Source organism: Medicago sativa, chromosome 1 (genome assembly GCF_051527215.1).
Source record: "Medicago sativa cultivar Bolivia chromosome 1, Bolivia_mono, whole genome shotgun sequence".
NCBI lineage: Eukaryota > Viridiplantae > Streptophyta > Magnoliopsida > Fabales > Fabaceae > Medicago > Medicago sativa.
The window spans coordinates 34,743,334-34,815,422 of record NC_140749.1 but is presented as its reverse complement, the minus strand read 5'-3'; the positions used below and the strand labels follow the sequence as shown (position 1 = coordinate 34,815,422).

General features: G+C 32.7%; 3 protein-coding genes and 2 long non-coding RNA genes across 5 annotated transcripts in view; 2 read left to right on the top strand and 3 right to left on the bottom strand.

Moving 5' to 3' along the window:
* The window catches only part of LOC146954567 (calcium-dependent protein kinase 17-like), a 15,243-nt gene extending 5,856 nt beyond the window's left edge, over window positions 1-9,387 (bottom strand). The window contains exons 1-2 of the mRNA XM_085741418.1: window positions 9,325-9,387; window positions 8,960-9,169 (exon numbers count right to left, since the gene is read on the bottom strand). Of these exons, the coding sequence (XP_085597544.1) occupies window positions 8,960-9,169; window positions 9,325-9,387 (273 nt within the window). The remainder of the gene's footprint in view (window positions 1-8,959; window positions 9,170-9,324) is intronic.
* A 12,364-nt stretch (window positions 9,388-21,751) lies between these two features.
* Window positions 21,752-27,290, bottom strand: LOC146954566 (calcium-dependent protein kinase 17-like). The gene is made up of 4 exons (XM_085745069.1): window positions 27,219-27,290; window positions 25,680-25,907; window positions 23,550-23,774; window positions 21,752-22,065 (listed from the first exon to the last, which is right to left on the bottom strand). The coding sequence occupies exons 1-4, from the start codon at window positions 27,288-27,290 to the stop codon at window positions 21,943-21,945; spliced, it is 648 nt and encodes a 215-aa protein (XP_085601195.1). The 3' UTR covers window positions 21,752-21,942.
* A 5,336-nt stretch (window positions 27,291-32,626) lies between these two features.
* LOC146954565 (uncharacterized) lies at window positions 32,627-36,400 on the bottom strand. Its single transcript, XR_015013990.1, has 4 exons — window positions 36,047-36,400; window positions 35,081-35,207; window positions 33,437-33,664; window positions 32,627-32,809 (listed from the first exon to the last, which is right to left on the bottom strand). It is a non-coding gene; the product is annotated as an uncharacterized LOC146954565 (long non-coding RNA).
* Window positions 36,401-43,748: 7,348 nt separating this feature from the next.
* On the top strand, window positions 43,749-47,893 carry LOC146954564 (uncharacterized). The gene is made up of 2 exons (XR_015014073.1): window positions 43,749-43,895; window positions 47,362-47,893. It is a non-coding gene; the product is annotated as an uncharacterized LOC146954564 (long non-coding RNA).
* A 13,352-nt stretch (window positions 47,894-61,245) lies between these two features.
* Window positions 61,246-61,959, top strand: LOC146954563 (uncharacterized). The gene has a single exon (XM_085745067.1). It carries the CDS (start codon window positions 61,246-61,248, stop codon window positions 61,957-61,959), a length of 714 nt encoding a protein of 237 aa, XP_085601193.1.
* The last annotated feature ends 10,130 nt before the right edge of the window (window positions 61,960-72,089 follow it).

The following is a 72,089-nucleotide window of genomic DNA, read 5'->3' as shown; positions in this document are numbered from 1 at the left end:
GTTAGTTTAAAATATTTATCCATCTATATAATTATTTCTCAAACAATTTTTCTTAAGACAGAAGATTCATTTAGTTTATCTTGATACTTCTTTAACATACAATATACAACTTGTATATTTTAAACTAATCAATTTAAACAGACAACATTCATTAACATACAATATACAGCTTGATACTTCATTAACAACTCAAATAATTTGGGACGAGGAAGACGAGGCATTGGTGTTTGGTCTAATAGCTGGCCGGTCGTTGATGGGGACAGACTAGGAGTGTTCGTATATAGAGAAGTAAAATCAAAACCAGAATTTAAACCTTAATATTCTACAGGTTATAATATCAAAACCTAAAACTGCAAAAATCCACGGTTGCAGTTCCTAGAATTAGGGGTGTTCAAATTCAAACCAATCCAAATTAAAACCGCAAACCGATCCAAAAAACCGAAAACCGCACAAAACTCAATAAAATTGAATGTGTTTGGATAATATTTTATGAAAACAGCTCGGATTGGATCAGATTTTAGATTGATTTTTCAAAACCGAACCAAACCAAACTGAACCGCATAGATACATTTTAATATATATTTCCATTTTTATAAGTATAGTATTAGGGGTGTAAGCGGTTCGGACTAAACCAACGAAACCGATAGTCCAAACCGAAAAAATATCCGACCTTGTTTGGTTCGGTTTAAAACCGATCCGAACCAATTGAAACTGATCTAGTTTGGTTTGGTTCATGGCTTTTCATTTTGAGATCCGTGAAACCGGTGAACCAATCCAATGATAACCACACTCCTTATTTTACTAATATTATCCTACCTCAAACAAACTTATGGTTAGGCTCAAAATTAAAGTCCAACATAAAATACTTTTTAATACATTCACTTACTCCCATCTTGGATTTAGTTTGGATGTTATTATTTAATTTCATGGAGACCATAATTTCATGATGTTTAAATTTCAGGATGTTTTAATTTCAGTTTGCATTAATTTGTTATTTTGACTATGTTTTAATTTTGGGATGTTCTTTTTGGAATTTTTGTGTTTGTTGATGAATGACGCATGTATGGATCATGGATGATTGAAATATTTGAGTTTGATGAAGTTGTTTTTAAAGAATGATTGATGAATGAATCTTGGATCATATGTATGAAACATTGAGTAAGGTTATTTATAAAAAGTTGTTTGAAAAATAGAGAATGAAAAAACAAAATATGAAATACATTTGTACAAAGTTGTATGAAATATTTTCTAATAATATGAATTTTTTTTAATTGTATTTTTTAACAAACCGATCAACCGTACCAATCCAAACCGAACCAAATAGATTAGTTTGGTTCGGTTTCTTTTTTGAAAAACGGTGGAAAACGAACCAAACCAAACCGATGAAGGTTTCATCGGTTCAGACATTTTTTTGACTGAAAACCAATCCAAACCGAACCGTTACACCCCTTTATAGTATATTATATTCTTTTTTTTTTTTGAAGGAATAGTATATTATATTCTATTAAGCTATTATTATTTTTCTTTATAATTTTTTTAATACTACATATGATTTGAATTTAATCAATTTTGTTTCTATTTCATATGCTGCAAAGATAATCAATCATCTTTATTTCGTACTATTAATATTTTTGATAAATCATATGTTATATTTTCTTTCAAACCAATTATTTTATCATATTTTTATAAAATTGTTACTAATAAAAAAGTTACAATTTATAATTTGCATATCCAAAAACCGATCTAAATTAAACCACATTAAACTGGATCGGTTCGGATCAGTTTTATAGTTGAGTTGTCCCATGTATTTTTTGTGGTATATCATTAGTCTTGCGTCACCTTTATTTGTAATCCTTCAATTCAACCACCTTGGTTCACTATCACAGCTTATTTTCCATTCCTCTGCACACCCATTCCACTAACTTCTCAGTATCAATAGTTCTTAAGATATGAGACCAAGATATGCCAAACTTTTGTGTCACACTTCATGCTAATAATCATTTAACTAAGTAATGGTTCTTAAGATTTTGTTAAGTTGGATGACTTTATAATATCCAAGTTAAATAAATATTTAGTATAACCAATCTTTGATCAAAGAAATGTTGGTACTTGGTAAGGGTTAACCATTTTTTCAATAGTGATAATGATGTTTAGCTAACTGAGTCACACATTTCAATAGTTAACCATATTTTTTAATACTATGGCTTGTTTCTTTTAAAATGAGAGGTGATTAAAGTCACACATTAAAGAAAATATTTAACTAGAATCATATTTTAATGCTAACAAGGTATGTTTTTTTGGGATAACAAACTTGTCTTTATAAGAGTCATAAACTTATATCTTTATAATATGTTGAATTCTTCAAACAGAAAAAAATAACATAAGGTCATGAACTAAGTTTGTGTATTTCAGTTGCAATAGTTTACTGTTATATGAAAAACACAAGTTGAATTCTTGTATGCAATTGGAGCCATATTTTGTTTTAAGAACATAAAAGAGTCGCACAATTCAGTGAAAACGCAAATAGGTTCGCAAGTACCAGTTCATGAAAATTCGTCATGAAAATCACTTAAGCAAGAACTTACAAACCAATCACTGAACTAAAATTAAAACGACAATTCGCATAAACAAGAATTCAACAAACATCATATATTTCAATTGATCGGCTCACCTTATATTATTAACATGTTTAATTCAAATGTTAAAAATGAAAAATATAATAATAATCAACTAGATATAACATCAAATGGATAGTAAAAAGATTCATCTATCTTGTCAATGATAGCCACAGCAAACCAGTAGCTGAAACTGTACTGCATAGTGCATTCATGGTATAATTTCAACGTGCAAAATCTTAGGCATATCTGCGCTGTGTTCTTAGGAACTTATCACAATTATCAAAGTTATGATTGTGAAATACCTCCTCCCAAAATTCCAAAACCTTTCATGAGAGCGACTAGCAATGAAGGCACCTCGAATCTTATTATAATACTCTGACATTATGGTAGCCGAAAGCGGGTAGTTTCCACCAATACCGAACCAATTGCCATGAAAGATTTTGCATTGTGCCAAAAAGAAATGACATAACCAATTGAGCAGATTATGATCTTTGTTTAAAATGAATGCAAATTTAAGCATAACACATCAAAATCAGGATGGTATCTAATGAAATCAAACCCATCATATAGATCATATTAATTACATTATGCATGATCCATTACCTAGAAAATTCACAATAACTTGAAACTTTATGAAATGATCGATCATCACTTCAATGATCCGACGGAGTGGGACTATCACAACACTGCAACACCTTCATTGTTTTTTAGTTCAATTCAAGCCTTCCTTGAATACAAGTTAGCATTAATAAATCATGGTTCTGCCACTAAACACTAACTTTTTTTACTTAATGATACACTGACTTTAATTGAAGTTGATTCCATCACATATAATCAGCCATACAAATACAGACCAAATGTTCAAACCACAAAAACAGAACCAAAAAAAAATATTATATGGGAAAAATAATGTTCTGATCAGCAACAAGGACAACATTCAGCTCTAGCCTCATGTCAAAATGTTCCTGCGAGTACGGTTTAAGACAATGGCAGGCGGTAGTACTTGGATGATGCAAGTACAGGCGTTAGTAATTTTGTATCCATATTAACATTCATTACACTACTCAGAGTGCAATGATTCAAGTATTTTTTTCAATCTCAAACTGCTAATAAGGGATAGCTTTTGCGAAAAAATAACTAATCAACTGTTCAACTGCTAAAATTATTCATAATGCCTGACAAAATGGTTTGAAACAATTCACAATGCCTTGGACACTCTAAAGCTACAAATGTTCAAAACTCATGAAGAAATTTGCTGATGAGAGAAGGCGGATGGAATCAAAATGGTCAGGATTAGATGCGTGGCTGACTAGCTTCAATTGCCCTCGGGTGCTAAGATAATAATTCTATTCCCTATTCTTCACCTTGTAAAGGTCATCATTCTATTAATTCTTTCCTATTTTGATATAATTTAATTGTAAATCATAAAAACTTAACGTTAATATCATATGGCTGCAATAGTTATGATTTGGTATCCTGATTTGTTATCCAATGGCTGTTTGGAGCAATTAAAGAGGAAGGAAAAGGTATGTATGTATTCCATTACTGTAGTCCCACATCAAAAGTTTGTAAACAACATAGACAAACATGTACTTATAAAAGAGTATTGTGCATACCATTGTTTACCACACAATCAGGGACCCATGCTTTATAGTTGTGTTGTCTCATGAATTTTTGTAATATATACTAGTCATTGCACGGATGACAATGTTGGGGATTTTAAGTGAATGTCTTAATTGCATCATCACGTAGAATCTCCGTCTTTGTCTGATGGAGTAATGATGGTGTATATTAAAACCAAAATCATGATAAATAAAAACTTTTATGTTAATTTTTCATGAAAAATGTTAACCATACTCTCTTTCTCACAATTAATTAATTTTCATTTTTGTCAGAAGTGAAGTGTTGTTAAGTGTTAGAAAGAGAACGTTCTATTATTCCTCCATCTTCGGAGACACACGAATGGATAGGACCTAAACAATTGTAACTTTTTTTTTTTTGTTAGCAAAGAGTTGTATTGAAGATAATTTTGTTAGTTTTACATCCATCTATATAAGTTTTTTTTTTTTCAACAAATTTTCTGTAGAAAGAAAATGCATTTGCGTTTTAAATTTAAAGGGTCTTGATAACAAGTGTCCTTAGTAGGGGTGGGCATGATTCGATTAACCATATTAACCGAACCGAAGCGTTGAAATGGTACGGAATAACTGAACCGAATCATTTAAGGTTTGGAACTAACCGAACTGAACCAAAGTTATTGTTTGGTTAACCGTTTGTTTGCCTATTAACCGAACCGAACCGAACCGAAACCAAAATTTTGAATCGAAATGTATTTTTTTTATCTTGCTATAAAAATAGCCTACATATAATCAGTTGTTGTTTATCTTGCTTTAAAAATAGCTTACATATAAGCACTTGTATGATCACATGAATATTATGTATAGTAAAAAATGTGAGGATGGCAACTTGGGACTATATATAGCCAAGAGAAAAACAAATACAAGTCAACCAGCAAGTTTTTACTGCCTATATTTTATAGCTTAAGGGAAACATTTGATTATTCAAGTAAACTAATAACACTTCCTGTTAATCAATTTCCAAACACTATTGTGCAAGCTAAAGCTCCACGCACAATCAAAGCAATGGACATTAGTTTTATCCCTCTTCTGGTGTATAGTGCAATTCATTAAAACTGGTTAGAAAAGTGGCGAATCATGACAGAGGAGGTGCATGATGCTTTAGATTCTCCAATAGTGAATCCTCATTCTATTATTCGAACACTATCGAGTTCATACACTGTCAAGAAAGCTAAACATCAAGAACCAACTACCAAAGCAATAATTATAAAATCTATCATCTAACTACTACACCTCAACTTTAATATTCCTACATAGTAGTGTTAAAATGTTAAATTAAACCTACACTAAAAAAAACACTTAAAATATTAAATTGATGCTTTAGGGTTCATCAATTTGGGAATATGTTCATCGATTTAGGGTTTGCAAGGTTTTTTCATTTGGTTTCATTTGGTTCTCTGAAAAATAAGAGGTGTTGTGTAATTGTGTTATATGGCTATGGTTCGGTTCGGTTCGGTTTGGATAACTGTGGTTATCAATGGTTCTGTTCGGTTAATTAACTGTTATCAAAATAATGGTTCAGTTCAAAAATTTGTGAAATGGTTCAGTTAATTTTGATATGGTTCGGTTCGGTTCGGTTTTTGGTTATTTTTGCCCACCCCTAGTCCTTAGGGTACTTGTTAAGGATTCAAAAATACAAAATAACTGATAAGTTTTATGTAGAAAAAATTACTTTTTAAAGTTTGAATACATTGAATATATCATTCTCAAGACAAAGTTTCTTTTTTAAACTTCTAAACAAATGCCTTCAGGACACTTGTTAGCATATCCCAAATTTAAATATGGGTGTTTTTGTAAACAAATAGTTAATGTTTTTGAAATTCTATAGAGGGTTATTTATTTAGGGACAAAGTATTGATTGTAAAAAATCTTATAGTAAATCGCGGATGAACTAATTTTTTTACAACCCAATTAAAGGTAACGCTTTTATTTAATATAATTCTTTGTTTTGTTAAAAAAAATGACATGATTTAAATGAAGACGGTTGCACAAAAAGTGTTACACTACCTCCGTTTTATAAATATAAAACCCTCTTGAGTAAATCACAAAAATTAAATTAGTTGGTTGTGGTATTAAATTGTTAATAAACAACATCATACAAATTATAGTCACGACATGTGATTTATTATTCACATACATATAATATCAATGATTGATTTATGTGTTAATAATACTGATCACTTTACTCTCTTACTTTATGAGATGATTTAAGCACTTTAGAAGAACCAGATAACTGGTCCATAGTATTAACTTTTTTTTTTTGAGAGAGGTCCATGGTATGTATTTCAATTAATTTGGACCAATCACATTTTAAGATTTATTTTGTTCACTTCCAGCATTGCTACTTTCACCAAAAAATTAGTTGAATACCAAAACCAAAAATTGTGCATTGAAAACTGGCTATGTTTTCAAACACTATGCAGAGGAAGAATAAGAGAATGGAAAACCTCAAAGGTTAATGGCAAGAAAACATAACTTAAACCACCATTACATTAAAACAAACCAATTACATGATGCATGTGAGATTAGAAATTTGTGTAAAATTTGTACACGTGGGACCCATTTAAGTATCTTAAAATGGGTTCTCCAATGTGGTTGCTCTAATGCTTCATTTGTCTTGCGTCCTTGAATTTTGGGTAGGTTAATTTCTCCTTGCAGTTTTATTCTTCTGTCCTTTTTTTGCCAATCAATTTGATGACAAGTATTTTCCTAATACACGTTTTTGTTGCGGGAATAAGAAAATAACAAATACTATTATGATAAGATAACAATATGACGAAGATTAACGAGATAAGAATATGATAAGAATAAGAAAATTACAATTATTTAACTTTTAAACAAAAAATAGAAAGAAAGAAAGAAAAAGAATTATACGCCTGCTCATCGCGCGGGTTTGAGACTAGTTCCAATGTAGATTTGGGAAGATGTGGCTATGGACATCATCACAAGCATGCCACTTTCACATGGTTTTATTGTCAATTTTGTAGTTATTGACCTTTTGTTGAAATATGCACATTTCACGGATTTGAAGTCTTATTATACTAGCTCTCTGGTTGCGGTTGTTAAATCCTTCATGCATTCTACGTTGAAATTTCATGGTATTCCTCAAAGCATCGTTGTCGATAGTGACAATGACAAGGTGTTTGCAAGTCGTTTTTTGCAACAACTTTTTTAGTTAAGCGGCACAACTTTGGCCATGGGCACCTCTTATCATCCTCAAACGGATGGTTAGTCAAAAGCGTGTGGAAAATATTTAGAATTATACATATATTGCTTCACATGGTTGGACACCAAGTCCTTGTCTCGGCTGTTGTCTTGGGCCTAATATTGGTATAATTTGTCGTTCTAGAGTAGTATTTCTATGACACTGTTCAACGATGCCTACGGAAGGGACCCCACTGGTCTTACCCGTTATGTACCAATGCCTTGAACGCCCCCAAACTTGCAACTTGGATAAACCCTTAATCAATTGTTTATAGCATAAGCGCTTGTCATATAAGTGCTTGTGTATTACTATTTTTAAAACAAAAGATAAAATAAAGTCAAATTGTTCTCATATAAGTTATATGCTATTTTCATAAGTTATCCTAGAGAGCTTACAAAAATAAGTTGAGAACAGTTTATAAACATGTCATAAATTGTTTCCATAAGTTCCCCCAAACAGTTTATGTTAGTAGATAAGCTCAAATAAGTCAATCCGTACACACTACTAGTTCTAAGCCCACTTGATGCCTCACTTGGTAATTATTTTAACTCAAACCATATATTTGAATGAATATCAGAACCACTGTCAACCACGACGAATTTCTATTAATGAAGAAATCAGATGTAAGGAGAAAAAATTTGTATCAAGAAATGTAAATACAATTCTATTGAACTATATAGGCCTAACTAGGGATGGGAATAGGCTAGACCGAGCTAGGCTTTGCAAGGCCTGCCATATTTTTTTTAAAGCCTAAGTCTGGCCTGCGGCCTGTCATATGCCTACTTTTTAGGCCTGAGCCTGGCCTTTTGAAAGCCTGATACGGCCTACAAGCCTGTTTAAAAGCCTATATCTTATGAACATATTTAAATAAGCAATGTGATCCAAGTTTAAATGGACTAGCGAACTAATAGTTCAATTATATTAAACTCTCTCTTGATAATCAACACGAGGTTTTAGGGAATTCGACTATATATTGTATCATATTTCTATTCTAGTTTATAATAATACATTTATACATGCAAAAAATTAATGTATGCTGATAAAGCTTAAATTATTAAAAAAGTTTACAAATTTATATTTTAATTCAAAGCACAAAATATAATATAACAATAAATAATATTATTCATATTACTTAAATAGGCCAGCCTAATATGCTTAAGAGGCTTTTTGAGAGACCTGTGGTCTGGCCTTTTAAGCTAAATAGGCTTAAAAAAAAGCCTACGCCTTCTCCATTTAATAAAAAAGGTTGGCCTGGCCTGGCCTATTCCTATCCCCTGGCCTAACACTTGAATTTGAAAGTGTGGCCGGCGTCCGACAAATGTCTTTGTCTGACACAGACACAACACCGATACATGTGGTTAGGTTCAATCACTTCCACTTTCTCAAATAATTATGGTGTCTATGTGTCAGTGTTAGTGTCGTAATGTGTCAGTGTTAGTGTCGTAAACTACAAATATTGAAGAGAAGGATGACAAAGTCAACAAGTTAAGACCACTTACATTATCTTCATCGATTTCTTTGATTATCTCTTCCAAACGAACATCTTTAATGCCAAACTCATCGCAAGCTTGTTGAAGTTCTTCTTGAGTAATATAGCCACTTCCATCTTTATCAAAGTAAGAAAAGGCTGCAAATAGATGATCTTCTCTTTCAATCTTGTTAAGATGCAATGTTGCCGCAATGAACTCACCACTGTTATCTACATCAGCCTACAATTTCAAGGTATAATGATATGTTAGAGATTTGAGTTAGCCTGTTAAATAGAACACATTAACTTATCATTTGTTCCTTTCTACTTTATAACGAGTCCTTTATAAGATACTTACCGCTTGCATTCAATCATAAATTTCAGATTAGCACCAACTTTTTTCAAACCAACTTTAAGTTCTTCAAAAGTGATTTGGCCACTGTTATCTGTATCTATCATCTTGAACATTTCTTTTAATCTTGGCCAACGTTAATGTCCTCTGTCTGCAATAGTTATGATTTGTTATCCAATGACTATTTGGAGCGATTAAAGAGGAAGGAAGAGGCATGTATACTCCATTACAGTAGTTCAGAAGTCCCACATCGAAGGTTTGTAAACAACATAGACAACCATGTACCTATAAAAGAAGGGTGTGTGCCATACTTCAAAACACATTCGGTGACCTGTGTTTTATACTTGAGGTGTCCCATGAGTTCTATTAGTATATAATTTGTCAATGTTGGGCGATGTTGTTGGAGATTCTATATGGATACATTTTTTAATGTCTTGATTTCTTGTCATTTAGAATCCCCTGCAACATCGTTGTCAACAATGATAAAATATATTAAAATCAATTTAAATCATTACAAAAAACTATAATAATTCATTTTTATAAATTTATCCAATAAAAGAGTGAATGAATTTAAAAAAAAAAAAAGTGTTCCAATATCATAGGCTCTTATTATGTGTATTTTTTGTTTTGTTAGCAAAGTCTCCTTGGATTGAAGAAAAATTTTCGTTAGTTTAAAATATTTATCCATCTATATAATTATTTCTCAAACAATTTTTCTTAAGACAGAAGATTCATTTAGTTTATCAATAAATTAATGTATATGAAATTTTGTAAAGGATCGAAAATATTCAAGAGACAGAACAAAACAAGAAGATGGAACACATGACAAAAAAATTTAAACTTTGTTATTCAATAACTCAAGGATAAGTTTTTGTCTCACATGCATTATATATCTATTTTTTGGGTACTCGGTATCCAACCAAATGAACAGTTAATCCGGAGAACCGATCCCACCATCCATCAATGGATGGTTCAATTGAAGTAATAGCAAAGTCATGTATGAACTAGTACATAAATTGTTGACATTTGGAGAGGATTCAAATCTAAGACTTAGAGACACATCATCATGAAAAAATTAAAGTAAATGATTCCAATATGTGTTCTGATACTTGGAGATCTTTATTTCTCTTGACTTTAATTTCCCAAATTGTGAATCATTTACCAAATTAAGCTCTCATGTCATCAAGCAGTTTGACTAAAAAGAGTGAATCTTGATACTTCATTAACATACAATATACAACTTGTGGTGTATATTTTAAACTAATCAATTTAAACATGACAACATTCATTAACATACAATATACAGCTTGATACTTCATTAACAACTGAAATAATTTGGAACGAGGAAGACGAGGCATTGGTGTTTGGTCTAATAGCTGGCCGGTCGTTGATGGGGACAGACTAGGAATGTTCGTATATAGAGAAGTAAAATCTCAAAACCAGAATTAAAACCTTAATATTCTACAGGTTATAATATCAAAACCTAAAACTGCATAAATCCACGGTTGCAGTTCCTAGAAGGGGTGTTCAAATTCAAACCGATCCAAATTAAAACTGCAAACCGATCCAAAAAACCGAAAACCGCACAAAATTGAATAAAATTGAATGTGTTTGCATAATATTTTATGAAAACAGCTCGGAATGGATTGGATTTTGGATTGATTTTTCAAAACCGAACCAAACCAAACTGAACCGCATAGATACATTTTAATATATGTTTCCATTTTTATAAGTATAGTATATTATATTATATTAAGCTATTATTATTTTTCTTTATAATTTTTTTAATGCCACATATGATTTTAATTTAATCAATTTTGTTTCTATTTCATATGCTTCAAAGATAATCAATCATTTTTATTTCGTACTATTAATATTTTTGATAAATCGTATGTTATATTTTCTTTCAAACCAATTATTTTATCATATTTTTATAAGATTATTACTAATAAAAAAGTTACAATTTATAATTTGGATATCCAAAAACCGATCTAAATTAAACCACATTAAATTGGATCGGTTCGGATCAGTTTTATAGTTGAGTTGTCCCATGTATTTTTTGTAGTATATCATTAGTCTTGCGTCACCTTTATTTGTAATCCTTCAATTCAACCACCTTGGTTCACTATCACAGCTTATTTTCCATTCCTCTATACACCCATTCCACTAACTTCTCAGTATCAATAGTTCTTAAGATTTGAGACCAAAGATATGCCAAACTTTTGTGTCACACTTCATGCTAATAATCATTTAACTATGTAATGGTTCTTAAGATTTTGTTAAGTTGGATGACTTGATAGTATCCAAGTTAAATAAATATTTAGTATAACCAATCTTTGATCAAAGAAATGTTGGTATTTGGTAAGGGTTAACCATATTTTTCAATAGTGATAATGATGTTTAGCTAACTGAGTCACACATTTCAATAGTTAACCATATATTTTAATACTCTAGCTTGTCTCTTTTAAAATGAGAGTGATTAAAGTCATACATTAAAGAAAATATTTAACTAGAATCATATTTTAATGCCAACAAGGTATGTTTTTTTGGATAACAAACTTGTCTTTATAAGAGTCATAAACTTATATCTTTATAATATGATGAATTCTTCAAACAAAAACAATAGCATAAGATCATGAACTAAGTTTGTGTATTTCAGTTGCAATAGTTTACTGTTATATGAAAAACACAAGTTGAATTCTTGTATGCAATTGGAGCCATATTTTGTTTTAAGAACATAAAAGAGTCGCACAATTCAGTGAAAACGCAAATAGGTTCGCAAGTACCAGTTCATGAAAATTCGTCATGAAAATCACTTAAGCAAGAACTGACAAACCAATCACTGAACTAAAATTAAAACGACAATTCGCATAAACAAGAATTCAACAAACATCATATATTTCAATTGATCGGCTCACCTTATATTATTAACATGTTTAATTCAAATGTTAAAAATGAAAAATATAATAATAATCAACTAGATATAACATCAAATGGATAGTAAAAAGATTCATCTATCTTGTCAATGATAGCCACAGTAAACTAGCAGCTTGAAACTGTACTGCATAGAGCCGAACCAATTGCGCATTCATGGAATTCTCCTTAAGTGCATTCATGGTTTGTGCAGGATGTACCCAACCAATTGCGCTCTAAATATTGTCCAACATCACAATTATCAAAGTTATGATTGTGAAATACCTCCTCCCAAAATTCCAAAACCTTTCATGAGAGCGACTAGCAATGAAGGCACCTTGAATCTTATTATAATACTCTGACATTATGGTAGCCGAAAGCGGGTAGTTTCCACCAATACCGAACCAATTGCCATGAAAGATTTTGCATTGTGCCAAAAAGAAATGACATAACCAATTAAGCAGATTATGATCTTTGTTTACAATGAATGCAAATTTAAGCATAACACATCAAAATCAGGATGTTAACTAATGAAATCAAACCCATCATATAGATCATATTAATTACATTATGCATGATCCATTACCTAGAAAATTCACAATAACTTGAAACTTTATGAAATGATTGATCATCACTTCAATGATCCGACGGATGGGACTATCATGTCAACCAACGCTGCAACACCTTCATTATTTTTTAGTTCAATTCAAGCCTTCCTTGAATACAAGTTAGCATTAATAAATCATGGTTCTGCCACTAAACACTAACTTTTTTTACTTAATGATACACTGACTTTAATTGAAGTTGATTCCATCACATATAATCAGAACAAAAAAATTTTATTTAGGAAAAATAATGTTCTGATCAGCAACAAGGACAACATTCAGTTCTAGCCACATATCAAAATGTTCCCGCGAGTACGGTTTAAGAGAATGACAGGCGGTAGTAATTTTGTATCCATATTAACATTCATTATACTACTCAGAGTGCAATGATTCAAGTATTTTTTTCAATCTCAAACTGCTAATAAGTGATAGCTTTTGCGAAAAAATAACTAATCAACTGTTCAAAACTGCTAAAATTATTCACAATGCCTGACAAAATGGTTTGAAACAATTCACAATGCCTTGGACACTCTAAAGCTACAAATGTTAAAAACTCATGAAGAAATTTGCTGATCAGAGAAGGCGGATGGAATCAAAATGGTCAGGATTAGATGCGTGGCTGACTAGCTTCAATTGCCCTCGGGTGCTAAGATAATAATTTAATTGTAAATCATAAAAACTTAACGTTAATATCATATGGCTGCAATAGTTATGATTTGGTATCCTGATTTGTTATCCAATGGCTGTTTGGAGCAATTAAAGAGGAAGGAAAAGGTATGTATGTATGTATTCCATTACTGTAGTTCACAAGTCCCACATCAAAAGTTTGTAAACAACATAGACAAACATGTACCTATAAAACAGTATTGTGCATAACATTGTTTACCACACAATCAGGGACCCATGCTTTATATTTGTGTTGTCCCATGAATTTTTGTAATATATACTAGTCATTGCACGGATGACAATGTTGGGGATTTTAAGTGAATGTCTTAATTGCATCATCACGTAGAATCTCCTTCTTTGTCTGATCGAGTAATGATGGTGTATATTAAAACCAAAATCATTATAAATAAAAACTTTTAAGTTAATTTTTCATGAAAAATGTTAAACATACTCTCTTTCTCACAATTACTTAATTTTCATTTTTGTGAGAAGTGAAGTGTTGTTAAGTGTTAGAAAGAGAACGTTCTATTATTCCTCCATCTTCGGAGACACATGAATGGATAGGACCTAAACAATTGTAACTTTTTTTTTTGTTAGCAAAGAGTTGGATTGAAGATAATTTGTTAGTTTTACATCCATCTATATAAGGTTTTTTTTTTTCAACAAATTTTCTGTAGAAAGAAAATGCATTTGCGTTTAAAATTTAAAGGGTCTTGATAACAAGTGTCCTTAGTACGGGTGGGCATGGATCGGTTAACCATATTAACCGAACCGAAGCGTTGAAATGGTTCGGAATAACCGAACCGAACCGTTTAAGGTTTGGAACTAACCGAACTGAACCAAAGTTATGGTTCGGTTAACTGTTTGCTTGCCTATTAACCGAACCAAAACCAAAATTTTGAATCGAAATGTATTTTTTTTATCTTGCTATAAAAATAGCCTACATATAATCAGTTGTATGTTTATCTTGCTTTAAAAATAGCTTACATATAAGCACTTGTATGATCACATGAATAATATGTATAGTAAAAAATGTGAGGATGGCAACTTGGGATTATATAGCTTCGGCCAAGTTTTTACTGCCTATATTTTATAGCTTAAGGGAAACATTTGATTATTCAAGTAATCTAATAACACTTCATGTTAATCAATTTCCAAACACTATTGTGGAAGCTAAAGCTCCACGCACAATCAAAGCAATGGACATTAGTTTTATCCCTCTTCTGGTGTCTAGTGCAATTCATTAAAACTGGTTAGAAAAGTGGCGAATCATGACAGTGGAGGTGCATGATGCTTTAGATTCTCCAATAGTGAATCCTCATTCTATTATTCGAACACTATCGAGTTCATACACTGTCAAGGAAGCTAAACATCAAGAACCAACTATCAAAGCAATAATTATAAAATCTATCGTTTAACTACTACACCTCAACTTTAATATTCCTACATAGTAGTGTTAAAATGTTAAATTAAACCTACACTAAAAAAACACTTAAAATGTTAAATTGATGCTTTAGGGTTCATCAATTTGGGAATATGTTCATCGAATTAGGGTTTGCAAGGTTTTTTCATTTGGTTCATTTGGTTCTCTGAAAAATAAGAGGTGTTGAGTAATTGTGTTATGTGGTTATGGTTCGGATCGGTTCGATTTGGATAACTGTGGTTATTAATGGTTCGGTTCGGTTAATTAAGTGTTATCAAAATAATGGTTCAGTTAAAAAATTTGTGAAATGATTCAGTTAATTTTGATATGGTTCAGTTCGGTTAACTGGTTCGGTTCGGTTTTTGGTTATTTTTGCCCACCCCTGGTCCTTAGGGTACTTTTTAAGGATTCAAAAATACAAAATAACTGATAAGTTTTATGTAGAAAAAATTACTTTTTAAAGTTTGAATACATTGAATATATCATTATCAAGACAAAGTTTCTTCTTTAAACTTCTAAACAAATGCCTTGAGGACACTTGTTAGCATATCCCAAATTTAAATATGGGTGTTTTTGTAAACAAATAGTTAATGTTTTTGAAATTCTATAGAGGGTTATTTATTTAGGGACAAAGTATTGATTGTAAAGAATCTTATAGTAAATCGCGGATGAACTAATATCTTTACAACCCAATTAGAGGTAACTCTTTTATTTAATATAATTCTTTGTTTTGTTAAAAAAATGACATGATTTAAATGAAGACGGTTGCACAAAAAGTGTTACACTACCTCCGTTTTTAAATATAAAATCCCCTTGAGTAAATCACAAAAATTAAACTAGTTGGTTGTGGTATTAAATTGTTAATAAACAACATCATACAAATTATAGTCACGACCTGTGATTTATTATTCACATACATATAATATCAATGATTGATTTATATGTTAATAATACTGATCACTTTACTCTCTTACTTTATGAGATGATTTAAACACTTTAGAAGAACCAGATAACTGGTCCATAGTATGAACTTTTTTTTTTGAGAGAGGTCCATAGTATGTATTTCAATTAATTTGGACCAATCACATTTTAAGATTTATTTTGTTCACTTCCAGCATTGCTACTTTCACCAAATAATTAGTTGAATACCAAAACCAGAAATTGTGCATTGAAAACTAGCTATGTTTTCAAACACTATGCAGAGGAAGAATAAGAGAATGGAAAACCTCAAAGGCTAATGGCAAGAAAACATAACTTAAACCACTATAAGATTAAAACAAACCAGTTACATGATGCATCTGAGATTAGAAATTTGTGTAAAATTTGTACACATGGGACCCATTTAAGTATCTTAAAACGGGTTCTCCATTGTGTAAAATTTTGTCTTCTGTCCTTTTTTTGCCAACCAATTTGATGACAAGTATTTTCCTAATACACGTTTTTGTTGCCAGCCTAAGGATTTGACAACATTATTTCTTAAAAAATGGTTTGAAAAAATTGGAATCAAGTGCTCAAGTATTCATAAATTTTTTTTTTGGTTACACTATTCATAAACTTCTTTATTAATAAGTTACAGACATAAAATGCACATATTCTAGAGTAATTACAATTAGTTACCTTTTAAACAAAAAAAAAAAGAATTATACGCCCGCGCATCGCGCGGGTCCGAGACTAGTTCCAATGTAGATTTGGAAAGATGTGGCTATGGACGTCATCACAAGCATGCCACTTTCACATGGCTTTATTGTCAATTTTTTAGTTATTGACAATTTCTTGAAATATGCACATTTCACGGATTTGAAGTCTTATTATACTAGCTCTCAGGTTGCGGTTGCTGAACCCTTCATGCATTCTGCGATGAAATTTCATGGTATTCCTCAAAGCATCATTGTCGATCGTGACAAGGTGTTTGCGAGTAGTTTTTGTAACAACTTTTTTAGTTAAGCGCCACAACTTTGACCATGGGCACCTCTTATCATCCTCAAACGGATGGTTAGTCAAAAGCTCGTGAAAAATATTTAGAATTATACTTATGTTGCTTGACATGGTCGGACACCAAGTCCTTGTCTCGGCTGTTATCTTGAGCCTAATATTGGTATAATACAATGTTCTAGAGTAATATTTCTATGGCACTGTTCAAGGATGCCTGCGGAAGGGACCCCACTGGTCTTAGCCGTGATGTACCAATGCCTTGAATCCCCCAAACCTGCAAGTGCAACTGTTGTTGATTGAGAGAGACCCAATTCTGCAGCAACTCAAGTTGAACCTGTCCAAAGCTCACTTCTTCATGAATAAATTTACTGATAAGAATTTTACATTGGAGAATGAATCATAGATTGGGTCTCAAGTTATTTGGGCCTTATCCTGTTGTGGTCAGGATTGGATGTGTGGCTTACTAGCTTCAATTGCGTTCGAGTGCTATGATAAAACCTTGTAAGGGTGATCATTCTATTCCCTATCTATCATTACCCCGGCTGCAGCAGAATGAACATGGACCACTGTCCGTGCCTTTACGGATTTTGCAGCATCACACAGTCCCTAGAACCGGTCGATTGATCAAGCCAGTCCTTTTGCAGTGTGATGGACTCATGAAGGCAGAGGCTACATGGGACAACTGGTTGACATTACAGGCTGATTATCCATCTCTTAACTGGGAAGGTAATGTCACGTATGCAAACGTTAACATACACAAAAAGCCAAAATATGTTATGTTGCAAGGACAGATGGCAGCAGATCCGAATGATCCGGAAAGGAGAGCAAGTAGAAGGCCAAGAGTGTAGATGCATATGAGATAGCTTGTTAATGATTGGTTTATCTCGCTCTCCAGCCGTCTAATAATGGCTTCGCCTCTGATTGTGATGCTAACCTCTTCAACATTACAGACATTCCACTAACTTCTCATATGCTGACCTCTGCAAATCCGGCACTGCTGATGCTAACCTCTGCAACATTACAGACAGGAACAATTTATAGGACTGATATTAATAATTATTAATACTAAGTTGGATTCTTCAAACAAAAAATAAATAACATAAGAGGAACTAAGTTTGTGTATTTCAGTTGCAACAAGGAATTGAAGCAAATGTGATAGTTTACTGCTATATGAAAAACATAAGTTGAATTCTTGTATGCAATTGCAGCCATAGTTTGTTTTCAGAAGTCCCACATCGAAAGTGGGTAGACAACATAAACATACATGTACCTATAAAATAGGAGTGTATACCATTGTTTAACTCACATTCTTGGACACGTGAATTTTAGTGGTATATAGTCATTGTTCCCTGACATGGTTGGTGATTCTAAATCGATCCATTGTTTAATACCTTGATTTATTGTCATTTAGAATGACCTTCAATGTTATGGGAATAATGATGACATATATTAAAACCAACTTAAAAAAATAGAAATATTTGCATGATGTATTTTTTTTTATGCAATATTTGCATGATGTATATATTTATGAAAAATGTGAAATGTTAAGCATACTCTTTTTAATTGAGTACCATAGTAGTCAATCTTGGATAGTGGTACATAGCGGCTGACCTCAAAAGTGGGATAACGTATAGCAGTATGATAAATAGCAGTCACCGATATTTGATTATTTTATGAACAAATTACATGAATAATGGTATAAAGAATAAAAAAACTTATATATTTCTAAAAAAATAAAAACTATATTTAATATAAAATTAAATATAACATCCAAATCTCATGAGAAATTCATAAAATAAAACACCAAAAAACAAAAAGATATAGGAACAAATAAAGAAAGTCATAAAAACAAGAGAGACCATAAAACAAAATAAAACAGAGGAATTGAAAAAAAAACGGAGAAACCATACAACATAGTCAATTTGGTTTTAAGAATCCCCAAAATGTCCTAAGATCAATTTAGAAATTTGGAAACCAAACAAAATGTTTTAAAAATATGGTCAATTTGAAAATTTTCAACTAAGATCAAATAGCGGCTGAAGCGGCTACTATCCGCTCCACTCTGTCGCGCCGCTATAGCAGTTGTAGCAGCCACTATCTTATTCGGCACCCCTACGACGATTAGCATAGCGGTTCGTCGCCACTATTGATTACTATGTTAAGTGCTTTTTTTTTTGAAATGACAAATATTATTCACGATGGAAAATGCAAGATGCATCAAAACCGCGGATAGATCAATAGAGTTACAAAGACCTGAGTACTAATGGGTTATGTCTTCAAATTATTTATTTATGTTTTTTTTAATGAAAGTATCTCTATTAAGGATATAGATGTCAAATTGTCTGTCCGGTCTGGTGGGCCAGCTTATATAAATGGCTTAAATGCACTTTTCCTCCGATATTTTAAAACGTTACGATTTTGGTCGCCTGTTAAAAAAATGGATATTTAAACCTCCTAACTTTAGCCCCTCTTGCAAACATGGCCTCATCCCTCCTCCATCTTCGTCACCTCCCCCACCAAATGTCTAAGAATCCACCACAACCCTTTCCATCACTGCCACCTCCATATGTTTATCAATCTCCTCCTCCACCATCACCCTCACCACCTTCACCATATGTTTCTAAGTGTCTTCCACCTCCATCCCATTCACCTCCTCCTCCATATGACTACAAGTCAACACCACCACCATCCCCATCTCCACCACCTCCATATGTTTATAAGTCCCCCACACCACCACGTTCTTCTCCACCACCATATGTTCATAAGTTGCCAACACATTCCACTTTCTCAGTATCAAGTATTCCATTCACTGTAACTGGTGAGTTCTTCAAATCCGGCTCTGATGATGCTACTCCTGCATGACAACAATACAATGTTTCTTTTAAAATGAGAAACACATTACAGTAATAATTTAACTTGAATCTTATCTTATTACTTACTTTTAATATTTTATAAAATTGAATTGGAAGGACTGATATTAATTATTATTATTATTATTATTATTATTATTATTATTATTATTATTATTATTATTATTATTATTATTATTATTATTATTATTATTATTATCATTATTATTATTATCATCATCATCATCAAAGGTATTTTTGTTTTTAGATAACAAACTAACAAGGTCTTTACAAGAGTCGTAAACTTATATATTTATCGTAAGTTGAATTCTTCAAAACATAGAAACATAAGTTGAACTAAGTTTGTATATTTCAGTTGCACGAAGGAGAAGAATAGTGCCAGCTACACTCTTTGTTCAAAGTGAAAGATTAATTAGCATATGGATATTTCTTAAGCCAGGTCTAATACTTAGATAACTATTTAATGAAAATGGCCATCGTAAAAATGGGGGAAAAGTTCAAAATCTATTTTCTGTTTTATAAAAAAACTAGATTAAAATTAAAAACTCCGATATGAAACTTATGATTTCTCAATAAAAACTATTTCTTTTATCATTTAATAAAAACTTGAACGCTAATATCATATGACTGGCTGCAATAGTTATGATTTGTTATCCAATGACTGTTTGGAGTGATTAAAGAGGAAGGAAGAGGCATGTATGTATTCCATTATTATTATTGTGATAGTTCAGAAGTTGTCCCAAATTCTATAAAAGAGGGGTGTGTACCAAATTCCATAACACATTTGGGGACCCATGTTTTATAGGTGAGTTGTCCCATGAATTCTATTGTTAGAGATTCTATGTGAATACATTCATTAATGTCTTGATATTAATGTCTTGATATTCATTAGTAGAGTCATATTTCATTTATCTTAAATGCTTCTTTTGTTTTGTGCCCTTGACTTTTGGGTGGATTAATTTCTCCTTGCAATTTTAGTCTTCTATTCTTCTGTCCTTTTTTTTCCAATCAATTTGATGACAAATATTTTCCTAATACATGTTTTAGTTGTGAATAAGAAAATAACAATTACTTATGATAAGAATAGAATAGAGGTTAACGAGATCCCTCTTCAAATATCCATTTCAATGAGGTGAAAACTCATATGAGAGTGTCCTTCATGGTCGTTTCGTCTTCAATATGAGGTTGGGACTTGGAGTGATGTCGGGACTTGGAGTGATGTCGATAACACCGTTTCCGAACTTCTGAGGCCACATCCGCATACAAACTCTGCCTTGCATATTGAGCAAATCTTGGTCCCAAAACATTCAATAAAACAGACTTATGATCATTGTTGTTAAAATCCCGACTTAAATCCTACAATTCAGGATTTTGCGACTTTCTTCACCTTCAACGACTTAAATCCATAGTAGAATCCCAAAATAGACAAAATCCATCGATTGTGATTGCGAATTTACGATTTCTTATAAACTAAGTCATTTATGACTATATACCATTTATAACATATATTTAGTATTAAATTTTTTGGGTAAAATCCATCGATTTCAATTGCGATTTTACAATTTCCTATATATCGATTCTACAAAAGTCCTTGAGTAAAATCCTTCGATTTTGATTGCGATTTTACGAGTTCCGATTTTGCTATTCCCTTTCGACTTGAAGTAAAGTCCCGATTTTGACAATCTTGCTTATGATGTGAAAAAGATGTGACCATCTGGGACGATATGGCCACCTATCTGCCTTTCACCATTTTGTCCACCACTACGACCACCGTTGAACTCCATTCTCCACTTAGACAGCCGTCTATAGCCACATTCGACCATAGCTTTCAACCACTACCATTAATATTTAAATATTTTTTATAATATAACTTCTGAATAAAAAAAATAAAATAAAAACTTAAATTTCTTTGGATATTGTGTTTCATCAGAGGTAGTGTGATTCACAGGTCAGAGAAACCATGAGTATTGTCAAAATAGCCTTCTTAATAGTTGCCCGACTATAGTTCACGCGACGTGCTTGCAAGTTTATGGTGTCAATTTGTTCCTTTCTCGAATAAACATCACTCCACTATCATTTGTCCACAACAACACCTCTATTTAATCTTTAAAACATTCTCATAATTACAGAAATCCATTTAAACTAAAACACAAACAAAATAGCTGAAAGGCCAAATTGGCCTCCACTGACTTGTGCTAATGCACAACATGAACTTTCAAAGGAAAAAAAAAATCTGAATGCTGAGAATGAATACTACAATTTTAAAGCCTCCTTGAAACGAATGCTGAAGTTATTTTCTAGACCTTTCTTACCAACCATGGGAAGATTTCCTTTCTGCATCATTGCTGCAAACTCGTTATCATCTATGCGCCCGTCCTGCATAAGATAAAGCACGGTTGATACTAATCATACATGTAATTAAGAAAGCATCAGATTTTGACTATAAGGTGTTCAATATTTTAGCAGAAACATTGAATATTAAACATTACGTTCTTTTACTGTTCATTACAATGGAAACATCTATATCACTTACTTTATCTGATAGGCGATACGGCTAAAGTAGTGGTTATAAGTGCTTTTGGGGTTGAGTTAACCCTTATTTGGATAAACCCTTAATCAATTGTTTATAGCATAAGCACTTGTCATATAAGTGTTTGTGTATTAGTATTTCTAAAACAAAAGATAAAATAAAGTCAAACTGTTCTCATATAAATTATATGCTATTATCAAAAGTTATCCTAGAGAGCTTACAAAAATAAGTTGAGAACAGTTTATAAACATGTCATAAATTGTTTCCATAAGTTCCCCCAAACAGTTTATGTTAGTAGATAAGCTCAAATATAATAAGTCAATCCGTACACACTCCTAGTTCTAAGCCCACTTGATGCCTCACTTGGTAATTATTTTAACTCAAACCATATATTTGAATGAATATCAGAACCACCGTCAACCACGATGAATTTCTATTAATGAAGAACTTAGATGTAAGGAGAAAAAATTTGTATCAAGAAATGTAAATACAATTCTATTGAACTATATAGGCCTAACTAGGGATTGGAATAGGCTAGGCCGAGCTAGGCTTTGTAAGGCCTGCCATATTTTTTTAAAGCCTAAGTTTGGCCTGCGGCCTATCATAGGCCTACTTTTTAGGCCTGAGCCTGGCCTTTTGAAAGCCTGATACGGCCTACAAGCCTGTTTAAAAGTCTATATCTTATGAACATATTTAAATAAGCAATGTGATCCAAGTTTAAATGGACTAGCGAACTAATAGTTCAATTATATTAAACTCTCTCTTGATAATCAACACGAGGTTTTAGGGAATTCGACTATATATTGTATCAAATTTTTATTCTAGTTTATAATAATACATTTATATATGCAAAAAATTAATGTATACTGATAAAGCTTAAATTATTGAAAAAGTTTACAAATTTATATTTTAATTAAAAATACAAAATATAATATAACAATAAATAATATTATTCATATTACTTAAATAGGCCGGCCTAATATGCTTAAGAGGCTTTTTGAGAGGCTTGTGGCCTGGCCTTTTAAGCTAAATAGGCTTAAAAAAAAAGCTTACGCCTTCTCTATTTAATAAAAAAGATTGGTCTGGCTTGGCCTATTCCCATCCCTAGGCCTAACTCTTCAATTTGAAAGCGTGGTCGGCGTCCGACAAATGTCTTTGTCTGACACAGACACAACACCGATACATGTGGTTAGGTTCAATCACTTCCACTTTCTCAAATAATTATGGTGTTTATGTGTTAGTGTTAGTGTCGTAATGTGTCAGTGTTAGTGTCGTAAACTACAAATATTGAAGAGAAGGATGACAAAGTCAACAAGTTAAGACCACTTACATTATCTTCATCGATTTCTTTGATTATCTCTTCCAAACGAACATCTTTAATGCCAAACTCGTCGCTAGCTTGTTGAAGTTCTTCTTGAGTAATATAGCCACTTCCATCTTTATCAAAGTAAGAAAAGGCTGCAAATAGATGACCTTCTCTTTCAATCTTGTTAAGATGCAATGTTGCCGCAATGAACTCACCATAATCAATTGTCCCACTGTTATCTACATCAGCCTACAATTTAAAGGTATAGTGATATGTTAGAGATTTGAGTTAGCCTGTTAAATAGAACACATTAACTTATCATTTGTTCCTTTCTACTTTATAACGAGTCCTTTATAAGATACTTACCGCTTGCATTCAATCATAAATTTCAGATTAGCACCAACTTTTTTCAAACCATTTTAAGTTCTTCAAAAGTGATTTGGCCACTGTTATCTGTATCTATCATCTTGAACATTTCTTTTAATCTTGGTCAACGTTAATGTCCTCTGTCTGCAATAGTTATGATTTGTTATCCAATGACTATTTGGAGCGATTAAAGAGGAAGGAAGAGGCATGTATACTCCATTACAGTAGTTCAGAAGTCCCACATCGAAGGTTTGTAAACAACATAGACAACCATGTACCTATAAAAGAAGGGTGTGTGCCATACTTCAAAACACATTCGGTGACCCATGTTTTATACTTGAGTTGTCCCATGAGTTCTATTAGTATATAATTTGTCAATGTTGGGCGATGTTGTTGGAGATTCTATATGGATACATTTTTTAATGTCTTGATTTCTTGTCATTTAGAATCCCTGCAAACATCGTTGACAACAATGATAAAATATATTAAAATCAATTTAAATCATTACAAAAACTATAATAACTCATTTTTATAAATTTATCCAATAAAAGAGTGAATGTTGAATTAAAAAAAAAAAAAGTGTTCCAATATCATAGGCTCTTATTATGTGTATTTTTTGTTTTGTTAGCAAAGTGTCCTTGGATTGATGATAAATTTTCGTTAGTTTAAGATATTTATCCATCTATATAATTATTTCTCAAACAATTTTTCTTAAGGCAGAAGATTCATTTAGTTTATCAATAAATTAATGTATATGAAATTTTGTAAAGGATCTAAAATATTCAAGAGACAGAACAAAACAAGAAGATGGAACACATGACAAAAAAATTTAAACTTTGTTATTCAATAACTCAAGGATAAGTGTTTTTCTCACATGCATTATATATCTATTTTTTGGGTACTCGGTATCCAACCAAATGAACAATTAATCCGGAGAACCGATCCCACCATCCATCAATGGATGGTTCAATTGAAGTAATAGCAAAGTCATGTATGAACTAGTACAAAAATTGTTGACATTTGGAGAGGATTCAAATCTAAGACTTAGAGACACATCATCATGAAAAAATTAAAGTAAATGATTCCAATATGTGTTCTGATACTTGGAGATCTTTATTTCTCTTGACTTTAATTTCCCAAATTGTGAATCATTTACTGTTAGGGATATCAGCGCAATGCGGAAGCACAGGATCGATGCAATTGGGAATTAAAGAGAAGTAAGTAAAATAACAAGAGAAATAACACACAAGATTTACGTGGAAAACTCCTCAATATGAGAAGTAAAAAACCACGGGCGATCACGAGCAAAGTTTCACTATGTAAAAGAAAAGAGTACAACAAGTCCTCTTATAGTGATGAGGACAAAGGACAATATTTTCTCTATGTAATTAAGAAAGCATCAGATTTTGAGTATAAGGTGTTCAATATTTTAGCTCAAAGCATATATTTGAATGAATATCGGAACCACTGTCAACCACAATGAATTTCTATTCATCAAGGCCTTAGATGTAAGGAGAAAAAATTTGTATAAATTAGAAACGTAAATACAACTCTGTTGAACTATATAGCACTAACACTTCAATTTGAAAGTGTGGCCGGCATCCGACAAATGTCATTGTCTGACACAGAACAAGTCACACAACACCGATACATGTGGTTAGGTTCAATCACTTCCACTTTCTCAAATAACTATGGTGTCTATGTGTTAGTAATAGTGTTGAAAACTACAGATATTGAAGACAAGGTAGCTAAAAAGGATAACAAAGTCAAACAATTAAGACCACTTACCTTATCTTCATCGATTTCTTTGATTATCTCTTCCAAACGAACATCTTTAATGCCAAACTCATCGCAAGCTTGTTGAAGTTCTTCTTGATGAGTAATATATCCACTTCCATCTTTATCAAAGTAAGAAAAGGCTGCAAATAGATGATCTTCTCTTTCAATCTTGTTAAGATGCAATGTTGCCGCAATGAACTCACCATAATCAGTTGTCCCACTGTTATCTACATCAGCCTACAATTTCAAGGTATAGTGATATGTTAGAGATTTGAGTTAGCATGTTAAATAGAACACATTAACTTATTGCTGTGAATCTATGATAAATTTTAAATCATAAATTTCCATTCCATTCCATTTGCAAATCTTAACTTTCCATTCCATTTGCAAATCATCCACCTTATACTTACCGCTTGCATTAAATCATAAATTTTAGACTCCTTAAGATTAGCAACAACTTTAAGTTCTTCAAAAGTTGTTATCTGTATCTATCATCTTGAACATTTATTTTAATCTTGGCCGACGTTAATGTCATATGTCTGCAGTAGTTATGATTTGTTATTCGGAGCGATTAAAGAGGAAGGAAGAGGTATGTAAGTATTCCATTACGGTAGTTCAGAAGTCTCACATCGAAAGTTTGTAAACAACATAGACAAACATGTACCTATAAAATAAGGGTGTGTGCCATACTTTATAAACATTTGGTGACCCATGTTTTATATTTGAGTTGTCCCATGAGTTCCATTAGTATATAATTTGCCAATGTTGGGTGACATTGTTGGAGATTCTATGTGGATACATTTTTTAATGTCTTGATTTTTTGGTCACGTAGAATCGCCTTCAACGTCGTCATCTCACAATGACAAAATATATCAAAACCAAATTAAATCTTTACAAAAAAAAAAAAAACTATGTGCATAATGTAATATCTTCATGAATAGTGCTAACTCATTTTTGAGTTTATCCAATAAAAGAGTGAATGTTGAATTAAAAAAAAAATGTTCCAAAATCATAAGGTCTTATTATGTGTAATTTTTCATTTTGTTAGCAAAATATCCTTAAATTGAAGATAAATTTTCGTTAGTTTGAAATATTTATCCATCTATATAATTATTTCTTCAACAATTTTTCTTAAGAGACAAGATTCATTTAGTTTATAAATAAATTAATCCATTTGAAATTTTGTAAAAGACCTATTTAGGAACAAAGAATTGATTGTAAAGAGATAGTTAGTCACGGATGATGTAATATCTTTCCAATCCAATTACAGTTAAGGCATTTATCTAATATAATTTTTTACTTTGTTTAAAAGAAATGACATGATTGAAATGGAGCAGGTTGCACGAAAAATGTTACACTATCTTTGTCTTTAAATATTAGACGCCCTTTAGTAAATCATAAAAATTAAGCAAATTGGTTGTGGTATTAAATTGTTAACAAACATTATACAAATTAAAGTCACGAATTGTGATTTATTATACACATGCATATAATATTAACAGTTGATTTGTTCTTACATAGTTAATATTTATCACTTTATTCTCTTACCCTGAGACGAGTTAAACGCTTTAGAAGAACCTGGTCCCCGGCTCTCCAGTATAACCCGACATAGCCCAACATGTATTTCAATTGCTTTGGACCAATCACATTTCAAGGTTTTTTTATTCATTTGCCCTTGTGTTAATTTCCTGGATATGTGTGTTTGAACTTTGAAGCTCTACTTTAGTGAAGTCATATTTCATTTGTCTTAGATGCTTCTTTTGTCTTGTGTCCTTGACTTTTGGGTGGATTACTTTTTCCTTGCAATTTTAATTTATTCTTCTTTGTCCTTTTTCCCCAATCAATTTGATGACAAGTATTTTTCTAATACTGGTTTAAGTTGTGGGAATAAGAAAATAACAAATAATATTATGATAAAAATAGGACAGAAGTTAACCAGATCCCTTTTCAAGTGTACATTTCAATAAGGAGGTGAAACTCATACGAGGGTGTCTTTCATGGTCAAGAGATGCTTCTGTTTTGACGGTTAATAATTTTATTGTCTCATTAGGTATTATGACAATACCTTATATTTCTTGGTCAAGAGAAGTCTATTTCCTCTAACTCCTTATCCTCTTTAATTAAAGTTTTTTTTTATTTCATTTTTTGATATATATTTGGATTTTTTTTCTTCCTGAATTCATGTGTAGGGTGAAAATTAGAGTACAAAAGGTGTGTTTTCTATGTGATTTTGATACAGGATATGACAATTTATATGAAACTTTCATTGCCCAGGTTCAAGGTAATGAAGAGTAATTGAAACTTAACACAATCTGAGAGGTATATCTTTTAAGTCTACGAAAATATGGGTTAGCAGTGCTTTACGTTCCCTGTAATATAGGTCATTTCCGGTTTTCCCACTGTAATTTATTTTTATTTACCCCATGTAAAAAAATTGTTTTGGAATACTCCATAATAGGTCATTCAAAAACGAAAATTTCTGCAAAAAAAAAAAAGTTGGTTTTTGAATGACCTATTAGGGGACATTCCAAAACAAAAAAAAATTATACACAAGAATGAGGAAGAGAGAAAGTGAGATGAGATTATGAAAGTATGAACAAGTGAATGCATTAGCTATTACTGAATGAGGAACCAAGGTATTTATACACAAGTTCGGCTATAGCTTGCTTCACAAGGCAAGTGCTAACTAACTAATCAAATTAGGTAAAAACAAGGAAATAGTTAGTTACTTAAGAAACAAGTAACTAACCCTGTTAGAGAATAAGGAAGATGATAGTAGTATAGCTAGAGACATAGCTTGCATTGCAAGTAATAACACTAAAGTTGATAATAGCTAGAACCATATTTTTAATTACAATTTAAAACAAACTAAAAAAATTAAAGATTTTTTAATTACAATTTAACATTTATCATTACCCTTGCTGCAGCAGAATGAACATGGACGACTGTTTGTGTTGTTACCCATTTTGCAGCATCGCACAGAAACGGTCGGTTGATCAAGCAAGTCCTTGTGCAGTGTGATGGACTCAAGATGGCCAAGGCTACTTGGGAAAACTGGTTGACATTACAAGCTGATTATCCATCTCCAAATTGAATTGGAAGGAGATCCGAATGATCTGGAAAGGAGAGCAAGTAGGAGGCATTAATTGAAGGAAACTAGGAGAACTCCAGAATTTTATCATATATTTGTATCCAATAATTATTGAGAAACTAGGAGAACTCCTGAATTGGAAGGACGAATATTAATAATTATTAATACTAACAAAGGTATTTTTGCTTTTGGATAACAAACTAACAAGGTCTTTATAAGAGTCAAAAACTTATAAGAGTCAATGTTGCCTGAGAGTAATTTTTATTTTACAACTTTCTGTTTCCTCTTCTATGATGACATGTGAAGGCTACATTAAACTAAGGAGAAGAATAGTGTCAGCTACACACTTTACTAAACAGCAAATCTGCAAATGTATTGATTTGTGCAGGCCACACTTCAATCTCTACAAAAATCATTGGCGTTGATTCGCAAGAATAGTAAGATATACATAAGTTGATGAAGGAAAAAAAGTTGGTGGTTTTCCACAATAACAAATTCAAAGTAAAAGGAAATATGAATTGTAGTCTACATGTGAAGGAAAGAAGAAAGAGACGAAAAACTCAGGAGAGTTGCAGCCTCTGATGATCATCATCCATAGGAGGAGTAGTGGTGGTTTCTCCATTTCTGCTAGGTCTTTGATAATTATTGAATGCTAGGTGTGCAAGTTTTGCAGCAGCCAAAGAACAACCAATTTACATGTGTTAAAGATTCAGCAAAGACATAACACAAGCCACATTAGTAAAAGGATTAAAGAAATCAAAACTCGGATCAGTGGCAATAACTTTTTTTGGTTCATTTATACACATCGATGATTGCATTTGATTTGTAAATAATGAAGACAGAGTAATATACATGTGCGATATTTGATTTCAAAAATATTCAAGAGACAGAACAAAACAAGAAGATGGAACACATGACAAAAAAAAAATTTAAACATTGTTATTCAATTATTCAGGGACAGGTTTTTGTCTCACACACTCAGTATATATCAATTTTTTGGGTACTCGTATCCGACCAAAAGAACAATTAATCCAGAGAACCGATTCCACCGTCCACCAATGAAGGGTTCAATTGAAGTAATAGCAAAGTCCTGTATGAACCGGCACAAAAATGGTTGACATTTGAAAAGGATTCAAATCTAAGACTTATCATAAATAATCATTATTTCAATAGCTAAGTCTCCTTCTCTGTTCTCTCCCCAAATCTTCTTCTATTCCTCCATCCTTTTTCTACCTTTTTCCCTCCTTGGAAGCAAACATGCTTTTGCATCAATCACCTAAGAAGGGAGAAGATTTGCACATCTTAGTAAGGAAAAGGCGTGTATACCATTTCAGTTGTTTAGCAGTCCCACATCAGAAGTATTTAAACAACACATAGGAATATCTACCTATAAAACTACAATGTAGACCACTTGATTTCATACATATTGAAATCATAGTTATTGTTCGGTTTTGTAAACTAAGAAAATTTTAACTTGATGCATTTTTTATGCCTCTTATTTTCTAGTTATTTAAAATTTTCTGGGTTTCCTATACCGACTAATAACATGGATGATTTTCTAGTTTAGCCAGATTTGGTTAGTCTAATATTTTCTATTTATTTATTTAATTTTTTTTTAAAGTATAATATTATTTTTTTGAAATAACTTAGTGGATAAAATTCGTTTTTTAAAGATGAATAAGTAGGATGTTCGGAGTTCGAACCTCGACCCTGCATATAATAATGCCTTGTCCATGCAACTTGTAAAGAAATTTAGTGGATATTGGATTATTTTATAATAAAAAAATTAGTGGATTTTAATTAAGGAACTTTTTTTTATCCATCCAAACTATTCATTTTGCCACCCCTAATTGAAATTGGTTTAAGTCATGTTGATAATTTGTTCTCAAATGTAACTTCGGAGATCTTTATTTCTCTGGAGTTTAATTGCACAAATTGTGAAATTATTTACCAAATTAAGCTCAGATGATCAACGACACTTTTAAGTATCAAAGGTTGAAATCTTTACCAAATTAAGCTCTCATGTCATCAAGCAATGTTTGAGTACCTCTTCAATTTCTTGACAATTGACATATTGGTGGACAGTTGAATGGGTTCTGATGCCTGATGTAAATCAGCTTTTGCTCATCAATCATACAATCTGAAATGTCATATAACAAGTAACTATAACAGTAAGATCAAAGAGCTCGACAAACACTATAACAGTAAGATCAAAGAGCTCGACAAACACATATGGCTATCATTTAATATAATCTTTAACGTTAGATCAAAGATAATATAACAAGTTATGATTTCTCAATGAAACTCGTCTATCATTTAATATAAACTTTAACATTAGTATCATATGGCTGGCTGCAATAGTTATGATTTGTTATCCAATGGCTGTTTGGAGTGATCAAAGAGGAAGGAAGAAACATGTATATATGTATTCCATTATTATGGTAGTTCAGAAGTTGTCCCACATCGAAAGTGTGTAAACAACATAGACAAACATGTACCTATAAAAAGGGGTGTGTACCAAATTCCATAACACATTTAGGGACCCATGACCATAGTTGAGTTGTCCCATGAATTCTAGTGGTATATCACTAGTCATTGTTGGGCGACATTGTTGGAGATTCTATATGGATACATTTATTAATGTCTTGATTATGTTTTCACATAGATTCCTCGACGGTGTCTTCCAATAATGACAGAATATATTAAACCATCTTAAATCATTAAAAAAATGGAAATGTTAACTTGTGTTCTTGGGACATAAGTTAAGAAGGTAAATGTAGAAAGTTTTTCTTGGAATTTGTGCATTCAATGTCTTAAAAGTTGCAAAAATTATACTTTCAATGTGGTGGAGGGGTAAAATTCCGAAAAACATTAAATTGGGGGGTAAAATTCCGAAAAACATTAAATTAGGGGGGTAAAATTCTGAGTTTTAAAATAGGGGGAGTAAAATTCCGAAAAACATTAAATTGAGGGGGTAAAATTCCAAGTTTTAAAATAGGGGGGGTAAAATTCCGATTCAGTCAAAATAGGGGGGCAAAATTGCACTTAAGCCTATTTTTAATTTCCTTTTTAAGCTCCTTAGGACACAAGTTAACATGACCCTTAAAAATAAAGTGCTCTGATACTCGTCTATCATATGGTCTTATTACTTGTAATTTTTTGTTTTCTTAGCAAAGTGCCCTTGAAGATAAATTTAATTTTTTTTTTTACAAAAATAAACGATATTCATTCATTCAAATTGATACAGTATATCGATTCAATACAAATTCAAATTCGCTAAAAATAAAAAGGATGAATCTGTGAACAAACTCACAGTATCCATGTTAATAGCATAAAACGGTAATATGCCTACAAATATAATTATATTCAAGTCTCCGGATCTGCAACGTTGACGACGTTAATAGGATCTGCACTTGCTCAAAGCTAACACTACAAGAAAATGGTGTTTTAGATTCAGCAGGAAAATGGATGCTAAAAGGCAAATTGTGGATGCTAATAGCCTTTTAGAGTCAGCATAGAGTCCAAAAAATTGACGACAGTAAAAGCTTGGATGCTAAACACTAGCTTCCTGCTGACGCTAAAATAGCATCTTTAAAAGTGGACGCTAAAATTGAAGCTAAAAGCACAATCAGAATGAATATAAATGCAGACGCTACTTAGCATCTACAAAAGTGGACGCTAAAAGTGCTAAATTTAGCATCAGTAAATGTGAATGCTAAATCAAATGGGAAAACTAATTCCTGTCAAATTTAGCGCTCAAAATTGTGGACTCTAACTAGGCTAAAATTTACTTTTGAAATCTGTTAATATTTTAACCGACTTAGAACATCAATTAAAAAAAAATTATCCTCCAAACAGAAATGCATAACCAAAATATAAACATTGGAACCAAATTTAATAACATACTCATAAGTAGAGACCATCCATCCTTTGATAACAAATCCTCAAAAAATAAAATATTTAATAACAGTTACAAAATTATTTAATAGTATGATATAGTCTCGCAGTGCATTAACCTCCTTTCAACATTGCTCAGCATAATTGTTCCCTAGAAAATATCATGAGATTAAAACACAAACTCATAAGCATACTCTCTATTTGGATTATAAAAATGATAAAACAAGTGTTGAGAAAGAAAATGTATGCATATTGTTGAATACTTGTCATCAGAGTCTTACATAAGCTAAAAGCTTGATATGACTATTTTTATAAAGTATAAGGTTATCTGGTTTTATACCACTACAAGCAGAATACCATCAACTCAGCATAATACTAAACATTCTCAATAAGTATGATCACCTGAAGACACAACATTATTGAAAAACAAATTAACTGTACTATAATTTAATATAACTCATGTAACGACAACATAAAAGTGGATAATGATGGCAGAGTGTCCCTACCTATAATCATTTATAATCTAATGACAAGCTAAATATAATTTGCATTGGATCTATTCAACACCTGCATTTCTTGTTAATATGGTAAGTAGCTTACATGTAAAATAATGCTTATTTACTACTTTAGAGCAGGGTGTTTTCTATTTGTTAGACCAAGTCATAAGCTAGGATGTACCTTCCAATTGTTCTCTACCCAAAACTCATATCATGTTATGCATAAACTGACTATTGCCAACTAATAGAACAAAAAACAAACAAATCGAAAATAGACATACCTATGTAGATAGTTGTGCTGATGTATTGAGTTGATGGCAAGAATAATTTGAGCAATGTAGAAGCGAGCAACGTTTTCAGAAAGAATATCTCCCCTCATTAACTACTACCAGGTAAATATTCCACGAGGTATAGAAAATTTGAATATTGGAATGAATAAAAGTTTTACTTTGCATCTGCTATCAACCTTTGCCAGCCAGCAAGTACCTCTTACATTGTACATATTCCACCTAAATTAGAAGAATGACATCACAACGTAAATAAAAGCACACAAATTGATACCAAAGTCCAAAGGAGAGAATAACTTCATAGAAAGTTTTTTTTTATTCTTTCACAACGTATATATGGAAGAAGGTAGAAGAAAATGAGTGAAGGCAAGGTGATTAATTAATAATGGTTGGAAGTGAATCGTACACAATAAATAAGAGTAAAACATGTACAAGCACTCCACCAATTAATAATCTTGTTTTCTACTATAACTACTACAAGAAAGAGACAACTATTGTCATGTCATGCATATCTAAGTAACTGACAACAATAAACAAACAAGCATTACAAATTTATCATGACTAAAATTGTTCACATAGAGAATACTTTTGATAACCACATACAATGCAAACCATGAGAGTGTTGCTCTTTTAAAATTTCAGTACAAGAGATATTATCAATTATAAGTGAGTATAAGTGATATCTTGTCTCCATCCTCTGATCTTGGACCAAGTTAATAGCAAAGAAAAATGATAAAAATTATTAAAAATAGAAAAAAAGCTAGATATACATCAGTATAGCCAACAACCAATTAAGTTGACACCAATTAAATTGACATAAGCAAGGGATGAATTAAGGTACTTCATCTGGAAACCTAAAGAGTTTGAGTGCAAATATAGTTCATTCATACTCTGTACAAGCTTAACTAGAAAAACGCCAAACTGTTTCATTGTCATAAAACATATGAAGTACCTTCTTTAAGGTCCGACAAACTTTAGAAAAATCATCAATTGAAATTATTTCAGTTGGTGCACACTTTGTTAGTTCAGTGTTGGGATGACCATAGAAGAGCATGTAGGTCAGTGTAAAACAAGAACAAAGTGAATCAATGAGAGCAATTAATTGAAGAAGAGGAAGAACAAAATGTATTGACTATAAATTAACAAATCAGCGAATCAATTTGAAAAGAGTGAGAACTGATTTACATAACACAAAAAATAGATCTAAAATATACTACAAATTAATTGACGAGGAAGAACAAAATATATTGACAAACAAAATTCCCAAATAGAATAAATGGTTTCATTGAAACAACACACATACATATCCATTACTCATTGCACAATACTCAAACATATTCATTCAACAGAATACACAAACACACCTGCTACATATCCGTTCAACATACATATTCATTGAACACAGTGCACAAACATGCTAGATATATTCCACAAATCATTCAACATACATATCCTAGAAGTCAAAATCATCACACTTATAGACCGACATTAAAGCAAATTAAAACCCCCAAAATAAAACATCATCTAACAGTGACCCACAATATTCATCTAAACCAATCTAACTACAAGAACACCAAACAAAATAGCAGCATGTAAACAAAAAATCTGCAAAATGCAGCTTTGAAAGAGCGTACTTACATTCAATCGAAGAAAACCGAAAACAGAAAAGTGCATCCTTTAAGCTCACCATCAGCAGAATCCCTAGCATGCCAAACACAAGATTTCTCATTCCCAGCATGCTCTTGAATACTCATCATAGGTATAACTACAACACAATCACAATCAATAACCACAACAATCAAAATCACAAAACAAATACACAAAAGCAGTAAAATCAATCACAAAATTTAAATTAAAATCACAACACATACTAAGATGATTAGCGCAGATCTTGAGGGTTTTGGATTGCCTCATAAGAAGCCTAACTTTTCAAGTAACCTTATGCTTAAGAACTCCACCGTACCAGTCAAGAACTCATAAAGTTATGCACACAAAAGAAGTGAAAAAACAACCGAGCCGTACTAAATTGGATCCTCCGCAGCTAATATATTTGCTGCTCCCTCTGCTGTGCTATTATTAGCCCTTAGGATCCAATTCTAGGCATACTAATTAAGTAAAGATCTTAAATAAATCCAAAATCCCAAAGTTTAAAATAAATAAGTAAAAAGGATTATGCAGACCTAGTAAAGGATACTATTTGGGAATGACTTTTGTGGGTTTTAAGGTGCTCTTTGGATAAACAAATAATGTTTTGAAAGGCACAAATCATTTGTTTCACACATTTCATGGGAATAAAAGAATAAACATACCATAGCATCTCAACACAACATCGTACAAGACCACAAACCACAAAATTCCCAAAAAAACCACAAACAACAAAACCCATTCCTAGAAACCATAAGAGACCATCAAAAACAATAAACCACAAACAAAATGTCATAAAAAATCAAATATCTTTAGAAGCCACAAACCCTAAAAACTAAAGGAAAGAACAGAAACCCAACAACATCGAACAAAACAATAAATCGTGATTTGGGTGAGGAAAATTGAACAGAGCAACCGTGAACATGAGAACAAAGGAGTTAAGAGATAAAATAAACATACCTTTTTGAAGAATCAAGAGCAAGAGCAACAATGAGCAGTAAACGATTACCCCTCCCGACGAGTACGACGCGAGAACGGAAACAAATTAAGGAATTGTGATTATAGGTTTGAGAAGTGAAATCCCGATTTAGGAGTGTGAAATCGTGATAATAGCTAACGATTTTGGTGGATTTGTGATTTGGGTTGTGAAATTGCGAGTAAAGATCACGAATTTTGTCAAATTGTGAGTTGGGTGAACTGGTGATTTTGGTGAAATCTGATTTAGGTTAACGATGTTTGGTTGTAAATTATTTTGGGAAAGTGTTATTTAGTGAAAGTGTAAAAAAAAAATTGGGGGAAAAAATGAAAAAAAGTGTGGGTAACTAAATATTGACAAAAAAAAGAAAATGATGATAAAAAAAATATGAGTAAAATCTAATTTAGCATCAGATTTTGTGGATGCTAATTAGATAATTAAATTAAAAAATATAGCTTCAACAAATAGCTTCCATATGAATGAAGCTAAATTTCATAAAATAAATGAATTGCAAAAAACACATTTGCATCAGAATTTGTGGATGCTAAGCAGACACTAACATACAAAATTAGCATCAGAAATGGTCTGAAGCTAAAATCATTGAAGCTAAATGACAACTTTCTTGTAGTGTAAACTTTCAACCTGGATCAAATAAACACCGCACTAAGACGAAAATCAAAAACACGCCGCACAAAGACGGGAAATCAAAACAAACAGAGTCGTGCAGAGAAGACGAAATCACAAATACAAACGAAAGAAAACTGAAAATATGTGAAATCACTTATTCAATTAGGATAGAAGGAAAAACAACGACTAGGGTTTGAGAAGGAGAGAAAGAGAGAGAAGAGAGAGATATGAAATTGAAGATAAATTTTTGTTTCTTTAAAATATTTATTCATCAATATAAATTTGGGGAATTAGTCACTTTAGTCCCTGAATCGGAAGGGATTCGTCACTTTAGTCCCTGAGTGCAGATAAATTGCAAAATAGTCCCTGAATGTAGACTTTGTTAGTCAATTTAGTCCCTGAATGCAAACTTCGTTAGTCAATTTAGTCCCTGAATGTAGACTCCGTTAGTCACTTTAGTCCCTAAAATTGACCATGCAGGGACTGTTTTGCAATTTCTCTTCATTCAGGGACTAAAGTGACGAATCATCTCCCATTCAGGGACTAAAGTGACTAATTCCCCATATAAATTTGTAACGGATCCATTTAGGGACAAAGAATTGATTGTAAAGAGTGTTATAGTTAGTCATGGACGAAGTTATATATTTTCAATCCAATTAGAGTTAAGGCATTTATCTAATATAATTATTTACTTTATTTAAAAAAAAATTACATGATTTAAATGGAGGCAGGGTTGCACCAAAAATGTTACACAACGTGCGTCTTTAAATAAAAGATCCCTTGAGTAAATCGCAAAAATTAAACAAGTCGGTTGTTGTATTAAATTGTTAACAAACATTATACAAATACATATAATATCAACAGTTGATCTATTCAGAAATAGTTGATATTCCAGACATTACTCTCTTACTTTTCGAGACGAGTTAAACACTTCGGAAGAACCAGATACCTGCTCCACAACTCTCCAATGTGACCCTACATGTCCCAATATGTATTTCAATTAATTTGCACCTGTTACATTTCATGATTTTTTATTCATTTGCCCTTATTTTAATTTCCTGGACATGTGTTTAAACTTTGAACCTCTACTTTAGTGGAATCATATCGTGATTATGGCTCTAAATTACCTTTCTTTCCAAATATATGATCCACAATATATCCCAAACAAAAGTTTTAGAAAAAATTATTTCCTCTAACTTCTTATTCTTCGATATTTTTTCGGACTTTCCATTCGATATCGTAAAACAGACTTATGATGTGATGGAGGCAAATGGATATGACAATTTCTATGAATGTTTCATTGTCCAAAAACAAGAAATATATGCACAGTTAAGGGATAACGATAGAAGTAACAGTTCAATGAAGAGTTGAAAGGAGAATTAATATATATATATATATATATATATATATATATATATATATATATATATATATATATATATATATATATATATATATATATATATGGGTTTTGCTAGAAGTCACCCATGAAGGTGTCTTTTAGCAAGCCACACCTCAAGGTGTGATTTTCACTTTTTAGTTATAACTTTGCTAAAATACACCTTCATAAAAGGTGTCTTCTAGCAAAACCGTATATATATATATATATATATATATATATATATATATATATATATATATATATATATATATATATATATATATATATATATTTGTATGCTTTTATCCTAACCTAAGGATATGACAACGTTACTTACACCTGACAAAATGGTTTGAAAAAATTCACAATGCCTTGGACCCTCCAAACCTACAACTGTGTGAGAGACACAATCATGCAACTTGAACTTGTCCAAAACTCAAGACTTCATGAAGAAATCAGCTGATAAGAGAAGGAGATTGTTGGAATTTAAGATTGTCTAATAGTCCTTGTTAATCTCCAACACAAATTGGGTCTTAAGTAATTTGAGCCTTTTCCTGTTGTGGTCAGGATCAGAATATCGGATGCGTTGCTTACTAGCTTCAACTGTGTTCGGGTGCTAAGATAAACACTGTTTTTTATGTGTCTCTTCTCGAACCTTGTAAGGGTGATCATTCTATTCCCTATTTATCATTACCCTTGCTGCAGCAGAATGAACATGACTACTGTCCGTGCCTTTACAGATTTTGCAGCATCTCATAGTCCCTAGCAACTGATTGTGATCCTTCAGGTCCACCACCTAGGTTCACTATCATACCGAGTACCTAAAAAATAGATACCTACCGCGTGTGTGAGACAAAAACTTGTCCTTGAATTTGACTAATATTTTTTAGGTACTCGGTATGATTTCAAATCCAAATCCAATATGTGTGAATCTATCTGACTCTGCATCATCTAGTCTAGGATATGGCAGCACTGTGTTTTCTTTTTTAGTAGACAATGTGAAGACATGAAGACAGAAGAAAAAACCAAAAAAAGAAGGGAGAAGATTAAAAATTCCAATAAGAAAATACAAATTGAAGCAGGGAGAAGATTTGCACATCTTAGTAAGGAAGAGGCGTGTATAACATTTATGTAGTTTAGCAGTCCCACATCAAAAGTGTGGAAACAACACATAGGAATATCTACCTATAAAACTACAATGTAGACCACTTGATATATTCATACATATTGGAATCATTAGTTATTGTTTGGTTTTGTAAACTAAGAAAATTTTAACTTGATTTAAGTTGATGCATTTTTTTATGCCTCTTATTTTCTAGTCATCTAAAATTTTCGTGGTCTGCAATAGCCGACTAATAACATGGATGATTTTCTAGTTTAGTCTGATTTGGTCGGTCTAATATATGGCCATTTATTTATTTTTAACTTTTATTGTCAATTATTTCCTTTTTTTAAAGTATAATATTTTTTTATTAAATAGTCTAGTGGATAGAATTCATTTTTTATATATGCCCAATCAACTTTATTTTTTTCCTCGTGTTCACATGAAATTCATCAATCCATTTTTTAGTTTGCTGTACAATACACTTGTGTATTCTCATGTTGGAGCAATAGCAACATCTCAAATAATTTGGGACCAGAACGACGAGCAACGTCACAATAATCATACTTTACAAAAATAAAAATGGAGATATCTTGAGCCTAGTCTAAAATTTGAGAACTAGTTAAAATAAACTTGGAAAATGGCCATTGTTGAAAAGGGGATGTAACGCCCACACTAAACGTATCTAGAAAGTTTAGCATGTGCATTATCTTTAGTATTGGATACATTAAAATCTTCGAATGAATATTATATACAACAAATCACGTTCGTACAACAACAATACAACACTGCTCATCTAAAATATAGCAATTGTATCCTTAAAATCCATGACGTCCTGCAGCGGGTACGAACGAGCACTTGCTGAAATATCCATCCGACTACAAGCTTGCAATACCATCCTGTTTATCTGAAACAAATAAGGATTGGGATGAGACATAATGTCTCAGTGAGTTCCACCTAATCCTAGGCTATAGGTAACCTCGGGGGAAACCTACGGTCACCACATGTCTACAATACAACCTGACGGTTGATTATATGTGTGTGGTCATGCTTGCCTAGACGGTCGTGCATACTAGATCCGTCGTAGGTTCATCTTAACTTGTCATAGGTCTTGCTTACTTCATATGTGTCATGGCGGTTAAAGGGAACCTAAGACCGCTAACTCAAGATACGCTAAACGCATCAAGACTTAACATAACATATTCATGACACGGTCCTAAACCGGAAGATTAGGGAAACCTAAGATCGTCGTCAGTATACTTCATAACTTGCTCTAATGCATAACCTGCACATGTCTAACATCATATCATGATCATTTTGTATCATATGTAGTCATATTCATTCATTCATGCATTCATTCATTAAGTTAGATGTTTGCATTGAACAAACATTCATTATCTTGATTCATTTTACGGAGAGCCCCGGGTGGAGTAACCCCGAGTACAATCCCATACATGACAGATGAAAACCTAGCTAAGGTACATCGGACTCCCTCAGTGTCGTGCGGGCCTACCTTGCGGAGCGTGTCCCGTCCCCCTGGCGTGAACCTCTTGTATCCCCCTAGCATGGATAGCAAGAGACACGACTCCTACATCTTGCTTAAAATTTTGTCATTCATGAAGGTTTAACTTAAAACTTGCTTGCTTGCTTACCACGGGTCCGTGACCTACCCGATTAACGATAAGGTACTTACATGCTTGTGCTAATTATACATGGATTATCATACTTAGTTTCATGATATCATACTAGTTCTCGACTTTCTATGTCGAGGCTCTATGCTTTCCCCCATACTCAATGTTATTTCCTACCCGTATCAAGGATCGTATTATAACATCTCATGTGCCATTCGTCAATGAAAATATTAAAGTCGTTCATGCATTTCATTATTAATATCTCTAGGTGTAATGTGCAATAACTACTTGACTTTGAGGGGTTTTTAAAGTTATAAGAGATTGCAAGGAAAAGCCTCGTCGAAACCACTGCAGCACATGAAATTTTAAGAAAAAGTGTTGTGCTGTGGAAAATCGTGCTACGATATGAAGCATCGTAGTACGATTTACTTACATCGTGCTACGATATGAAGCATCATAGTACGATTTGTGAGCAGTTTTGTGACATTTTGTCTCGTAAAATTTTGTAGTCCGATTTCCTTACATCGTGCTACGATTTTCATACACCAGACCTGCAAAAATTCGTGTTTTTGACTTCTAAACCTCAAAATCAAGTTTCCAATGCACACAAATCACCCAGAACATGTGGAAAACAGCTTAGAACAAATGCATGACAACAAACAACACAATTTTAATGATCAATTGCAAAAGGGGTACTAAAATCTTCTAACTCATACACCAACATAATTCATGTTTTCTCACTAGAAATCTCACAACCCAAGGTAGGATAAGCTATCTAGGAACTCACCTTAACATAATCTTGCAATTTCTTCAAGCTATAAACTTCTTAGCTTCAAACCCTAGCTCTTGATTCATCATACATCCATAGCCTTAGCTCATCAATCCAACTTCAATTCATCTTTCTCTTTGATTCTTGACCATGAAGCTACCAAGATGCTCACTTGATTGTTTGAAGAGAGAAGGAGGAGAGAATTTCCAAGCTCAAAACCTAGAGAGAGAAAGAGCAATTCCCAAATGAAATATTTTGGGCCAATTTCACTTAAATACTCCTTTTGTGTAAAAGTACCATTATACCCTTCATCTTAAACGTGTTTATACCGACACTGATACTTAACTCGTGCTTGACTGATGTCATAAATAAACATTTCCGTCATACTTACTTTCCTTGAACATGTGGATACATTTTTTAATGTCTTGATTTCTTGATCATGTAGAATCCCTTTCTATGTCGTTGTCCAACAATGACAGAATATATTAAAACCAATTTAAATCATTATAAAAAAAAATTATATGTATAATGTAATATCTTTATGAACAATGGTAACTCATTTTTATGAGTTTACCTAATAAAAGAGTGAATGTTGAATTAAAAAAATGTGTTCCAAATATCATAGTGTCTTACTATGTGTAATTTTTTGTTTTGTTAGCAAAGTGTCCTTGGATTGAAGATAAATTTGTTAGTTTAAAATATTTATCCATCTATATAATTATTTCTCAAACAATTTACATTGATGGACAGTTGAATGGGTTCCAATGTCTAATCTACATTCATTAACATACAAATAAGTGATAGCTTTTGCATAAATTGTTTCTTATACAAAGGAGAATCTTCTGAGTGCATTGATTCAAGTATTTTTTAAATCTTAAACTTCAAATAATTAATAGCTTTTGCTGAAAAAAATAATAATCAATTTAAGCATGACAACATTATTCATTAACATACAATATATACAATCTAAAATATCTAATAACAAGTAACTATAACAGTAAGATCAAAAAGCTCGACAAACACATTGTCTGCAGTATGCAATCAACTTTAGTTTTTCCTCTTGTGTTCACATCATCGCATGTCATTCATCAATCCAACTTTATGTATCGTCCTGTTGGAGCAATAGCTTAAACTTTGGTAAGGCTAAGAATGCAAATAAACTGAGATTAAATTCACGAGGATGCAAGTATCTGATATTTAAAATAGTACAAAAAAATCTTCTAGACATCGTGATATCCATTGAAACCATAATGCTATAATTTAAACTACATATAAGAATGATATATGTAGTTCATTAGATTAGAACCAAATAAATTAAAAATGGGTTAAATAAATTTTTGGTGTGATAAATTTAGACTAGACGAGAGGCAGGATGACAAGGCATTGATGTATGGTCTAATGGCTGGCCGGTGCTTACGAGGCAAGCATGTATTCCATTGCAGTAGTTCAGAAGTCCCACATCGAAAATGTGAAAACAACATAGACAAACATGTACCTATAAAAGAGGATTGTGCATATCATATATTGTTTACCACTCATTCGGGGACCCATGCTTTACAGTTGATGAGTTGTCCCATGAATTTTTGTAGTATATCACTAGTCATTGCTCGGGCGAGAATGTTGGGGATTCTAAGTGGATGCATTGCATGCCTTAATTGCTTTAGCACATAGAATCCCCTTCATCCCTGTCGAGTAATGATGGTATATATTAAAAACTTTTATAAATCATTATAGGAAAATGCTAAAATACACGACAATATTTGTCGTCAAATTTGCACGACAAGTTTATAATTACCATTTACTATTTTTTTTCCTAATTTTGATTAGATACAAAATGACAAATTTTGCCTCCACCATGTATTGCTTATGAGAAAACACTCATTCGGTGGTCCAAATCAACTTCTGTACGTATCTTACCTCACCATTGCTTGGGCAACATTTTTTAATATATACCCTTGCTTTAGTATATAGTTTAATATTGGAATATGGGTTAAGTATGGGAAAATTGTTGTTCACACATTCCATATGGCTGGGACACACATGTAAAATACCCTTTTACCCCCTCGGCAGTTAACTGCCGAGGAATTTGAATTCCGGCTGCAGTTAACTGCCGAGGAATTCCTCGGTAGTTAACTGCCGAGGAAAGCTGTTTCATCAGATGAAGCAGTCACCTGCTCCCCCTACACACTATTTTCATCAACTTCCATACCATTTCATCCATTCCTCCCCAAATTCAATAATTTTTTTCCATCAAATCTTTCCCCCAAATGATTCAAGCATCAAGAATAGGAGCTATCAACACACTCTAGACGTAAAAAAACAGGTATTGAGCATTTTAATCGATTTATTTTTTGGTTATTGTATGGGTATCTACGTCAGTTACGTAGAACTCTGGCATGGGGAATCTCGGTAGTTTACTGCCGAGGAAAACCTCGGTACCTTACTGCCGAGGAAAACCTCGGTAGTTAACTACCGAGGAACACTTAGGGAAAAAATTTGGTGCGAAAAAATGGCAGCTACTGCCATTTTTTCAAAAAAAAATTTTCTTTGTTTTTTTCTTTGTTTTTTTTGTTTTAGTTCATTATGGCATTGATGTTTATGCATTAGTTAGTTGTTAATTCATATTTATTTGTTGTTTAATTATAGTAATGACCGAGAACGCGGAAGATGTTTCGGAAGAGACAAAACGTAATTTTGTCCAAATTTCCGGAGATGTCAAGCCGCCTAAGGTTGAAGTCAAACCAAACATTGAACAAGCTTCTAAATATGTTAGCCCCGGTGTCGTCCCACTTCAAGCCCACGAAGTGGACACGGCTAGATTTTTTTCTGACGACATTAAGTTTCAAGATAGAGAAGAATTGCTTGGGTGGGTACGTTGTCAAGCAAATAAGGCGGGATTTACAATTGTTACACAAAGATCAAGCTTGATCCATCCAATATTGCGCCTAGTGTGTGAAAGGGTGGGTGCTTGTTCATGATTAGTGGATATCAAAGTACGCAAACAAAGGAATGGGGATTGAACATTCTTAATGGAGTTCACAACCATGCGATGGAGCCGGCTTTAGAAGGACACATTCTTGCCGGTAGATTAAAGGAGGATGACAAGAAGATTGTACATGACTTGACCAAGAGCAAGATGCTTCCAAGAAATATTTTGATACACTTGAAGAACAAAAGACCACATTGCATGACAAATGTGAAGCAAGTGTACAATGAACGTCAAAAAATATGGAAGGCAAATAGAGGTGACAAGAAGCCGTTGCAATATCTAATCTCGAAGTTGGAGGAGCACAACTATACTTATTACTCAAGAACACATGGTGAAAGTAATACAATCGAAGATATCTTTTGGGCTCATCCAACATCCGTTAAGTTGTTTAACAATTTTCCAACGGTTTTGGTTATGGACTCCACCTGCAAAACCAACTTGTATAAGATGCCAATGTTTGAGGTAGTTGGGGTAACTTCGACCGATTTGACATATTCGGTTGGGTTTGGATTCTTGATGCATGAGAAAGAGGAAAACTTTGTTTGGGTTTTAAAAATGTTGCATAAACTTCTTACTTCAAAGATGAATATGCCTAAGGTGATTGTTACCGACAGAGATGGGTCTTTGATGAAAGCGGTTGGAATTGTTTTCCCGGAAAGTTATGGTATGAATTGTTACTTTCATGTGCAAGCAAATGTTAAACAAAGGTGCGTCTTAGATTGTAAATATCCTATGGGAAAAAAGGATGGGAAAGAGGTGAGTAATCGCGATGTTGTCAAGAAGATCACGAGGGCATGGAAAGATATGGTTGAATCGTCCACTCAAGAGTTATATGCAAATGCATTAGTGGAGTTCCAAGATGCTTGTAGTGATTTCCCACCTTTCCTAGCCTATGCCATGACCACCTTGAATGAAGTGAAGGAGAAAATAGTGAGGGTATGGACAGACCGTGTGTTGCATCTTGGTTGTAGATCCACCAATAGGGTAGAATCGGCTCATGCTTTGGTGAAGAAATATTTGGACAATAGTGTGGGTGATTTGGGTACTTGTTGGGAGAAAATACATAACATGTTGTTGCTTCAACACACTGCGATACAAACAGGCTTTAGTCAGAGCGTTACCGTGTTGGAACATAGATTCAAAGATGTCACTTTGTACTCCGGCTTAGGTGGTCATGTGTCTAGATATGCTTTGGACAACATTGCTATGGAAGAGTCACGTTGTAGGGAAACGTTGTGCATGAACAAGGAAATTTGTGGTTGTGTTCAAAGGACATCTTACGGCTTACCATGTGCATGCGAAATTGCAACTAAACTCCTTGAAGAAAAGCCAATTTTATTGGATGAGATACACCACCATTGGCAAAGGTTACGCATGGGAGAAGAAAGTAATGAACTTGGTTTTTCGGTGGATGATGAGTTGAAGGGTATTGTAGAACGTCTCAAGAAACTCCCTTTCCAAATGAAGCTTGAAGTCAAGGAGGCTTTGCGGCAATTGGCATTTCCTGAAACCACCATGATGTCTCCACCACCACAAAAAGCAACAACCAAGGGAGCCAAGAAAAAAGTGGACATTGCGAGGTCTAAAGGAAGAATTACATCCACTAGCCGGATCCCTTCTTCTTGGGAGGTTGTTGATTCCCAAAATCCAGATAGTCAACCGTCACCATCACCAACAACATCATCATATAAAAGGAAAAAAGGTGCTCGTCTTGGTAAAGCACCAATTTCCCCACTTCCACCACCTTCTCGGTATCCAAAGCCTAAGGCTATCCCGGTTATGAGGCCTATTGATTATATGCCACGCTTCATGCTTCCATTTATTGAAAAAGTGGTGGATGTTATTGGCGATGGACATTGTGGATTCCGAGCTATAGCCGAGTTCATGGGCTTAACCGAACAAAATCATCTCATGATTCGTACACATCTTATTCAAGAATTAAAAGATCATAGAGATGATTATGTTGAAGTATTTGCGGGTGAGGATCGTTATAACTACATTTTAAATGGCTTACATCCTCCCACAAATACAAAAAGTTGTGCACATCTTGTTGATAAGTGGTTGACTTTTCCGGACATGGGGCACATTGTTGCCAATTATTACAAAAGGTGTGTGGTTGTGTTGACAAATCTTGAACTTGGTAACTCGGAATCTTTTTTTCCACTAAGAGGGCCACCACCGCCGGGTAAGCAAAAAACTCCCATCATGTGCCTTGGGGTAATTCCTAATCACTTTGTGCTTATTTACTTGAGGAATGGTTGTCCACTACCACCATCATCTACGGAGTGGCACAATCACAAGAAACAAGATGCAGTGACTTGGGAAGATGAGTATTTGGATCAACATGAGTTATTCCGAAAGCTCATGGCTATTGAAAGTGGAAACAAACCGCCAAAACCACAAAAGGAATCAAACAAAGCGGCGCCTATTTTGTTGGACACTCCCGAAAAACCAAAGCAACAATTTGAAGTTATTGCGGAAGATGAGGAAGATTTTATGTCACTTGATCTTCTCCAATGACTTGGCAATTAACTAGGGATTTTTTTTGTCGGTGTTAGTCCTTTTTTTTGGTAGAAATTACACCGACGTATATTTTGGGGTCAAAATTGTAATGCCAATTTTTTGTGGCCAATATATAAGTAACATTATGTAAATGATATTGATATATATGATAATATGACTTTTATTGACTTGAAACTAGTGCAATACTTATTTATAGCTTATTAATATTTACGCATTTGATTTATTCGTTATTACATTCCATTTAATTTTGTTCTAATCTATGATTATTTTGTTAAAGCTTTTGTCAAGTGAAACATGTCAGAGGTTGCAAGAATTGAAGGTCGTGTTAGGTATTGCGCGTTTAAAAAGACGGTTAAGGTTATGATAACACCGACGGACTCTATTGATGATTTGAAGACACAACTTAACACTTATTTTGAGCATCTTGGTGAAAATCAATATACACGTCACTTGTCTGCTCTAATGCCAATGATAGACCTAGGAGAAGATAGAGATGAATTCGCATGGAAAACGGCAAGCTATATGCCTTGGCTTATTAAAGACGATAGCGACGTCGGATTTATGTTTAGGAATATGGTGGAAAATAATGTATTATATATATATGTTCGTTCCATATGCAATTGTAATGAATGTAAGTAGGGATTTAATTTAATGATGTGTAATGATGTGTAATGACTTGTAATGTGTTGTTTGATTATGGACACTATGTTCCGTTTTGATGAATTTCAAACTTTTGTGTGGTTTGAACCAAATGTCGGTTTGATTTAATTATGGACATATGTAAAAGATATTGTATTTTTCTTGTTTATGACCGAGTTTCATTGTTGTATAATTTGAATTGCATATGGAAATGCTCTGGTAAAATTACAGGTAAAAACTGGCCGAAAAATGGCTTGGAAATGCTTAGCATTAATGCAGAACCTGCTGTCTGCATAAATGCTTTCCTCGGCAGTTAACTACCGAGGAATTCCTCGGCAGTTAACTGCAGCCGGATTTCAAATTCCTCGGCAGTTAACTGCCGAGGGGGCAAAAGCGTATTTTACATGTGTGTCCCAGCCATATGGAATGTGTGAACAACAATTTTCTAAGTATGGTATGTTATTGCTCTGGTAACACTGTTTTTTAATACTCCCTCCGTTTTAAAATGAGTGTCGTTTTAGTCAATTGCACACAGATTAATGAATGGAATGAAATAATCATTAGACATAACACTTTTACTAAACTACAATTATTTTATATGAAAAAGACAAACTTAAAGTTGCATTGAAAATTGTGTGAGAAAAAAGTTGGAGTATTTATTGAGGGTAAAGTTGGAAGAAAAAACTTAAAGTTGTATAATAATGTAAAGTGACATTCATTTTGAAATAATTTTTTTTTTTTACTAAAGCGACACTCGTTTTGAAACGGAGGGAGTATATACTATATACAAAAGCATCAAGAAACTGAAAGAAACCTATTAATAAAGCAAATTGGGTGTTCGTGCGGCTTTCGTGTGTTGACTTTGTTGTGCTGTATAACAGCACTCATCATTATAAATAAAAACTTTTACATTCATGCTATAACTTTTCCATGAGAAATGTTAAACATACTCTCTTTCTAACAATTAACTAGCATTAAGAAAATAATTTAGTTTTAGAGATTAATCTTCTTCATACATTGACGGTGTCAATTCTTTTCATCCAATTAAATCAAGTCAAATATTTTTTTTGCGATATTCTAGGAACCATTTTAAAGAGTAGTGTTATGGTATAATTTGATCAGACATATATGTAAAAGACATTTCTAGTATCGATGGACATAAATTAAATCTTTGGTTTTATGTTGTAGATTGACAAAACTTACTGTCAATAATGGGATTAAAATTCATTGACAAAATTAATATAATTTGATACTATGATGAGTGGCTCTATATTTTATACAAAAATAAAAAATTACTGAAATTAATAAAAAGGTCACGATCCATTGTTAGGGTTATTCAACTCTTTCACAATTTCGAACCTTTCATTCTTCTGTAGTGTCCAATTGGTTAAATAGAGAGATTTTAATAGAGGGAATGGATGAGAGATATTTTAATTAGGGTTAAATATGTTTTTAGTTCCTATAAATATACCAACTTTTCGTTTTAGTCCCTCTAAACAATTTATCAACTTTTAGTTCTTATAAAATTTTCAATCACTACTTTTGTTCTCTATTTTTAAGTTAATTTTTGTATTTTTTAATGAAATTGTTCATAAATGTGTACAATATCGTAAAAATATTTCCTAAAAATTAGAATTTTTAAACAAAACATAAATTAAACATGAATTGTTAACCTTAAAAATATATAAATTGATACTTAATTTAGGTTTTGTTAAAAAATTCTTTTTTTTCTGTGAGAGGTTCTTACAATATTATAAAATTTTTTGCAAAATTTTATTCAATAGTATGAATTTCACATATGAGTTTATTTAAAATGAGGGACCAAAGTGAAAATGGGAAACTTTTGGAGGACTAAAAGTTTAAGAATTTTTTTTAATGGACTAAAACAAAAAGTTGACATATTATTAGGGACAAAAAACATATTTAACTCTTTTAATTAAATATATGTTTGGTTAAAAGAGGGGAGATGAGAGAGGGAAGGAGGTGAGAGAATATTATCTAAATGCATGTTTGATTGATAAGAGAAGATGATATTTTTAAAACTAAATTACTAAAGTTTTTAATTAATCTGACATCCTCTTCTCCAACATTTCTACTTTGCTCGTTACATCCCTCCTCTAACTATCCACTCTCACTCTCTCACTCTCTCTCTCTCTCTCTCTCTCTCTCTCTCTCTCTCTCTCTCTCTCTCTCTCTCTCTCTATATATATATATATATATATATATATATATATATATATATATATATATATATAACATGATCCCGCCTCTCTTCCTTCTCTCCCATCTATCCTACTTCTCACCCTCTCTTCCATCACACACCACCACCCTTTCAACTTCTTTAGATCATGGTATCCCCTTCTTAAGAAAATAGACTTTATGATGAAATTTAATATATAATTTATTTATTTCACATTTAAAATGGTTGATTGAACTCAAATATAACTTTTAACGTTATTACTATAATGATATAATTTTATGATTTGAACTTATTATTTTAAGTATAACTAAAAACTACCTCGGATTAATTTATACTCTCATAAACGTTCTCAAGAGTTTGATTTTGCCAGAACCAAAAGATTATGTATAGGTACGTGTCTTTATTTTGTTGGAATTGAAGTTTAATTCTTGTTAGTTTGCTGAAGATGTTGGTATTGAAGTATCTTATACTGAATATAGCGATTTGCAAGCCTGTTTGAAAAGTCAAAAGTTAAGAGAACACAACATGTATTATGCTAAATGAGCTATATAGGTTACCACATCAAATTCCTTCGTATAAGATGATTGTCTCAGAAGGGAATGCACCTCTAAGGGGTTTCTTTGAATTGGATTGTGCTCCTCTGTCAATTGAAACTTGTCAGTTGGTAGGGCAGTAAGATTCAGCTCAAAGCAACCTCTAGGAATGCATTCCTTTTTGTGATGACTCATTTTATACGAGGAAATTCGTTGTGATAACATATATAGTTGATTTTATAGAATACATGCGTTGTGTTCTCTTCATTCTTTTGACTTTTCAAAGGGCGTTGGACACTTCAATGCCAAGATTTTCAGTAAACTTTCAAAAATTAAACTTAAATCTAACATCATGATGATACCACATATATTTAGGGACAATTTAATGTAATGTAGATGAAATTAAAATTGTATAGTTTTTCAATTGATTTTGTGTACTTGTGCCAATTTATTCAAATTTATTCAGTACGCAATTTTATTCGAATTCACGATGGGTTTAATTAGCAATTTTATTCGAATTCATGCATGGTTTAATTAGTCTTCGAGGACATTATATTTTTTATATGACAAAATCATAAAATAAATGCAAATATAAACAAAAATAAAGAAGCAAAAATAATACACATAAAATCTCATTTTATTAAGAGAAATGATATTTGTACAACCATTTTGGTACAACTTTTGTACAACTTTATCTCTCATACTCACATCATGTTTTTATTCTCTCTCTTCCTTTTCTCTCTCAATTGTTTTTGACCAATGAGAAGAGAGAACAACAAAGTTGTCTCAAAGGTTGTACCAAAGTGGTTGTCAAAATATCACTACTCTTTTATTAATATGTTTGATACATTTACAGTAAGGTATGTTTCTTGTCTAGCGAAGGGGGATCGGCGTAAAACTAAATCTGCAATAGAAGAATATATGGAGGTGAAGCAAAACCCTTTTGGGGTAAAGCAAAACCCTTTTGAGGTAAAGCTAAACCTCTAATGGTGTAAGGTGATGGGGGAGAAAGGGAAGGGCAAGGAGAAATAGATGGTGGGGGAAAATGGCTTAGGGTAAAGTATGTTTTTTGTCTAATAAGAAAAAGACCTTCAATGTCAATCTTGAACCTAAACAAACCGCGCTTCTTTGCAGTGCATTGCCATCTCCATCGACCGTTCATACAATCCCTGAAATTTTCAAAGAGGCCTCTTTCTATGAAAGGTCAAGGATGGAAAAACATTGTTGTTGTAGAAGGAAGAGGATGAGAGAATGTGAGAAATGGTGAAGGTTGGAAGAGAATTTATAGGGGGAGAGAATTCCTAGGTTGTATCTAACCATTATGGTGAATCAAAAACGTTTAAAAAAACGTGTAAAATGTTTTTTAACATCTGACCATCGTCCAAACCATCCAAAAACGTGTTTTATGGTGTAGAAAGTTGCATGAGTTAAGTCACGCCACCGGCAAAAGGTGCGTGAGTTAACTCGCGTCACCGTCCAAAGGTGCGTGAGTTAACTCACGTAGGAGTAATTTGGTCATTTAAGTTTGGAAGAAGAACAGAATTCTAAAATTTGATAACGATAGAGAAGAAGATTTTATGTGATGGTGCAATTAAGCCTTAAGGCATTCAAAAAATGTTCGTTGTCGAGAAACGATGATATATATTAAAACCATTTACAAATCATTATAAATAAAATCTTTTACCTGCATGCTATAATTTTTTTCATGAGAAATGTTAAACATATTCTCTTTCTAACAATTAATTAATGTTCATTTTTGCGAGAAGTGAGTGCTGTGGGACTAGAAGCGTCCCTGGAATCTTAGCAATGTGGGACTAGAAACAAACTGCAAACAACTTCAACACTCATCCTCATACGATCCTCACGCGGGTATTGGTCAAATTACCACATTGCAATCTTTGACCCGGCTCTAATACGATGTTAAATAGGTTTGGATCTCTCCCAAAAGCTAGTTTGAAATATGAGGGTACTCGAGCATATTTATACACTCAACAGCTCAGGAACCTGAGCAATGTGGAACTAGAAACAAATTGCAAACAACTTCAAAACCAACTTCAACAATTTGTACATGTGGGACCAATTTAAGTACCCTAAAATAGGTGTCTCCATTGTGGTTGTTCTAATGCTTCTTCAGTCTTGCGTCCTTGAATTTTGGGTAGATTAATTTCTCCTAGCAATTTTATTCTTCTGTCCTTTTTTTACCATTCAATTTTATTCTTATGATAAGAATATGGCGGAGGTTAACTAGATCCCTTTCAAGTGTTGATTTCTAAAGGAGGTTAAAAGTTTAATAGCAAGCTAAGTAAATTATAATTTCAATTTAACTGTCACTGCAGTCATTACAACTGACAAAATGGTTTGAAAGAATTAACATGGTTAAAACCAATGGTCAAAAATTGGAAGCAAGCGTTCAAGTATTCATAAACTTCTTATTAATACGTTACAGACATAAAATTAACATTCTAGAGTAATTACAATTATTTACATTTAAACAAAAAAATAATTTATACGCCAGCTCATCGTGCGGTTCTGAGTCCATTTCCTATGCAGATTTGAGAAGATGTATGTAGCTATGGACTTCATCACAGGCATGCCACTTTCACACGCCTTTATTATTAATTTTGTAGTTATTGACTGTTTGTTGAAATATGCACATTTCATGGATTTGAAGTCTGATTATACTAGCTCTCAGGTTGTGGTTGCTGAATCCTTCATGCATTATGCGGTGGAATTGCATGGATATCCTGAGAGCATCGCTGTCGTTCGTGACAAGGTGTTCAATAGTCGATTTTGGCAACAACTGTTTAAGTTAAACGGCAGACTTTGGCCATGAGCAACTCTTATCATCCTCAAACGGACGGATGGTTAGTCAGAAGCACTTAAAAAATATTTCGAATTGTACTTATGTTGCTTCACATGGTCGGACACCAAGTCCTTGTCTCGGCTGTTGTCTTGGGCCGAATATTGGTATAATAAGTCGTTCCAGAGTAGTATATTGCTATGAACTCATTCAAGGATGCCTGTGGAAGGGACCCCACTGGTCTTACCGGTTACGTACCAATGCCTTAAACCCCAAATGTGCAACTGTTGTTGACTTATGACTTAGAGAGACACAATCCTGCACCAACACAAATTGAACATGACCAAAGCTCAAGCCTTCATGAAGAAATTTGCTGAAAAGAGAAGGCGGTTGTTAGAATTTTACATTGGCGAATGGTCTTGTTAAACTCCTACGTTCAGTCTCACTGCGAAAGAATCATATATTGGGTCTAAGTAATTTGGGCCTTTTCCTATTGTGGTCAGGATTGGATGTGTGGCTTACTAGCTTCAATTGCGTTCGAGTGCTAAGATAAAACCTGTTTTTCAGCAGCAGAATGAGAGGGTGATCATTCTATTCCCTATTTATCATTACCCCTGCTGTAGCAGAATGAACATGGACTGTTCGTGCCTTTACGCATTTTGCACCATTGCGCAGTCTGTAGCAACAGTGGGTTGATCAAGCAAGTCCTTTTGCAGTGTGATGGACTCACGAAGGCCAAGGCTACATGGGAAGACTAGTTGACATTACAAGCTGATTATCTCTCTCTTAAAGGGGAAGGTAATGTGACGTATGCAAACGGCAACATATGCAAAAATCCAAATTATGTTATGATCCGGAAACGATAGCAAATAGAAGTCATAATGCATATCAAAATTTAAAAATTTTAATCAATGAATTGAAAGAAACTACGAGAACTCCAAAATATTATCATCTAGTTGAATCAAAAATTATCAAGAAATTAAATTAGTCTATGTTGCCTAAGAGTAATTTTATTTTACAATTTTATGTATTGATTTGTGCTCGCCACACTTCCATCTTTACACAGACCATTTGCATTCATTCAAAAGAATTGTAAGATAGATATACCTAAGTTGATGAAGGAAAAAAAGTTGCTGGTTTTCCACAATAACAAATTCAAAGTAAAAAGAAACACGAGAATCGCAGCCTTTGATGTTGTTGTCCATTATCTTTTTAGCCTCTTCAACAGGATCATCGTCCATTTCTGTTAGTTCTTTGATTATTATTGAATGCTAGGTATGCAAGTCCTGCAGTAGCCAAAGAACATCCAATTTATATGTGTTAAAGATTCAGAAAAGGCATAACACAAGCCATGCACCGTAAAGAATTTGCATAAAAGATTCATCAAGACATATATGTGCCCTGTTATGGTCCAATGTAGTCAAACAAGCAATGAATCATATAATATTATAAATTCTCCAAATTTGAACAGAAAAATGGATTAATGTTCTAATCATAAATAAAAAACCACATTAGTATAAGGATCAAATAAATCAAAACTTGGATCAGTGGCAGTAACTTTTTCTGGTTCATTTATACACATCGATTGATTGCATTAAGAGAACGTTAGGATGCATTTGATTTCTAAATGACAAAACTAGAAGATCCAACACATCAAAATGACAAAAACTAGAAGAAAGTTCAAGAGACAGAACAAAACTAGAAGATGCAACACATCAAAATGACAAAAAAAATATTAAACTGTTATTCAATTATTCAAGGACAAGTTTTTGTTTCACACACGCAGTAGGTATCTAGTTTTTAGGTACTCGGAATGATTCCAATCCAAATCCAACATGTGTGAATCTATCTGACTCTGCATCATCTAGTCTAGGATATGGCAACACACCAGTTTTCTTATTTAGAAGACAATCTGAAGACAGAAAAAAAGGCTATTCTACTTACGAATCGAATCAGATGACACTTTCAAATTGTCCCTTTGTTCTAGATAGAAAATATAAATTGAAGTTGGTAGAAGATTTGCACATCCTGGTAAGGAGAACTGAGAAGGCATGTATACCATTTAAGTAGTTTAACAGTCCCACATCGAAAGTGTGGAAACAACACATAGGAGTACCTAGCTATAAAACTACAATGTAGACCAATCGATTCAAACACGTTGGAATCGTTAGTTATTGTTCGGTTTTGTAAACTTTGAAATTTTAACTTGATTTAAGTTGATGCATTTTTTTATTCCTCTAGTCTTTTAAAATTTTCCGATTTGCATAATCCGACTAATAACATGGATGATTTTCTAGTTTAGCCTGATTTAGTCGGTCTAATATTAGACATGCCCATTTAATTTATTTTTTACTTTTATTGTTAATTATTTCATTTTTTGGTTCAGTATAATATTTTATTTTTACAGTTTTTTTTATTAGTTTGATCGGATTGGATTATTTTTTGAAAAAATGTAGTAGATATTTGAGTATTTTAAAGTAATTTAGTGGATTGTTGAGGCAGAATGGGAGGGTATTCCTGTAAGCCAAATCGTGACATGATTTGTGGATAAGATTTGTGTACCTTGGGTCGTACTCAAGGAATCGTGACACAATCTTGGCAATAGTGACACGATTTTGAAAGTATATTCAAGGCACTATAAGCATTTCAGTTCATTTTTGAGAGAAAGCTTCAAGAGAGAAAAACTTGGGAAATCAAAGGAGGTAACCTTAGGGTTGATGGTATTTGATTATGGTTCTCTTGGGTTAGGAAACATTTGTAAACATCTTGGGTGAGTGAAAATCATTGAGAGTCTTGTTCTTTGGTGAGATTGGGAAAATGTTAGAAATTAGGGTTTGTTCTTTGTGAGCTTGTTGAAGCTAATTTCTTGTAACCCTTTTGTATCTCTTTGTAAGTACTCATTAATAGTGGATTGGAGAGATCAATCTTTCCCCCAGAGTAGGTCAAGTTGAACCGAACTGGGTAAACATTTCTTGGTGTGTTTGTTTCTCTTCTCTCTTTATCTTTTGCTTGTGGTTTTGAGGTTTTCACTTTGATTCCTAAATTAGATCTAGGTGGTGTTATTATTGTTGTGGCTTGTGTTTACTTTGATATTGGTTACTACTTTATTTGCTCTATACATCATAGTTTATTGGTGTGATTTTGAGTCCGAATTCACAACAATTCTTGTGAATAAATGCCAATGGTTTGTGTAAGGATTGAAGTGTGGCCAGCACAAATCAATACATTTGCTGCTAAGTGCTAATTAATCTTTCACTTTGAATAAGGTGTGTAGCTGACACTATTCTTCTCCTTATGTGACCAAATTATCCTCACCTTATTTTAATGTAGCCTTCACATGTCATACAAGTATCTTTTAGTGAAAAGGAGGGGAAACAGAAAGTTTAAAAAAAAAAAAATTACTCTCAGGCAACATTGACTATTTTCTCAATAATTTTGGATACAAATAGATGATAAAATTCTGGAGAATTCATCATATAATAAAGATATAAGTTTATGACTCTTAAAGACCTTGTTAGTTTGTTATCCAAAAACAAAAATACCTTTGTTAGTATTAATAATTATTAATATCAGTCCTTCCAATGAATTTTATAAAATATTAAAAGTAATAAGATATGATTCTAGTTAAATTGTTTGAGGATAATACTTACTGATTAAATATTGATTGAGGATAGAACAATTGCTTGGGAATGTTGCTAGAAAATAGATTAAGTCTAAAGATTGTATAATTTTAGTATCTTTCATTTCTCATATTAATGAATAATGATGAAGCTTGGTTTGATACTCAAAGTAGTGACATTCATACCATGGCTTAAGAATATAGACGTTTCTGATGCCACTAAAATTCCAAATCCTCGTCACTTTTAGTAGTTTCTAATTTGTTTGGCAGCCCGTAGTGTTGCTAGCTAGATTCCATAGTACTTACAAGTTATTTGAAGCAACGTACAATTCAATATTCATTGTCATATTCACTGTGAATCACATGTTACTGCTGCCACTAGTACAAGAAGTGTCTTACCCAGACTTGAACTTGATCATTAGTCTTGTTTTGTTTCTATCTTTACTTGATCATTAAAAATTGAAAGAAAAAAAGTTAGTACATTAACAGTAAGGTGTCTTTGTTTCAAATTATGCATAAACAGTATGTCAAGTTGACCACGAGTTGGATCGCGATTTTGACTACCATGATGTCAACCCTAGGAAGACTCCTATTGTCTGACCTCCATTTCATTTCTCTTAGTTTATTTATTTTTTGTTCAAAATCTTTATATTAGTTTACATTAAAGGGTATACTTGATTGTTGTTTCCAAATTTCTGATTGAATGTCATTCTTTACCAATGTAGGGATGTTTGATGGTTGTTTTGAAACTGTGAATAATTTTATGTAATGTTAGATAAATTGGAGCAAGAAGATAGCTATGCGGTTGTAGCTTAATGTTGGAGAATAGAAGAAGAGTTATTTATGATCAAGTAAAACCTTAGAAAAGAACTTTGAGTTTGACAACTAGCTAGAGGAAGAGCCATAGGAGAGATCATGGTTTAGTATTCGGAGCTGTCCGTGCCTTGCTGTCAGTTTATTTTCTGTTGTTCTGTTTTTTACTGGTTTTTTGGTGCTGCTGGTGTAGCAGATCAGCGCTGCTTGCAGCTGTTTTTCTGTCTTTGGTGGTTGCTGTTCGATGATGTTTTTTGGGTGGGGCGCATTCAGCTATTGGTGTGTTTTGGGGGTGCTTTAGTTTGGCCCTTGTGGTGTTGGTGCACTGCACTTGGGTGTTTGCAGTCTGGCTGTGTTTTTGGCTAGTTCGGGAGTGAGGCAGGGGTATGCTTGCTCTATGCTAGTATACTTCGGCCTCATTGTTTCATGTCATCGTTGGTTTTGGGTTTTCTCGGTGTATTGATGTTACGTAAATAGGCGGCACCTCTTTGTACCCGTTTTTTCCGCGAGTTTTTTTTTATGGCGGCCACCCCAAACTTTTTTGTCTGGATCTGCCACTAATTGATTGATTGCATTTGATTTGTAAATAATGAACACAAAAAGTAACTATACTGTTTGTACTTCAATGATTGGGTAAATAACAATCGTTTCAAAAGAAAACTTTTTTTTTTTTTTGAGGGAATTTCAAAACAAAACATTGAATGATAGCTAATAATGAATTTGATAGTTTTGTCAAAAAAAAAAATAAAGTAAAAATGATTCAAGTATGTGTGAATGTATCTGACTCTGCATCATCTAGTCTAGGATATGGCAGCACCCCAGTTTTCTTTTTTAGAAGACAATCTGAAGACAGAAGAAAAAACCAAAAAAAAGAAGGCTATTCTACTTAAGAATAGAATCAGATGACACTATCAAACCGTTGCTTTGTTCTAAAAAGAAAATACAAATTGAAGCAGGGAGAAGATTTGCACATCTTAGTAAGGAAGAGGCGTGTATAACATTTATGTAGTTTAGCAGTCCCACATCAAAAGTGTGGAAACAACACATAGGAATATTTACCGATGGAACCATACATATTGGAATCATTAGTTATGAAAATTGTTGTTGACACATTGCATAAGGCTGTGTCACACATGTAAAATACGCTTTTGCCTCCTCGGTAGTTAACTACCGAAGAAAATTGAAACCGACGGTAGTTAACTGCCGAGGAAAATTGAAACCGACGACAGTTAACTACCGAGAAAAACCTCGGCAGTTAACTGCCGAAGCGTGCTGAACATAGGCAGAAACAGAAACATCAGTTTTCCAGTTTCTTCATTGTTCAAAAATCTTCCAAACTTCTCTCAAATTCCTCCAATTTCCATTTTCACGATTTGCAAGCAATCATCTCCACATTATCACAAGTAAGTAGCATTAATCAATGTAATCTTAATGTTAGTTTGTTTAGGTTAAGTTTTTTTTTAAAAAAATTGAGTAGTTTGCATGTGGTTAGGGTTGATGTAGGAATTGAAATTTTGATTATTGCATGTAGTTTATAATTGAATGTAGTTGTTGTGAATGTTGTTTGAATGAGTTTTAAGTACAATGTGGTTTTGAATGATGTCAAATTAACACAATTTGAATATGTTTGAAACTTTGCACACAAAGTGTTTGAAAAAATGCCCAAATGAGAATTGTATTTATTTTTTAGTTAGTTATGTACTTAGAGATAAATGTAGTTGATGGAAATGATGTTTAGATTATGTTTAAGTTGAATGTGATATGAATGGTTATAGAGACAAAAGTGTTATGAATATTGTTTAGAATGTGACGTGAATGGTGTTTGCATTTTATGGTAATTTTCTTTGTTTAATGATGTTTATTTGTTAAATTTTTGTGTAGATATGTCTAATCAAGAGCCACCGATTGATCCATCTAAGATGATTGGTGGTAGGCGTGCGATGACTCAAAGTCACCGGAAGGAGAGGCAAAGGGGGCACATCCCAAAAAGGGGAAGAGGTCGGAGGGCGGATGGTTCAGGGACTTCTCAGCCTTCTGAGGCTTCTCAGGCACAGCCTGAAGAGTCGCAGGTGGTTGACCCGACCCAGAAGGTGGAGTACCTGAATTATAAGGATCGTCATGATGTGACTGATGGTGGGTACGACGAGCAGTATATGCCAGAGCAACAACATACACCAGACGATGATGACATTGCAGCAGCGGCTGCCCCGGAGGTGTTACCTACGGACCCTCCCTTTCCCGGAGGACCGCAAAACCTATCTCTGCTGCACTCTTATGCCAACCATGTGGCATTGCCGCTTTGGTATAATTCAGAGAACGTAAGTGTAATTTTTTTTAAATGTTCTTTCTTTATGTTTAATTATATGTGTGTTTGTTTAATTATTATATCAACGTTTATATGTGTTTTTTTTAAATTTTTTCTTTATGTTTAATTATTTTCTTTATATTTTCTTTCTTGATTTAAATTGTTTTTGTTATATGTTTTTTTTAAGTTTTACATATGCTATGTCTTAAATTAAAAATATGTGTGGCAAATTAAATTTGTGATTTTCTTTATATGTTTTCTTTATTTTTATTTTTGCATTTGTTAAGTTTTATATTTATTAGTTAAATGTTTACATTGTTTAAACTATGTTTATTTTTCTATTATTTCAGTGTCGTAAGTTCCGTACTGTAAAACTGATTAATCATGGCGCTAAGATTTTGACTCTCAGACGTCCAAACGACAATCAAAGATGGTTTTGGGATCCGCTTAGGGAGAGCGGGTTACATGATTTGGTTTTCTTGGGCTACGCCACTGTGCCTCTTTGCTGATGACTCTATGCGAGAGGTGGCATCCCGAGACCAACACTTTTCACATGCCCATGGGGGAGATGACCGTGACTTTGGAGGATGTCGCATGTCTTATGCATGTTCCGATTGAAGGGCGGATGTTGGGCCACCGAAAGAAGATGTTGAGACAGGAGGGAGAGGCACTACTGGTGAATCACTTGGGTGTGTCGAAGAGGGAGGCAGAGAAAATTTGCAATAAAGAGTATGGTGGATACATTAGTTATCCAAAGCTGAGGGAATTATATATGACGCACCTTGGTAGGGCTAACATATTGGCAGATACTGAGGATCCAGAGGAGATGGAGGAGTTGGAGAGGGTTAGGAAATATTGTGTGAGGTGTTATCTTCTCTATCTTGTAGGATGCTTGTTGTTTGGTGATAGAAGCAACAAACACATCGAGTTGGTCTATCTGACGACCATGGAGGACGGCTACGCGGGGATGCGTAATTATTCGTAGGGAGGGATGACACTTGCATACCTATACAGCGAGTTAGATGAGGCCTGTTTTCCCGGAGATAGGCAACTTGGGGGAAGCGTGACACTGCTCACTGTAAGAAAATTTATATTTTATTTTTTTGTTAACTTTTATTTTTTTTGATAACTATTATTTTTTATGTTGTATTTTCCGTGCGCAATAATTTATAAATGTGATTTGTATGGTTTGTGCAGGCATGGTTTTTGGCGCACTTTCCTAAGTTTTATGTTGTTGATCCAAACCCCGACTATGTTGAAAACTTACCGGTTGCGGCGAGGTGGAAGCTTCAGAAGGGTCATGGAGAGGGGGGTCACGTATCGGTCATTGCTTGATCGTATTACGTTTGATGACGTATGTTGGAGGCCGTACGAAGAGCACAGGAACTTCCAGGCTTTCGAGGAGGTATTCTGGTATTCAGCCTGGATTATGTGCGGTGATCGTAGGGTGTACCGTCACTTGCCCGAGAGGGTTTTGAGGCAGTACGGATACGTCCAGACCATCCCTAGACATCCGTCTGAGATTGTAGAGTTTTCACTGGCTGAGATTGTGCAGGCCTTCGTCGACTTCCGCACTCGCACGCTTAAGGCGGCCGATTGGGATGAGCATGCAGGAAAGCATACATGGCGTATGGCAAATGGCTATGTACGATGGTACACCGTTGTGTCTCACCCTCATATTTTGCCACTTCTTCCGGGAGATATTCCGAGGCCTCCAAATGAGGAGCAGATCATTGCAGAGCAGTGGGAGCGGTACGAGGCGAGAAGCTCGCCTGATACATATGACATGGTTAGCAGCGTTGTTGCCCATGCTGATGTGTTTTTGGGTCAGGAGGTGATGAGCACGACCCCTCAGCAGTTGTATGCGGCCTTGCATGATGTTAGGCAGCAGATCGCGCCGATCATTACCAAGAGGCGAGGCCAGAGGCCGAGGAGGAGGCACCAGCAGGACCCAGACCAGCAGTAGGATATTACTAGGAATTGTTGTTTAGGGATTGTTGGTTTTATGCTTTGTTAGTTTCATTTTCAAACTTTGCTGACTTTTGTTCGTATTTGGTTGACATTATGTATTTTAAATGATGTTGGTACATTTTGATTTCATCTTGGTAATTTGCTATCGTGGTGCATTTTTACTTGAATCAAATGTTGATAATTTATTATTGTTGTTGATGTAAAAATATTGGAATAGGTTTGTGTTATGTGTTTTAAAACACATTACAGGTCCAGAAGCAAGTGCTTCTGCCATTTCTGGACTTCAGGACGCCTCGGTAGTTAAAGAAACTGACTTCAGCCATGTTGATAATTTTTTCTCAAATGTTACTTCGGTGATTTTTATTTCCCTTGAACTTAATTTCCCAAATTGTGAAATTATTTAAGTATCAAAGGTTGAAATCTTGAACTATGCCAACATAAAATCCAAATTGATAGTTGATAGTTGATACTTCCAAAATTTAATTCAAGCAAAGAATCTAATGATGGGTTGGACCATTTAGATAAGCCCAATGAGAGGTCTATGCCCTCAGCCGTTTAGCTATTTAAACGTCATCCCATTAGACGGTTAATTATTCATAACAGTGTTGTGAAAACCTAAAGCTAGACGGAATGAGGGTAGTTATCCCTCTCATAGTTGTCGGGGTTGTCTACGTTTATTCTTCATCAACCTAATTCAAAGGTACACAATTTCTTGTTCCTTCTTTTGTTACTGATGATATGCTATAATTTGTATCTATTGATCCATGGCTAAACACTAAAACTTTTATCAATTGGTACCAGAGCCAAGTAGATACAGTTATGGCTATTTCTCTGGAAATAAGAAATCTATGTTTATTATGCCTTTATGGCTATTCGTGGTTTTTTTTTTTTTTTTTTTTAAATCGTATGCTATATTTGTTATTTTCCAATCGTGTATGAGACAACCCTTGAATCACATGAATTTCATAAGATCTTGTTGCATATATTCTCTCACCCATGTACGGCATCGCATTGATAGTTATGTACATGATTTAGTATATTATTAGAATACATTTGAGAGAATATCGTACCTATATGTTAAAGCAAATCATGTGAATTTTCTCTTCGCTATGATTATTGAACGATTCATGGGAAACATAATCAGATCACTTTTTGGATTTTCCAAAACCCCAGTTGATTCGATCTATGATTTCTCTCAACGAAATTGATAACTTTTGGAAATAAATATGGGGCTACTCTTACTCGAAGCATCCCCATCAAAACGCCATTAAAATCGTTTTGCGACGCTGCTTATAATCTAAAATTGGATCGGATCGTACCACGGGTCGTTTCGACCCGAATTCTGTTAAACGGGTGATGAAGAAGACTTGCATGTAACCCGCGCGCGTCAGATGTGTGTTAGAGCGTGTGACGACGCTTTAAAATTCTAATGTTTCTTTAATTTATATGCCAAATTATTATTAATTATTATTCTGATTCTTCGGGCATAAATTTTGGAATTATTTTGACAATTATAAATATTTTATATATTATTATTTAGAGAATAAATTGTTTCCTAAAATATCATATTCTCTTATGGTAAGATTCCTTACTCTTATCTGACACTATGAGAAATCTCACTTTCTCATCTCATCTGCGATTAATGTGTCAATGGAAAATTTTACATCCCCAAATTAATTAGTAAATATTATATTATTTTGGGATAAAAATATAATTTTTTCTTCCACCCAAAATATTCGTAAGAAGATTTGATTTATTTTGTACTCATAAAAATTGGGATTTAAATTAGTTTATGAGATCTCTAAATATTTGATGTATACTAATATGAGAATCATATGTTCTTTTAAATCATGCATTCTTTAGATTTGAGTCTAAAATATAACACTTATGTAAATTATTCTTTTAAAGTGTTAGTATTGTGAAGAATCTTTAGACTCGGTCTTATATTCTTGTCTCAAATATCTTGTATAAACTAATATATTTTTGAGAATTGTTGATATTGTATTTTTTGATGCATGGATTTCAAAATTTTGTCAAATCTTGAAAAGATCATATATCAATTAAATTGAGAATAATTTATTTCAAATCATGTATTCTCAATATTTGAGCTTAAACTGTTTTTCAAAATTCTCTCTTATATTTACTATTGTGAATTTATAGAAGGCTCAATTTTGTTAATTTTAATGCCAAGTATAATTAATTTAAATTTTACGATTTTAAATATTCTTGGCATTATAAATATTCTAATATAAGATATTCTTGAATTCATATTGTTTTAGCCAGGGACGGACCCAGGAATTTTTAGTAGTGTAGGCCAACCTAGAGGCAACAACGAAGTTTTTTTTTTTTTTTTAACCTAGTAGCCTAATGGTTGAAGCACACACATTTAACTATTATGCCAACCTACGAACCATGCTCTGTCACTTGATGATAATCTACCATTTTTTGACCTTAAACTAGGATCATTAGGAAGCATTTCCAAATCAATTCCAAAAACCTTTTTTTTTTCCTTCCAAGAGCAGACCCAATTTTATATTTCTACATTCATCAAGTGCTCGAATAGTCGATGATTTCCCTGAAGGCCAAAGATATGACTTTCTTCTAAAAAAATTCTCCATTGCTAATTGCTGCAAACATGAACAACATAATTAAAATCATGTTCTTACTATAGAACTCTTGCAATAAACTCGGTACCTATGCCTTTATGTATTTGAAGCTTTGTGTAATGTGTTGCGCCCCTTCTCTCACACAGTATGAATGGGTTTCTCGTGTTTTAGTTAGGGGATTTGGTAGAATATTGTCATATTAATTGGGTTTATTTAGTATATAATTTGGTGTAGGCCATTATTGACTTATCAAAGTTCGCCACACATCCTTCTCTTCATTCATATGTGTATGGGTGGTATTTTAAGAAAATAAAGAACTAAAGTAGTGAGGGCCCAGGCCCTCAAAGTAGTGTGCATGGGTCCGTCCCTGGTTTTAGCATAAAGATCCAAAGTTCACTAATTGATCATTCTTTTGGCGACATATTTAAACTAAGACACTAGTCTTTGATTCTTGTCACAAATTGTTTTGAAGGGTCCTCGTAATATTTTGTTTTCAAAATGAGTATAGTGAGTTGTATATATATGTCATTTATATTAATTGACATATTTCTCTTTAATATACATTATGCTTTCTATTATACTCTCTAATCTAGACCCGTAGTTTATAACTCTAAATTTTGTGACAAACATCATTAACTATATAATTATGTATCTTGTTGCAATTAAATATTTGGATCACATGTTAAACTATTTTTATATATAGTGAATAATGCATTGTTGCATTTTTTTTTATGCTAAAATTCTAATTAGGAATTAAAATTTGTACGCCTCTTTGTTGTTTATCCGTTAACTATTATCAAAACAACTTATTAAGAATTGAGGCAATTTTTAAAATATGTATCATCCTTACATCTGAATTCTTATATAAATCATATTGATTTATAATTAGAGTCTCACATATATTTATTTATAATTGCTTATTCTCTATTGATGAATATTTTGAGATGACTATATTATAAGATATTATCTTTAAGTCATCAAAGGTCATTGGCACTAAGTATAAGGATGAATGTCACACTTTGCGAGGTAAGTTGTTATTTAATTATTTTATCCTCTTGTGACTTATTGCTTATTATTGCACATATGAAGAAATTTAGTTCTTCTTCTCTTTTGTTGTGCAATTATGATATCCTATATAGAAGTGAAATCCTTTTTCCAGAATATTCTAAACAAAACTTTGTTGTTATATACTATTTTCTTGCTATAATACTTCATTTTGTATTTATGTTCTTTCTAACTTATAGTGGGAGTATTGAAAATTTTATTCTAAGAGTTCTATTCTGGATAAATTAGAAAACTATTTGAAACACTTGTATTCCAAATAATAACTTTTGTTATTATACTACTTCATATAAAAAGAAATTATAAAGTCATATTTATGATGTGCTAATTTAAAATATTATTAAGCACATTTTTCTATCATTTGAATATGACCGAAGTTGAGTAAATTAAGTACAATTGTTTATGCATGATATTAATTGTATCATATTCTCTTAAGCATAAAAATTATTTATTTGTATAATTGTAATCTCACCTATCGTGGGTACAATTATGCGAATTTTGTTAAACAGATTAGCATTATATTGGTAACAGTCATACCCCATCGGTGTGTTGTTATTAATATAGTTGTTATTATTCAATGTACCTAAAATGTTTATACTTATGTCAATTATAATAGAATACTCTATCAAGGTTTAAATTTTGTAAGACATAAGAATTGTACATTGTGATGATATAGTTCTTACTTATTATCCTTAAGATCCTTGAATGGGATTAATATAAGTAAGTTACTTTGTTAAAAGACATGTAGAAAATTGTATAAATTTTGCAATCCAAAATTATTATATTTTGAATTAAATTTCTAACTATATGTGATTTTATATATATATATATATATATATATATATATATATATATATATATAAAAATATTTTGGATTGCTACTATCCCTTTGTTATGTGAGTGACGGACATACCCTATCGGTGTGACGTTACTTAACATATCATTTTGTGATAGAGAAATAGTTGAATATTTTATTTAAAATATTTTCAAACTTTTAATTCAACTATCATGATTAGTTCTCTATCAAGTGGGAGAATCATTGCTATGTATTGTGTAACGTGATGGACATACCCTATCGGTATGACATTACTTAACATAATCATCCTTTTGTGGGTAAGATAGTTTAACTATCATTCTCCACCAAGTGGAGAAAATATCATTCTTCAACAAATGAGAAAAATTCTACATGTCAACTAACTATATCTCATAAACAAATATATTTATTTGTTTCATAACTTTAGATATGAAATTATTGTAGAGACTTATATTGTGGATATTAATTATGGTATTGCTATTCTTTAATACTTATGGAAGCTTATGACTATTTTCTTTTATATCCTCAGTAATAATAAAATATAAGTCTTGTGTATTTCCGCTGCATGTAACCTGATATTTTTTCAAATGTGTTGAAGTATAATTGTAACACTTGAGTTTTGAGTGAGTTATTAAAATTGTGAATAGAGTCTCATATCCTATTTTATAATAATAGAGACTTATCTCACTCATATGATGATAAACCTTTTATATAATCATCATACTATGCCATATAAAGGTTACTATATTTATAAAATTCTTTGGAATTTTAATTGTGAAAAAGGAGATTTTGTGTTATAAATTTCTTAAATGAAAATTTACATTCTCCTTAATTATAAATGCAGAATATGTGGTTAACTACGAAACCCAATTTTTTGATAATATCTGCCATTGATAAAATATGTATTTATGGGGGTTTCATATTATCCTTGAGTTACCACTTGTGTTAATAATTCTGCTATGCTTATGTGCAAAATATGTGGTTGAGTTCATGAAACTCTGTTAGTTAAAGTTATATAACCACTTATGTTAATAATTTTGCACTAGCAATGAAGTATCCCACTATTGAATATTACATTATTGTAATATTTTATATCAGTGATCACTAATGAGAATCCCTCTTACTTTTGTTTATATATATGTGGGATCAGTGGGAGTGTGTACACAACACTATATATTATGAGCTCAAATGAGAAATCTCACTCTTGTTTATATATATGTGAGATCAAGAGAAATGTGTACACAATATTATTCTTATCATTCCCATATACTCTTGTGCACACTATAAAATATGGCATAGCTTAAGAGACTTTAAACTTTAGTCTCATTCTATTATATTGAGATATATATTAAAATTCTATCAATCTCAATGAGCATCATAATTGGATGCTTAAGTCAATTTTGTTGGAATATGCACAATAACTTCTTGGCATGCAAATATACATTGTGCTTCTGTTTTACCAACATTCCACATTTTTGAGGTCATAAATAGTAGGTACAATGTATAATATCAATACTCCTATCGAGTATGATATTGTGTTCTTGTGGTACTTATAATTTGAGATAATCATAAATGTTCTTTTGTTATTGACATTTTAGTGGCCACATTAATCCACATTTTTCTTTAAACTAAGTGTCTATGTTAATCCAATTTGGGGATTCTTGAATTTCCCATTTTGTTTTTATGGATTTTCATAGTCACATTTTTATAAAACTTGGATTAATTGAATGTCGTAGAACATTTATTGATTTTGACTATATGTAATTACACTCTCTTAATAGGCTATCCCTATAAGTAATTACTATTTGTAAACATATGTGGATATATGACTTCTATAAAATTGGAAACTCATTGGCAGAACCACTAACCACAGACTTGTATATATGAGTATTGTAACTCATGATGATTTGATTAAGTCTACAATATTTTGGGTTAGTGGGAGTTTGTTATAGCATTTTTTTAAATGCCTGGGCTATTCTTTAGTGACACATTCCTTTTAATTCAAACGTGTCACTATAAATTCATCATTTGTTAGAAAAATGAGTATTTGATCTGTATGATTTGTTTTCCCTGTCGGATTCAATTTCTGCAGCATTAAAGCTCACTTCTCTTTTGATTGATTAGTGCTTTGACCAAATTCTTTATGACAAGTGAAATTTTATATTCTTTAGTGATTGAGTATTGTCATCCAAGTGGGAGACTGTTGGATTAATTATTTAATTAATCAATTATGGATTGACAATAATCAATTACTATAAGTTAATCTTATAATATAAATTATGGTCTATTGTGTTAAGCACTAATTAGTTGATGAATATGTGTGATTGAGCTATTGTTACTAAATGGACCGTGATGGGTTGGACCATTTAGATAAGCCCAATGAGAGGTCCCTGCCCTCAGCCGTTTAGCTATTTAAACGTCATCACATTAGACGGTTAATTATTCATAACAGTGTTGTGAAAACCTAAAGCTAGACGGAATGAGGGTAGTTATCCCTCTCATAGTTGTCGGGGTTGTCTACGTTTATTCTTCATCAACCTAATTCAAAGGTACACAATTTCTTGTTCCTTCTTTTGTTACTGATGATATGCTATAATTTGTATCTATTGATCCATGGCTAAACACTAAAACTTTCATCATCTAATTGGCCAAACCATGAGAGTAATTGACAATTAACTCAAGCCAAATGTTTTAGTACCTCTTCTATTTCCTTTTTTTTGAACAAATACCTCTTCTATTTCTTGACAATTGACATTGATGAACAGTTGAATGGGTTCTGATGAATGAATGTAAATCTGCAGCTTTTTGGACATCAATTGTAGGCACAATAGTTCCTTGTACAAAAGGAGAATCTTCTGAGTGCATTGATTCCAGTATTCTTTAAATCTCAAACTAACACTCATTAACATACAACTTTATCTAGTAACAAGTCACTATAAGTAAGATCAAAAAGCTCGACAAACACATTGTCTGCAGGATGCAATCAACTTTAGAGAAGTAAAATCTCAAAACCAGAATTAAAACCTTAATATTTGGAGCAATTAAGTTATGTTTTTTTATCCAATGACTATTTGGAGCGATTAAAGAGGAAGAAAGTGGCGTGTATGTATTCCACTTCGGTAATTCACAAGTCCCACATCGAAAGTTTGCAAACAACATAGACAAACATGCAACTATAAAAGAGGGGTCTATGCCATGCTTTAAAACGCATTCGGAGAGCCATGTTCTATAGTTGATTTGTCTCATGAGTTCTAATAGTATATCACTTGTCAATGTTGGCGACATTGTTGGAGATTCTATGTGGATACATTTTTAATGTTTGATTTAATGAATGTCTTGATTTCTTGATCACGTAGAATGACTTCCTTCAAGGTCTGTATCCAACAATGAAAAAATATATTAAAACCAATTTAAATCGTTACAAAAAAATTTAAAATTTTTGTGCATGATGTAACATCTTCATACAATGCTAACTCATTTTTATGAGTTTATCCAATAAAAGAGTGAATGTTGAATTAAAAAAAAAAAAGTGTTCCAATATCATATTGTCTTACTATGTGTAATTTTTTGTTTTGTTAGCAAAGTGTCCTTAAATTGAAGATATATTTTTATTAGCTTAAAATATTTATCCATCTATATAATTATTTCTCCATTAATTTTTCTTAAGAGAGAAGATTCATTTAGTTTATGAATAAATTAATGTATATGAAATTTTGTAAATGATCTATTTTGGGAAAAAGAATTGATTCTAAAGGATGAAGTAATAACTTTCCAATCTAATTAGAGTTCAGGCTTTTATCTGATATAATTTTTTACTTTCTTTAATAAAGATATGTCATGATTTAAATGGAGGCAGGTTGCACAAAAAATGTTACACTACCTTTGTCTTTAAATATAAGACCTCTTTGATTAAATCATAAAAATTAAGCAAGTTGGTTGTGGTATTAAATTGTTAACAAGTCACAAATTGTGATTTATTATACACATGCGTATAATATCAACAATTGATTTATTCATACATAGTTGATATTTCTCACTTTACTCTTTTACTCTTTGAGACGAGTTAAACACTTTAGAAGAACCAGATGCCTGCTCCACAACTCTCAAGTATAACCCTACATGTCCCAACATGTATTTCAATTAATTTGGACCAATCACATTTCAAGGTTTTTTTTATATTCATTTACCCTTAAGTTAATTTCCTGGATATGTGTGTTTGAACTTTGAAGCTCTACTTTAGTGAAGTCATATTTCATTTGTCTTAGATGCTTCTTTTGTCTTGTGTCCTTGACTTTTGGTTGGATTAATTTCCCCAAGCAATTTTATTCTTCTTTGTCCGTTTTTCCCCAATCAGTTTGATGTAAAGTATTGTCTTAATATAGGTTTTGGTTGTGGGAATAAGAAAATAACAAATATTATTATGATAAGAATAGGACAGAGGTTAATGAGATCCATCTTCAAGTGTTCATTTCAATAAGGAGGTGAAAACTCATATGAGGATTGTCCTTCATGGTCAAGAGAAGCTTTTGTTTTGACGGTTATTAATTTTATTGTATCATTAGGTATGACAATGCCATATATTGAAAATTTCGTTTTCATTATGGTCCGTCCTTAGTCACCTAATTGCAACAATTGGATTGTCTTCATTGCAGCATCCAACACGTTCATTGTGTTGGGGTTGAAGGGGTGAATATAGTCTGACATCGCTTGGAGATATGGCTTTTGTAGTGTTTATAAAGCATGGGCTTTACAATTCGATAGTTTAGAAAAAAAACTATGTTTCCTCTAACTCTATTCGCTTTAATTAATGCTTTTTTTTATTTCATTCTTAGATATAAATTTTTGGACTTTTTTTTTCGAATTTATATGCAGGCTGAAAATTAGAGTACAAAAGGTGTGTTTTCTATGTGATTTTGATAAATTCAAGAGTTCATTTTATCATTATATTTGTTTAAAGCCCTTAAGGTTAGGATTTGGAGTAATGTCGATAACACCATTTCCGATCTTCTGAGACTACATCCGCAAACTCTCAAATGATTCGGTTGATTCATTTTGTCGCAAACCATTCGGTAAAACATACTTATGTTGTGACGGAGGCAAAAGGATATGACAATTGCTATGAAAGTTTGATAGTCCAGTTTCAAGGTAATGAAGAGTTGAAGCTTAACACATTCTGAGAGGTATATCTTTCAAGTCCAAGAAAATATTGTCTAGGATGATGGAAGAATCGGCCTTTCATTGATATTCATTTAGTGACATATAGTGAAAATTATGTTCTTTTCTTTCTTATTTTTTCAATGAAAGGAGAATTAATATATATATATATATATATATATATATATATATATATATATATATATATATATATATATGTATGTATGTATGTATGCTTTTATCCTAACCTAAGGATATGACAACATTACTTACACCTGACAAAATGGTTTGAAGAAATTCACAATGCCTTGGACCCTCCAAACCTACAACTGTGAGAGAGACACAATCCTGCAGCTTCAACTTGTCCAAAACTCAAGTCTTCATGAAGAAATTTGCTGATAAGAGAAAACTATTTTTCGGCAGCAGAATGAGAGGGTGATCATTTACCCCTGCTGCATCAGAATAAACATGAACAGCTGTTCGTGCCTT

Bases quoted from the DNA above. Each gene is read 5' to 3' on its own strand.
- LOC146954563 (XM_085745067.1), top strand. From the start codon at position 61,246: ATGTTGAAAACTTACCGGTTGCGGCGAGGTGGAAGCTTCAGAAGGGTC.
- LOC146954566 (XM_085745069.1), bottom strand. From the start codon at position 27,290: ATGTTGGGCTATGTCGGGTTATACTGGAGAGCCGGGGACCAGGTTCTT. The intron at 23,775-25,679 runs GTAAGTGGTCTT...TTTAAATTGTAG, and splicing joins AAGAAATCGATGAAGATAAG to GCTGATGTAGATAACAGTGG. The intron at 22,066-23,549 runs GTAAGTGGTCTT...TATCTTATGCAG, and splicing joins AAGAAATCGATGAAGATAAT to GACGGGCGCATAGATGATAA.